This window comes from Odocoileus virginianus, chromosome 33, assembly GCF_023699985.2.
Source record: "Odocoileus virginianus isolate 20LAN1187 ecotype Illinois chromosome 33, Ovbor_1.2, whole genome shotgun sequence".
Classification (NCBI taxonomy): Eukaryota; Metazoa; Chordata; class Mammalia; order Artiodactyla; family Cervidae; genus Odocoileus; species Odocoileus virginianus.
This window is the reverse complement of record NC_069706.1, coordinates 29860447-29932535: the sequence shown is the minus strand read 5'-3', so window position 1 is coordinate 29932535 and position 72089 is coordinate 29860447. Positions and strand designations below refer to the sequence as shown.

Genomic DNA, 72089 nt, shown 5'->3' with positions numbered 1-72089 from the left:
CGGTCACTAGGAAAGCCCATGTTATTACTATATTCTCTCCCAATTTACAAAACTGCATTTATTTCTTTTAGTATTTCACAGTTTTTTATACTATTTCCTTTATTAGGCTGTGTTATATTGTGCAATATATATATTGTGTCATGAGGTTATGCTATGTCTTATATTATTTTTAAAATTCAGATAGGTCTGTATCTTTATTTTCTCCATATTCAAATTTTACCAAACGTATATGAAGTCTCCAAGCAAAGGTCCTGTGCCACAACGGGAGCTCAATCAATTTTCATGTCAATTATCACTTTGTCCTGTGTTATTAAGCATCTATGCTGTCTGTTAGCCAAGGGATGATCCCTGCCTTCAAGGAGTTTAAGAAGACAATATATAGATAACAAATAAATAATAGACATTTTGATAATTTAATATAGAGATTCAAAGAAACATCCTAAGGTGTGTGGTTAACCATCAAAGAGAGGATGCTGGCAGTAAAACAATAGGAGTTAAGAGATGATACCAATACTCCTGAATATTCAACATCTTAGAAAACCCCAGGCATTTTTGGAAGACCAGACAGTAAGATGGAAGCCAAGAGAATGGAAAAATCTTTTTCCTCTTCAACATTCTCCTCCAGCATCTTTTATATCCAGTGAGATTCTTTAGGTTGAATGGAGCCAGATATCTAAGTGGATTAATTGTTATTTATAACAGCATGTTGACCCATGAAGCATGGGTGACCTCCCAGCCCTCGCTCTCCACTAGATAAATTGTGCAACTGTAATAAACAAATAAATGGAATTTGCCTCCCTGCCAAGGATGTGCTGCTGTCATCTTTCCACCACAGTCATCAATTAAAGGATTCAATAATGAATGAACTGGCAGAGTTCGACTATAATCTTCAAACTCCAAAGATGCTCCACGAACAGCAGTGTGGGATTTATGGTTTTCATTTTCCTTCACCTCACTCCATGAGGGTGTACACAGCCATGAGTGTGTTTAACACTCATTCACACACACGCATTTGCACACCACATGCATTCTCTCCCAGAACATCTCTTGCCATTTGCATGGCTTTTTCAATTAGATAATTAACTTATTAAAACTCATGGAGGGAAGTGCACTCACCCTAGAGGGGGGTTGCTTTGATCCTTTAGTTGAGAATAGAGCTCTAGTAACGCTGGCCAGCAGTCCTGGCCTGGAGTGAGGCCAGGAGAGGAAAGGCACTCAAAATCCCAAGCCAGCAGACACTGAGTTTGCCATGTGGGACAAGGGCTGCTGTTCACAGCGGCTTCCTGCTGCTCAGGAACACCATCTGGGGTACGTTTTCTGCAGAGGCTAGGGAAGCTACAAGCATGCATGAGTTCAGCAAAGACTTAAACACAGGATACCCATCCATGATACAACACTGAGAGGTTGATAGAGATATTGATTCATCACAGTGGTAATATACCACTGTGATGGTAATAATTTATAATTATATTATATATAATTATATAATATATATAATAATAATATAATTTATAATATATTAATATATTATATTATAATATAATAAAAATAATTTATAAATCCTTGACAATGGGACAGGCAGGATGCCAAGTACTTTCCATGGATTATGTCATTTAAACCTCCCCATAACCCTGTAAGGTAAGTTACATGATTAACCGGGTCTTTAAAATGAGAAACTTGGTGCTCAGGGAAGTTAAATAACAACAACAACAACAACAACAAAAATCACACAGCTTGTATGTGGAGTAGAACTGAGATTCAAACCAGCCAGATGGACTGCAGAGCCTATTCATATCATAGCCACATGCCTAACTTCTTTTATATTTTTTAGCACTCTTAAACTTTTGAGATTCATTGTATAGAAGGAAAATACCCATTATCATACTGTCCACAAATTCTCCCTTAATGCCATAATGAGAAACAGACGCAGCATATGCAGGCGCAAATATACACGCACACATGTAAGTGTACATATACCAACACACACGTGTACCCAAGGAGGGTGACTAAGGCCATGCAAAGAACACCTTCAATATTCTTCCTGCCAAACCAGGCCGATGTGAAGGCTGAATCAAGCTCTCAGGCTATGTCTTTTCCAGCACCGCTGCTACACACTTCAAACCATCAAAGGAGCATCACAGGCATGCTGCTGCCCCAACACCAGACAGGAAACCCACCCGGGAGTCTTTAGCTCCTTAGGAACCTGAAAGCTCATGACACAACATGGGCAAACCACATACAGCCCAAAGGCCAAAAAAGTGTCCATCTGAGCCCAGAGCTAAGTTACCAGCTATCAGCAGCCTCTCCCAGAACTAGTTCAAGGCAATAATGATCGAGTCTTAACACAGGTTAAAGGTGATCCACTCGGGGGACCTCCCTGGTGGTCCGGTGGCTGTGTCTTCACCCCCCAAAGCAGGGGATGTAGATTCCGTCCCTGGTCAGGGAGCTGAGATCCCACACGCCTCATGGCCAAAAAAATAAAACATAAACAGAAGCAATATTGTAACGAAATAATATTTAAAAAAAGAAAAAAAGGTGATCCACTCAGGTTGCACCAAGGTTGTTGCATGCCCCCAGGCCCATGCCCTTCCACTCTGACAATAGGATAAGTCAGATCATTAATCTGGTCTAGATTCTTCCCTATCCTCCCTGCCAGCTGTCCTTCTGAGACATCAGTCCTGCCTGATTTGCTCTTGTCGGCAGCGTTGGCTGAGGGTGGTCCTGGGCAGGGGAGACACAGGGGAGCTTTATGCCTTCTTAGGAAGGATCATGACTTCCAAGGCCCAGGGGCAACCATGTTCCGTTAAGCTCCTTACGGAACTTGGCCTTTGCCTTCTAAAGGCACATGTGGTATCTGGCAACTTTCCTGGGTCTTGAAAGCCCCATCTGCTCCCTGATGAAAGCTGCCCACGCAAAGGCTAAACTTCCCTCTGTTGTTTTATAAAGAGCAGAGACTCCTTCTCAAGTCTCCAAATAAAACCCTTCACTCCCAGACACAAACAGTGACACTCAAATGTCTGGTTTCATTGGATTTATCTCAATTCACTCACGAGGGGAGCTGAGCCCAGCATCGTGTCTTACCACGGTAAGACCTCCCTACCTCCCAAAGTCACTGCTAAAAAGGAGACCAACTTCAGCCCTCTCATCACTGAGTGTAAACAAGTTACATGAGCTGAAGGGGAGGAGATCACAGAACGACTTGGCATTCGTGCAGACGCTAATGCATGCATGCAACTGGGCTACTGGGCAGAGATGGGCCCGGCCTTCAGGTCATAAAGGCAGGAAATAAACCTTTTCAACGCTGCTGTGGTTTCTATCTCGACAGGAAAACCTGCTGTTGTTTTTTTTAAATCATGGGTCTCTGCTCTGGTGGTACTTGTGAGAAAGAACCCGCCTGCCATTGCAGGAGACCTAAGAGACATGGGTTCGATACCTGGGTTGGAAGATCCCCTGGGGGAGGGCATGACAACCCACTCCAGCATTTTTGCCTGGAGAATCCCATGGAGAGAGGAGCCTGGTGGGCTACAATCCACAAGGTCGCAAAGAGTTGGACACAACTGAAGTGACTTAGCACACGCACACGAGATTTGGGTCCCTTAGATAAGACAGGATGGGACAGTCTAGCTGGAAAAGACAGAAGCTTGGCTAGGAGCAGACTTGACTGAATACATGGGGAAGAAGTCTTTGGCTATCAGACTGGCCTCCTTTGCCAGGGAAGCCTTGAGACAGTTTCAGCTCTGGTTAGAGGTCATTACCTGGGCAGAAGAACCACAGGGACAACTCTGCTCTCTGCTCTGATCCCTCCTCAATCCTTACCTTGTTAAAGATGCTCAATATTTCCTTTCTACTCATATTCCCTTTTTAGAGAACATGCCCTTATCCCACCCCAACCCAGAGCCTATAAAGGTCTCATTGCCACAACCCCGACTGGATATCTGACTCAAACTCACTTTCTGGGCCACAGCTAGTTACTGGGTTTGCCAAAAAACTTCGTTCAGATTTTTTTATGGAAAACCCTAAGGAACTCTTTGGCCAACCCAATAAATTCTACTCTCCAAGAAATTTTATCTTGGAAATTCCCCGGCAGTCCAGGGGTTAGGACTCAACACTTTCACTGCCAGGGCCTGGGTTCAATCCCTGGTCAGGAAACTAATATCCCTTAAGCCACATGCATGGCACAGCCAAAAAAAAAAAAGCTTTATTTTAGAGATCCACATTTATGGATAGGCAGCTGATACTGGGCTCTAAGACAGCTGACATGGATCTGAGTTTCAATTTAGCTACACATTAGCTCTGCCTTGGGAGGCAATTACTTTAACGACTCTATGCTTCAATCTCCTCACCTATGAGATGGGTACTTTGATAGTAATACACTTTTAGGGGTCTTGCAAGAATTACTTTAGGGCTTGGACTGTGGCAAGCTCTCCATAGATATTAAATATTATTGTAGCTCAAGGTAAAGAATTCTCCTGATAATGCAGGAGACATGGGAGATGCAGGTTCGATCCCTGGGTTGGGAAGATCCCCTGTAGAAGGAAATGGTAACCCACTCCAGTATTCTTGCCAGGGAAATCCCATGGACAGAGGAGACTGGCAGGCTACAGTCCCTGGAATCACAAAGAGCCGGACACAACTTAGTGACTGAACAACAACCATTTCCATTACTACAGTAACACAAAGCCATGGGCAACCAGAAGTCATATCAGAGTAAAAATTAAGAAGATGAAATTGGTCTGCCAAGAGAAGCCAGGACAAGAAACCATGAGGCCCCAGAAGAAGGGAAGGATAAAAGGAGGTAGAAAGGATGTCTTTTCAGTTCCTTGACACCTACTCTGAGTTCACAATTAGATGCCTTGAAGTTTCCTCCATGTCATGACTATAAAGACCCTCTTTAAAAAAAAAAAAGACCCTCTTTCTTTTAAAAGACTATATTTATTTTATTTGACTGCACCAGGTCTTCATTGGCACACAGGATCTTTTGATATTCATTACCACATGCAAACTCTTAGATGAGGCATGTGGGATCTAGTTCCCCAACCAGGGATCAAACCCAGGCCCCCTGCATTGGGAGCATGGAGTCTTAGCCCCTGGACCACCAGGGAAGTCCCCAGTGACCTTCTTTCTTAAATTAGCATGTGTGGTGGTTTCTGTTCCTGGCAAATAAGTAATCCCCATTTAAGTTTCAGGATTCCGCCACCACCCATGCCAGGTAGAGTCAGCTCTGTCACCAACCCCTCCTGTTAACCGGGGAAACCCACCACCCACCTAGGACGTGTGTGGGATTGGCAGCCCGTAAAGACTGGTGTCCTATGAGTCCTCTTTCTCAGGGCCTGACCTCAGTATTCTCCTGGCATCAGTACTTCCATATTCCTTGACTCCCTAGATCAGGATCAAAATGAACAAAAGTAAATAACCAGAAAAAGAAATGCAGCCAACTCGAAGTCAAGCAGGTGGTCTGAATCATTCCTGTGGGAATTTCTTACAGAAAGGGCAATGAGAAAAGCCCACTGAGCTCTAAGAGTAGCAGTTAAGTCTTCAAGGATGATATCCACCTTTCCAGGTGTGACTCCAGTTTGCGAGTCTATCTACATGGCCTCCACTTCACACCCGTGGCCCCAAGACCATGACTTGAGCTCAAGACACGAGAGGACATCACTTAGGGGATGACCTCATTATATGCTTTCAGCTTCTGCAAAAAAAACCCCACAAAAACCAGCTATTCCGAGGACACAAGGTCACCTGGGCACCGGGGACAACCCTTGATGGGTAAAGGACCAGTGTGGAAGAAACACTTGCTCATCAGTTATTAAGCACGATGGATCTCCAGATACCTTCTCCCTCTCAGTCCTTGCAGTGACCCTTCAGTGCTGCTATGTGCCCTGGTTAACGATCCTGCATTACAGATCATTCCAGTACTTAGTGGAGTAAAACAACAATTTGATTTTTCTCTTAGTTTTATGAGTCAGGAATCTGCAAGGGGCGTGTCTGGGCAGCTCTCATACAGGGCTTTTCACATAGTTGTGGTCAGATGCTGGCCATGCTGTGACCATCTATGGGCTCAACTAGACTGGATGTCCTAGATGGCTCACACCGATGGCTGACCCTGGATGCTGCTGTTGGCTGGTTGCTCAACAGGATCTATAGACGTGGCCCTCCAGGGTAATTGGACCTCTTATACTGGAATTGTCTCCCCACCAGAATAAATGTCCCAAGACACCGGGCAGAGATTGAGTGGGAGGAGCCTCAGAACCATTCGACACCACTTCCGTCATATTCTGTTGACTGGAACAGCCACGGGATCCACTCAGATCTGAGAGGAAGAGACACAGACATCCACCGTTCAGCAAGAGGAGTTGTTTGGGGCCTGCCTGTTTTCAATTGCTGCCATGTGACTGTCCCCACTCTAAAGTTGGGGGAACACAAAGAGATTACTAAATTGCCAAAGATCACATTCCTAAAAATTAACCAGATGGGAGTTCAAACTCAGCCTCGTCTAATTCCAAATTAAACACCCCTTTAAAGTGTCAGTCACTCAGCCAAGTCCAACTCTTTGCAATCCCATGACTGTAGCCCTCCAGCCTTCTCTGTCCATGGGATTCTCCAGGCAAGAATACCAGAGTGGGAAGCCATTCCCTTCTCCAGGGGATCTTCCCAACCCAGGGATCAAACCTGGGTCTCCCACATTGCAGACAGATTCTTCACCATCTGAGCCGCCAGGGAAGCCCAAGCACCCCTTTGGTTGTATCTTTGGCTAGGTCAAAATTGCCCAGAAAACCAGGGCTGTGCTACTTTCTTTGCCTTGGTAATCAAAATGGGAGAGGGGACTCTAAGTACCTGCTCTCCAAAGAAACTATAAAAACTCCTAGCTTTGCTTTTTTGTAAGCACAGGCTGTTTACTCAGGTGCCTTGCCTCCCTGAGTTATTTCTAAGCTGGTGCTCAAAATCTACCAAGCCCACCTCCATGTTGCACCCCTTCCCCCAGAGCTGCAGAATATAAGGAGGTGATGTCACCACGCAGAGCACCGGAATGGAAAGGAGCTCTCCCGCTTGTCATCAACTCTACCAGCAGACAGTCTCTTCCTAAAGGCTCTCTTGCTCTGAAAGGGTGAACACAGCCATTGAATTAAGAGCTCCACGGCGCCTATTACACAGAGTGAAGTAAGTCAGAAAGAGAAGTATAAACATCGTATACTGACGCATATATACGGAATCTGGAAAGATGGTACTGATGAATTTATTTTCAGGGCAATTTGTTTTCTGTTTCTGGAGAAACAGACATAGAGAACAGATCTGTGGGCACAGGGGAAGGGGAGAAGGGAGAGGGTGAGATGTATAGAGAGAGTAACATGGAAATTTACACTGCCACATATAAAGTAGACAGCCAAAGGGAATTTGGTGCATGACCCAGGGAACTCAAACAGGGGCTCTGTGACAATCTAGAAGGGTGGGATGGGGAGGGAGATGGGGGGAGGTTGAGGAGGGAGGGGACACAGGGGTACCTATGGCTGGATCTATTGACGTGCCTCTGTACAGGATGTATGACATCTTCTGTTGATGTATGACAGAAACCACAAAATTCTGTAAAGCAACTATCCTTCAATTAAAAAAATAAAGTGGGAAAAAAAAAGCCCTAGTGTGTGCAAGAAGCCTACAGAGTGAGAGGCTGCACGGTCACTCAGACTCCCCCAATTGTTCATTCTGAAGACACTCAGAGATACTTCCTGCTCACCCAACTGTAATGATAAACACAGACATTATGGGCATCAAACATGGACACCTACACCATCTGAACAGCTCATTGGGAAGAGTTCCCATTGCCAAATGATCCTTCGGGTGATCATAACAGGTTACAGGCTTAACTGCATCCTGTTCATCACCATTTAATGTTTCAGCTGAGTGGCTTCTGTTATCAACATTTTCCCCTGAGGAAGGAGTGTTCACGCCCTCCAGTTCTGTCCCAACTGCATCGGGCGAGTCCGGCGGCCAGGTGGTACTAGGAAAACTCTCCAGCACAGTAGCTAAGCACTGATTTTGACGTCTTCTAGTCCTGGATTCAAAGCCTCGTCCTGCCATTGTTTCAGCCCACCTCTCAACCTCTTCAAGCCTCAGGTACATGGCTATCAGATGGATAATAGAAGCATCTTCTTCATTTGAGTTGTTATGAGATCACGTTCAGCGAGTCTAAGTGGCATCATGCACTTAGCACAATGCCTCACACCTGGTAAGCCTCAAACTACTATTAGCTATAATTATGATGTCAGAAATAACTAGAGAGCTTTGAGATGATACTGAAACTCAGATTGGAAGGGAAGGGGACCAGTCAGGCTTCAGAGAGGCTTCATAGGTACATCAGTTTAGGCAAGAAAGGTGACAAATCCCAGGAGATTAACTAAGGGAAAGAAATCACAGAAACCATGCAGGATCAGATGTTTGGAAGATTAGGGTCCACAGGAACCATGTCACAGGCAAAGATCCTCTTTTACTGTGCCAGAGACCCTTGTCTCTCTTTAAACAATGCTCTGAAACATTGTGCAGCCCAACATCCAAATACAGAAAGGGAGACTTGTGGGAGATTAGGACTGGCTTCCGCACACTACTATGTAAAAAATCGATAACAAATGAGGACTGCATAGCACAGGGAACTCTGCTCAATGCTCTGTGGTGATCTGAATGGGCAGGAAATCCAAAGAGAAGATACACATTATGTGTGGCTGATTTACTTTGCTGCAGGGCAGAAACTAACATAACATTGTAAAGCAACTATACTTCAATTAAAAAAAAAAAAAAAGACTAGGAAGGTGAAACTATATCTGGATGTCCTTACATAGGCAGATACAGAAATTAAGAAGTAACATTTGCTGAACATCTACTATGTGGGAAGAACAACAGTCACTTCTACATACATTGTATCATTGATTCTTCATATTATGCTGAAGAATCAGAATCCTTGCCTTTATTTTTTGAATGGTAAAGAAACCAAAGACCCTGATGCTGGGAAAAATTGAGGGCAGGAGGAGAAGGGGGTATCAGAAGATGAGATGGCTGGATAGCATCACCAACTCAATGGACATGAGCTTGAGTAAATTCCAGGAGACAGTGAAGGACAGGGAAGCCTGGTGTGCTGCAGTCCCTAGGGTTGCAAAGAGTCAGACACGACTTAGCGACTGAACAACAAGCAATAACAAAGAAACCAAGGCTCAGAGAGGTTAACATACTCAAAGTCGTGGAGTTAAGATGTAGATAAGCTGGAAGTTGAAGCCCATCTGACTCTGAAACTTGTATTTTTTTTTACTCTCCCAAAAAAGCTTCAGAGAAGACCAGAGTGTGTTGAAAGGCTTTAAAAGAGGACAAACTCCTCTACAGTGAGGAAGCAGAGGAGAGTTGTCCAAAGGTTCTCAGCCACAAGTGAAGTATCACCTTCTGCTTATTTTTTCCCACTGAAATTTCATTGTCTGATTCCAGTTGTCATTTCTTGCCAGAAAAATCAGAAACTTTAGGACCTGATTTTGAATTTGTACTTTTCTGACCTTTGGCATTTCCTTGCTCTGAAGTTTTAATTTTCAATTTCCATTCAAGCACATCAGGAAATTGTCTGACCTTAGTTTAAGCAGTTTGTTCTCATAAGAAAGTACCCAAAACAGAGATCTGTCAGCTAAGGAAGAGGGCTGGCAATTGTGCAAGAGATTCTGACAAATAGAAACACAACCACAAACTGCTCTTCCAGATCTAACTCACACACAATAAAATGTACACAAATGTAACCACTGAATAATGAAAACTAGGTCACAGTGATGTGCAGAAGTGACCTAAAACCATGATGCCTTTACTACCACGCTAAGAAGCCAGTGGTGATTTTTTGTTTCAAGAAAGTGACATTGCTCTGTATTACGTTCAGAACTGTGGTTTGCCTGATGGCGTGCAGCTGAATATCTTGTCTCTTGTACCTAAGATGCCTGGTGACAATGTCTATGCACACTTTTCATCCAGCCCTGGATATGGAATCAATCTGGAATTATTCTTTAAAGAGCATTAAATGAGTTTAGCAATGCATAGGAAGTGCCTGTGTCAGGAATTCAAGAACATGTTAGTTAGTTCACTATGTCAAAACAGCTGTCCCAGGAAAATATTTCGTGTTGCACCATCAGAGAACAATAGTCTGACATGAATATAAGCACGTACCACACGGTAAAGTTTTTCAGAAAATGTTGTAATCAACTTTTCCGTAGCAATTGTTTCTCTTCTCCTATGTAAAAAACGGGAGTCACCAGTATTCTGGATTAGCTACTAAAACTTTTTTTTTGAGTACTTTCCTCAAGAAATGAACAAACAAAAACTATCTGCTTCATGTATGATCATATAATGCCAGAAAGAAACTGTCTGTTTAACCCTAGAGTAGCTTCCCTTGGATAATGACATGGATGCCCAGGGAGTGTAAACCAAACATACAAATTCACCCAGATAGGGAGTAACTGACCCAAGTTTAGAACCTGCTGATTCACAGATTGTGTTTTGGTGAGGCAAAGATAAGGCAGGGCATAATTCCAGGGAAAAACATTAAAGTTGAGATTTCATCTAGTTTCTATCTGGTTTAATTAGGGTGGGGGGAAAAAAGTTTCTCTTATTTAAAAATAAACCCTTTTAAGTAGGCAAGAAAAGTAGTATGCTCTTGGGAACAGGAGCGTAATCTCTGATTTTATACCAGCTCAACATACAAAATTTCAGGTTGAAATATTATGAAGCAATATCTAGTGATTCATAGTTACCTGAACTTTCACGTTTGTAAGATTTTAACTGTCCAAATAACAAATTAAAAAGCCCATGAATATTGTATGATTCTGAGCACCTTGCGTATATTCTGAGGACAAATGACATCTTGACACTTGCTGCGATGGAAAAGGCTCTGGAATGGAAGTCAGCAAACTTCGGTTTGAGTCTGAGATCAGCCACTCACCAGCTGGGGGACCATGGACATTAAGCCCATGTAGACCATTACAGAGAATGGAGGCCACTTCACAGGCCTAGGTCTCAGCACCTTCAGGTATAAAATGAGAATGTTCGACTATATCATCACCACGGCCCTTTGTTGATCCAAAGTGCAGGATTATTTTTTTTTTTTTTTTCAGAAGACTTAGAAGAACAGGGACAATGATGGATATGGCCATAGCCTTAAGGCCGCTGGAAGTCCTTGCTCAAAGGAAGAGACCAACAGCAAGGAGTTCCGCTGGGAACAAAGACATTCCGGAATTCAACCCCTTTGTCATTCTCCTCCCCTCATCATTCCCAATATCTCCACTCTTTTAGGGAATTCTGTGCACTGCAGAAGTTAAAAGGCAGGGTCTGATTGGAAATCTATGCTCCCACTTGAAAAGTCTGTGCTCTTCACTACTATATATAAAATAGACAACTAATAAGGACCTACTATATAGCAGAGTGAACTCTACTCAATAGTCGATAATGGCCTATATGGGGGAAAAATGTAAAAAAAAGAGTGGATACATGTATAACAGAGTCAATTTATGGTACACCTGAAACTCACACAACATTGTAAATCAACTATACCTCAATAAAAAACATTTTTTAAAGTCTGTGTGCTTTCCCAAGACTTTTCATTTTTCCTTTTCCTGGAATTATTCTTTAAAGAGGATTTGAGTTTAGCAATGCATAGGAAGTGCCTCTGTTAGGATTCAAGAACATGTTACTTCACTACATCAAAACAGCTGTCCCAGGAAAACATTTCACGTTGCACCTTTATTATCACAGGGCTACTCTACTTTCACTAGTTGTAATTTCTGGAACATTTCAGCATAAACACCATTCAGTGAAAACACACATTCAATGTTGCAAAAGGGAAAAAAGTATGAAATGAGACTCCAAAATCAAAGCCTTATCAAGATGTTATAAAGTTTAAAGGAAAAACTGGCAATTCAGCTCAAAATTGCCAAAAGGTATACCTAAACGATGTGATAATGCCAGCCCTGCTGGGAGAGCGGAAGGGGAGACTCTGTTATGTTTTTTAGAGGATCCCAGCACTTGACACCAGCATTTGACTTCCATTCAATCTCCTAGGTTAGGACTTTAGAGGACTATAAAAACAGAATTTTTGCTTCTTAAACTGATGTGTATTTTGGGCGGGTTGGCTCTAAGTGGCCTTCCCTGTTTCTTAAGCAGATTGTCCCTGTTTCTCTCTTAATATATTCTTTCTTCCACCTCTTCAACTCTCCCAACCACTTATTCAGTGTTTTGACATTTATTGCTAATAAAAATAATAATACTTATCATCTGAAAGTTAGTGGTATCGTTTGAAAGTTTTATGTACATTTATTTATCCTTAAATTTATGTCACTCTTTTCTCCAAGCAAAGAATAAATAAATAAAAGTGTTTTATCAAATTTATAACCTACTCAAATTCAGAGATTTCTGAATAGGAAACAGACCCAGGGACACTTTGCCAAGATTAACTTAACTAGAAAACCAAAACCTTGCACGTGGTGCTTTGAAGAAAGATGTTAGTCTTTAAAGAGTGTGTCCACACATGAAATGTGAAGTGGATAACTAGGGCAATTATCTCTATAGCAGACGCTTTCCAGCTTTACCTTTACCCAGAAATGCCCAGGTAACAAAGGCAAGGAGGGTTTTCTGGTCTCAATTATATCCTAATAATTGTTTCAATTCTCTGCTTCCTTTTGAGTGTGAAGATCCAGGCTAAAAGGCTTTTTAAAAAAACAGGCTGAAAAGGTTTCCCAGACGTGAGATAGATTTTACAAAAGAAACTTCTGGCAAGTTTAATGTAAGTAAATCAGAAGCATATGGACTACGTTTCCCTCAAAATACCCATGGGCTTGAAAGCCCAGAAAACACATAAAAAGTAAAGGGAAACTGTTTTCCGAAGCTGAGTTTGTTTGAGAAAGTGCACAGTGTAACAGAAAGCCTGGCTCGGCTCCCCCAGAAGCAGGGGATGGAGCCAGTGGTCAGGCAGCCCACCAGCCTCTGCCCTTGTGCTTGGGTCGGCAATCTTCGTTTCCGAGGATGATGTGATTGATGGTGCCCTGACCTGCGCTGATGGGTGCGACTTGAGAAAACCACTGCTCAGCGCTTCCCATACTGAAGACATGACTTCACTGCCGCTCTGTAGCCATCTCCAGTGAGTGTTTACACAGCCTGTTTCTGTTCCGAGGGCCTCCCATGCTAAACCGCCAGGCTGGTGGCAAGCATACATGTACCGAACACGTCACATGTGCGCCCTGGGGATGGGTAGTAAAGCCGTAGACAGTCATGTGCCAGCCAAGGAGATGAGTTATAGACTCAGACTCGGAAGGGGCTTTAAGATTCCTGAGTTTCCCCTTTCATCCTGTGTGGGAATTCTGGCCATAGTTTGTGGTCCAGATAGTGGAAGGGAAGTAAAAAATACTGAGCTCAAAGCAAGCGAGAACAATTTGGAGAATCAGAGGACCTGATACCCAGTCTCTGCAAGGCCATGACTGTAGACCTGTCCTTGGACCCCTGAGAATCTGTCTCTTCATCAATTAAATGAGAGCAATAATTAAACTGCCTGTTGACATTGCCGAGGGCACCGCAATAAACATTATGTCTCTTCATCATCCAAGCCCTAAATAAGTAGGGGAAAAAAAGACAAAATGAAAGGCAGAGACCAGAATTGTTACCTTTACTCTTGAAAGAGGGCAGCTTAGAAAACAGAGTAAAATGAGAAATAAAGAAGGTCTGCCACCCGAACCCAAGTGTGAGGCAGATGATTCATTCAGTTCCAGGCCAGGCTGGGCTGGGACAGGCAGCCAAGTGCCGGAAGACGATGTCAGATAAAGTCTTGGGGCTTAAGGAGTAAAGGAGGCCTCAGACTCTGGGTGGATAGCTCACTCCCAGAAGAAAATAGGAGAGCTATGTTGAGCTGAGCATGTCCAGATTACTCTTTTCAAACCACTAATCAGATAGATGTCCCCTTCCCTGCTCCCATGAGAGGGAGTGATGAATGGGTAGAGAATAGCCAAAGGTGGCTCATAAGATGTGCTCTCTCCACCTACATGGAAATACCAGGAAAAGCCAGTGGAACAGGATAAAGTGTTTGAAAGCCCTCGGGGACATTACGGAGGGTTGTACGCATGTCACGCTTATGTTCCATCCACCTGCCTTTGTTGAACACCTACCATGGGGTCAGTCCTATCACTCGCTTCCAGGAAACTCAGGTTGAATAAGACACTGTTCCCTTACTTTAGTTTACAGTCTAAGTAGGAGAAACAGATAAGGAAGCAAAAGATTACAGTATGCAATGAACACATGAAGACACTGAGGTCCGGACAAGGTCTAACAAATATGCAGAGGAGCGGCATCTAACTGAACGAGTGGCTATGTAGGCCTTCTTTGTGGAAATGATATTTGACAGCTGAGGTTTGAAGAACACAAAAGAACTAAATGGTAACAGAAATCAGGGTTTGGGGTGACCTTCAAGGCAGACAAAAGTCCAGAAGAAGGCACAAAGGAAAAGGATGGGACATTTCAGAGAACTGAAAGTCACTCTGTGTTGTTATAGAAGAAATCATCTTAGTGTTATGGAGGATAATCAGAAGAGAGCATTACAGCCTAAAACAATATGGTAGAGTGTCAGGGTAAGGATATCCAGAGTGCGGGAATAAATCAGAGAAGGGGAATGGTCAATCACTGCTCACATGTGGCAAAGGACAAAGGCAGAAACAAGACCAAACAAGGGGAGAAATTTTCCATTTTAAGTGAAACAGAAAGAGGGTTATTTTAAAAAGGAGTGAGTGTGTGTTTGTGTGTGTATATGTGTGTGTGTTGTAAAGCTGGAAGGAGGTATCTAAAAATGTCAACAGTGGCTCTATAGTGGCTCTATCTGGCCAGTGGGAGTACTAATTATTACTGTTTGCTTATCCGTATTCTTAATTATAAACATTTATCTATTTTTTCTAAAATACTCATAAAGCTGACATGGTCACGAGGTTCTCTATGTAAATGACCCTTTCAAGTGGTGCCAAGTAATAAGATCTCTTGTATAATATTGCTGGCTTTTTCTAGCAATCAATAATCAAGGCACACAGCCCCAGGTTATATGGGTCCTAGTTCTGTTTTGCTTTGTTTTGTTTTGCACACCAGGTCTTAGTTGCAGCATGTGAGATCTTCGAACTTTATTGTGGCTGAGGGATTTTTTAAATTGCAGCATGCAGACTCTTAGTTGGAGCATGCAGGATCTAGTTCCTTGACTGGGGATAGAACCCGGGCCCCTGCATTGGAAGCATGGAGTCTTAGCCACTGGACCACCAGGGAAGTCCCATATGGGTTCTAGTTCTACTTTTCCTCCACCCAACTGTGATCTTCGAAACATCTGCAGTGAATGTTAGGTGAACACAGTGATACAGTAACTCCCTGGTTCCCACTGACAGTATTCATCCAGTTGCAAGCTCAGGAAAAAGGTCAAGTTTCCTCAATCATTCATTCATTCATTCGTGTATTCATTCAACAGTGTTTACAGAGACAGGCCCTGTCCTAGGTGCTGAGAGTCTAACGGCAAAAGACTCGATCTGACCTCATATAACTTACTGGAGAAGAGAGCTATGGAAGACCCATGTTTCACATCTAGTGTGAAGCCTACATACTATTATACATTCCTCCTAACACTGTGGTCTCATTTCTTTAAATATTTATTTTTATTTATTTATTTGGCTATACCAGGTCTTCATTGTGGCATAAGGGATCTTTAGCTGTGGTATGAGAACTCTTAGTTGCAGTACGTGGGATCTAGTTCCCTGACCAGGGATGGATCCTGGGCCCTCTGCATTGAGAGCTCAGAGTCTTTGTGACTAGCCCAACAGGGAAGTCCCTGTGGTCCCATTTTTCTCCCTTTGTGTTTCCACAGTTAAGTATATCGGGGTTGCCCAAAATACTCTTTAATATATATGTGAATGATTTTTTTTATTTAAGAAAAATATTATGCATACCATGCAACTTATACACATTCCTCTCCACTTGCATTTTTTTACTAAAAAATATATCTTGGAAATGACATGATATCAGTAAACACTTTATTTTGCATACAAGCAAGCATAAATGTATTTCTAAAAGTAAAATGTACATTCAGAATTTTGATAGCTATTACTAATTTGCTCTCCATAAACACTGTTCCAATTTGCTCTCCCCACCCCACCCTCCACAGTGCTGTCCAGCATCCTCCTGAATCCAGTATGGTATCAAATGCTTGATCTTTGCCCAACAGAGAGATAAGAAATCATATTTCATTTTAGTTTTCATCTGCATTTCTATTGTGAGTGCAGAATATGCTTGAACAGGATTAAAGAGTCATTTTGCTAAAAGCCTATTTATTGCTACCAAACACAATCTCTTTAAGAGACAAGGACTACAAACTCTCTAGGGGGAAAAAAAAAAGCAACAGCAGGCAGTATAAATCTGTTCTCAACCACTACTGTGAAGCAATTGACTGTGCTTTCCACCTTATAACCTGAGCATTCAAAAGCTGCTTTCGAGACCACAGCAGAGAAATCAACATGTGAGTGCTTGCTATACACAGGCACCAAGCTTTATATACTCTCATTTAATCCTCCTAACATTCTTAATCCATGAGGCTCTGAGAGGTTAAGTACCTGCTCAAATTCACATAGATTATAAATGGCAGAGGAGAAACTGAACCCAGATCTAAATTATGACATCCATATCTTACACACTACACCACATGGCCTCCTGCTATGTGAGGTGTTTGAAGCCCATCGGCCTGCATCCTGAGATTCATATGCTAAGAGGCTGTCTTCTGATTTTAATCATGACCCTGTAAGCAGGAATATACTATAGTATTACCTAGCTGTGGAGTCCCAATAAAGGTCTTGATAATATTTCTCATGATCCCAGCTTCCCTTAAGCTTTGTTGTTCAGTTGATAAGTTGTGTCAGACTCTTTGCAACCCCATAGACTGCAGCATGCCAGGCTTCCTTGTCCTTCACTGTCTCCTGGAGTTTGCTCAAACTCATGTCCACTGAGTCAGTGATGCCATTCAACCATCTCATCCTCTGTTGCCCTCTTCTCCTGCCCTCAATCTTTCCCAGCATCAGGGTCTTTTCCAATGAGCTGGTTCTTTGCATCAGATGGCCAAAGTACTGGAGCTTCAGCATTAGTTCTTCCAATGAATATTCAGGGTTGATTTCCTTTAGGATTGACTGGTTTGATCTCCTTGCAGTCCGAGGGATTCATAAGAATCTTCTCCAACACCACAGCTCAAAGCATCAATTCTTCAGTGCTCAACTTTCTTTACAGTCCAACTCTCACATCCATACATGACTACTGGAAAAACCATAGCTTTGACTACATGGACCTTTGTCAGCAAAGTAATGTCTCTTCTTTTCAATATGCTGCCTAGGTTTATCATAGCTTTTCTTCCAAGCATCTTTTAATTTTGTGGCTGCAGTCACCATCTGCAGTGATTTTGGAGCTCAAGAAAATAAAGTCTGTCACTATTTTCATTGTTTCCCCATCTATTTGCCATAAAGTGATGGGGCCAGATGTCATGACCTTAGTTTTTTAAACTGAGTTTTAAGCTAGCTTTTTCACTCTCCCCTTTCACCTCCATCAAGAGGCTCTTTAGCTCTTTCCTTTCTGCCATAAAGGTGGTGTTAGCTGCATATCGGAGGTTATTTACCCGCAACTTAAGACTCAGCACTGAATTAACTTGTAGAGTTATTGAAGATATCCAGCCATCAGCACCAGGAATCATGTAGATTTAAATACCTGTAAATAAGACCCAAAGAGTGGGTTGGAAACTGGCATATATATTGTAAAACTGCACCATTTAGTTCAGCAACGTGGTCCAGAGGATATTTTTTCGGTAGCATGACTCGTCTTGGGAATTGATACAATACCACAGTATATTGAGATATACAAATTTGACAACCAAAAGCTCCAACAATTATTCTAGCCAATGATATTTTATTACTTCACAGAGCTCTTTTTTTAATATTTACTTTTATTTATTTGGCTGTGCCAGGTCTTAGTTGAGGCACGTGGGATCATTGATCTTCATTGCAACATGTGGGATCTAATTCCCTAACCAAGGATCAAATCCAGGCCCCCTGCATAGGGAGCATGAAGTCTTAGCCACTGGACCACCAGGGAAGTCTCCATATCAGTGTTCTTAACACAAACATGGTTCAGAACAATAGGAAGGCAGCCTCTTATCCAGAAGCTGGGTAATAGCTGGAGATTAATTCAAGCAATCCCATCCCCTCCCACAGTCAAAAGTCAGTAAGAAGGAAAGTTCTCTTGAGAGAAAATACCTTTCAAAAAAATCTATTTCAGTGTGTTTCCAAGCAACCTACTCCCACACATGATGTTTCCTACAGGGGTGTTACTCAGGGTGGTCTGGGGACCATGTATTCCTGGGCCACAAGGAGATAATTATGGAAATCAGGAATAAGCATTCAGAACCTTTTGAAGGCAATTTGGCAGAGTAGTTTTATGTCTGTGAATCTAATAATAAAAAAATTGGGGCTTGTAACAAAATTTTATTAAAGCCATTAAAATGAAGAAGTGTTTCGACATGTGACCTGTGTTCACAGGACCAGGTCACAATTACTCAGGATAAGAAAGCCCAGGCATTTCATCACATAGTGAAGGATTCTCAGGAGCCCCTCCGTGGCCAGGAGTACATGACGCTGGGTGCCTTCATGGTGGATCAGCATAGCTGTGTACCACAATTCAAAAGGTGAAACCATCACTAGGATCACCATCACACAACTGCTGCAATCCAAAGTTGTATTTAAAATGTGGAAGGTGGCTTCTTTGGAGAGAAACTTCTACTTAACCATTTCAAGAGCGGGTAGAGCAAAGCCTCTGAGAAAATACTTGAAGAATTACATCACATACTCTAGAAATCTGTAGCCAAGACATTGGGATTGCCAAATTCCAGGGAGCTGTCAAGAATTCCTAAGAATATGCTAAGTGAAATAAGCCAGACACAAAAGGATAAATATGTGTGATCCCAGTTATATGAGGTACCCAAGACCAGGTAAACTCACAGGGATAGAAAAGTGGAATGGTGGTTGCCAGGGGTCAGAGGAAGAGGAGATGGGGAGTTAATATTTAATGGAGATAGACTTTCTGTTTGGGATGAAGAAAAAGTTCTGGAAGTGGATGGTGGTAATAATGGCATAACATTGTGAATGTACTTAATACCACTGGATTGTGTCCTTTAAAAAGGTAAAAATTATGAATTTTTATATATTTTACCATAATAAATAAGATTTCCCAATGTATTTTCTAAGCACTAATTGCTTGTTTTAAAAAACAAAACAAAATAGAATAGCTGTCAATAAAGCAGCCTCTTTCTGAGGCTGGATGAACACCAAAAATAAATTAGATAATTAAAGCATAACAGTCATCCCACTTGGATCTAGTTATCATACTTGAAAACTAGAAATATACCTTTTGCTCGTAGGGAAGGACTAGGGAATAAAAACTATGCTGTTTTTAAAAAGCAGTCAGGAATTCTACCTATAAGGTTTCTATTAAAACCTTAGGATTCTCTGTGTCATTTGACACTCCTAACCCTCCCATCTTATTGAAATCCGCACCCCCTCCCACAACAAGCAAAGTCTTTCTTATTGCCTATTGTCCAATCTGACTCAGCTGATCAGGTTATCTGGGTGAAACCACCAGCCTTCAAATGCAAACTTAGCAAAATACCCGGCACATAGCTCAAGAGGGTATCATTACATAAAGATGAATTCCATTTTTCATTTAGGATATATAAGTAAGAGTTCCCTTTGAGAGTCTCCAAACAATTTCTCAACAAATTCTTCCCCATAAATTTCAATGGTTTTATATTCTTCTGGGGCTCTTCCATCCCTCTGGTTCATTGTTAGACTAGATGTTTTGCAAGTACCCATTTGCCAGCATCTCCTTGTCTCTGTATATTTTCTTTTGGCAACTTCATCTGCCCCTCAACTTCAGCAAGCCTAGTCTTTCTCACTGAGATTCTGACCTTTATTTCCCTATAACCTTAAGCTTTTGACTGCCTGCTGGACAGTTCCACAATGATGTCCCACAAACACATCAAACTCAGCATGATCAAACAAGTACCATCTTATCTCCTAAACCTGATCCTCTTTCTACCCTAGACAAGTCTACAAATGCACCACTATCCTCCTCCTACCAACCCAAGCACAGAATCTCCCTGACTTCTATGATTCCCTCTAAGTTCCGCCCTCCCCACCTCTGGTTTCCCTTCCTTCAGTCCATCTGGCACATTCCCTGATAAAATCACCCCTTGACCCATCCAAAGTATCAGAAGCCAGAGTAATAGTTGATCATTCTCTCCAAGCACCAGACAGTTTCAAGGATCTGAAATCACCGCAAGCCAGAGATTAGTGAAAACACTGATACAAGAAGCTGGGAATTTCCCAGAATTCAATATTGGGCACCCAGAAGGTGGAGACACCCCACTTTTCTGCCAAACCTGAAGTCATTACCCCTATGACTTGTAAGGGGAGTGGCAATCACAATACATACTTCCAGCATTATGAGATGGAAGTCAGTACTAGTATCAGAAAAAACCTGGAGGAGAGAATTCCCTGGCAGTCCAGGCGTAAGGATTCTGGGCTTTCGCTGCCAAGGGCCCAGGTTCAACCCCTGGTCAGGGAACTAACATTTTGGTGCAGCCAAAAAAAAAAAAAAAAAAAAAAACAGAAAAGAAAGAAAAAGATGGAGGATAGGGGCAGGAGGATAGGCCCCTATTCCAAGATAGGAAAGGGGCAGCTATTCAATCTCATCACAAAAGGCATCATTTATATGCCAAGGACTATACTAGGGAGCTAGACACACAGAGAACCAAGCCATGATCTTTCAAGGAATTTCCAGCCCAAAGGAGAGACATAAAATTGCAACACAGAGTGAACTTGCTTCATTAGAGATACACATGGGACACTGGGTGGCAGAGAAAAGAACTCTCAACACTGCTGGGAGCTTGTGTAAAATGGTAGAGACTGCAGAAGACTTCACAGAGGGGGCTACCTCTGAGAGCTGAGCTGAGGTCTAGGATAAAGATAAGGGAAAAGTGCCTTAAGTTAGAAGGGTCCTTCCAGGAAGAGAAACCACATGGTCAGAGTTGTGAGGGTAGGAGGAGACATGGGTTCTTAGGAAATATCTAGTGTTACAGCCTGGCTGTGAAGAGCAGTGGCAGGAAATGATACCAGAGAGGCATTTGGTTCCATGATCATGCCAAACTTTCACATCAAGCAAATCCAGACTCTTGACCTTCTCCTGCAATCCAAGAAGCAAAAAGTACAAATTGCAAACAATTAGATGTGGATGTGGACTCACACATCATCTCCTCAGTCCTCTCATTTCTTAAGCCAGGAAGGGATTTACAGGCAGAGGATGCAACTTGCTCAAGGCCTTCGGATGCCTTGCACATTATACCTTCTCATGCAATAAAATCTCCCCACACAGAGTCTCTGGTAAGAGATAATGATGTAAAACAGACTCAGTGACATGTGGGGAGTAAGGATGCAACAAGGCACCTGCTCCAGGGCACCCCTCTTGAAAGCAAGCCTGAAGGAAGAAATAATCATGTTCAGAAAGAATAGACTGCATGCAGACTTAATGAGGAAAAATAAACACCTTTCAAAGGCAATCTGAATACTCCCCATGAGTCATCCAAGCCAGATGTGCCAAACCTCAGAATGTGCTAGCAGTGTTTAAGGTCCTAATAGCCTTAACCATCCATAAGATAAACAATTAGCCTTAGACGTAATCAGGAACAAATGGTCAAGTAAAAGCATATAACCTCTCATCGCAAAGGGTCATTCTTTTTTGTTTGTATGTTTCAGCAGCAGCAAAGGGAGTTCTCGGTGCTCTGTGAAGGTTTTAGATGTAAGAAACTTAGACTAATTAGATAGAGTTTGGGTACAGTCAAGCACGAACTTTGGATCTACACTGGAGCAAGGGTTGAATGACAGTTCATTCACTTAGTAAGGATGACTTTGAGCTGATAAGCCTCTCTAACTTGCTGGGCACACTTCCAGGCACAAAGTAAGTGCTCAGGTCTTCATGGGCTCCCTTTTCACCTGCCATGCCCCTGCAGGAGAGTGTTTGCCAAAACAGCCACAATAATCCCCCTTTCTGTGTCTACGTCCCTTCCCACATGAACTCAGGGTTTGCCAGGTGACTTGTTTTGACAGAGGTAACACAAGAAGAAGCCTGGAAAGTATTTGTGCATCGGAGTTTTCCCCTTTCTTCCTGGGATCTTCTAACCACCACCATATGAACAAGCAGGTTTCCCAGGTGGCTCAGCGGTAAAGAATCCGCCTGCCAGTGCAGAAGCTGTAGGAGATGCGGGTTCGATCCCTGGGTTGGGAAGATCCCCTAGAGAAGGAAATGGCAACCCACTCCAGTATTCTTGCCTGGAGAACCCCATGGACAGAGGAGCCTGGTGGGTTACAGTTCACAGGGTCCCAAAAGATTAGACATGACTGAAGCAACGGAGGATAGGGATCAAGTCTGGGTCCTGGAAACGGTGAGACATGTGGCCAAATCATCGTATTATCTCAGCTGACAATGAGCCGACCACCAAATACATGGGAACAGCCATCACAGACCATCCAGCCTCAGTCAGGCCAGCCGCCCTTCAGAAGCCCCACTCAGCCAAACCACGAATCACGAGAAATAACACATGTTGGTGGTCTTACACCTTTGCCTTTGGAGTGGTTTGATATACAAAAAAAGCTGAAAAATGCACCCCATAAGTGTTAGGAGCTCCTCGTTTATGATCTTATGTGTCTATTTACTCAACCTAGGACATGCACACATTCACATCCTGAATGAATTCATTCATAGTCCTGGTGAATTATAACTATGTACCCTGGCTCTCTAAGGCAATGTACACCTTTGGCCCAAAGAAAGAAGTTCTAAGAATAAAAAGTTTGATGACTTCTACAGAAAATCTTACATTCAGAGGGAGGTTCTGATCAAAGAAATGAGAAAAAGACATGAAGGCAAGCAGTAGACTTTTTTTTTCTTTTTTTAAGCATTCTCCTTTTATTTATCTTTTTCTTTTGGCCGAGTCTCACAGAATTGAGATCTTAGTTCCCAGACCAGGGATCAAACCCATGCCCCCTGCAGTGGAAGCGCAGAGTCTTAACCACTAGACCACCAGGGCAGTGCCAGTAATAGATTCTTGATTAAGGAAAATAGCATCAAACTCTGAAGGTCTCTCTTGCCTATGCAAATTTCATCTCACATATATGGAATATTCTAAATCCCTTCCCCAGTAGGGTGATGTCCTGGCAAAGGCATAAACATTAGAGTCACAAGGGTTGAATTCAAGTCCCTCTATGTCTCCAGTCCCTCTGTGTCCACTAGCAAGGCTCATAACTTCTTTCCTCATCCGTAAAATGAGGGACCACATTATTTCAAAATCATATTAGGTTCTGTAACTCCACGTCTCTTACATATAATTCCTAAACCTGCCAGTGTATCAATGTCACTTGGGAAGCTTTATAAATCCACAGCTCCCAGGCCTTCTTCCCACAAATCTGAAGAGAAATCTAGGAATATTATAGTTTTAGAAAACCCTGAAAGGTAGTTCTGATGCAGAGTTCCATTTGGAAGCTGAGCTACCCTACAGAAACTTCATCTGCTATTTAGTTTCATGTACCACCTACAGAAACATATTTTCCAATGGGAATATGTCTCCAACTTCATAAAAATGGCTAAAGGGAATTGAGGGTTTACTTTACATAAAGTCACCTTAGGGGCACTTTGCTGGAACACATCTATTGCTCAAATATGGAAATTATCTACAGAGTTTTTTATTTCAGTATCTTATAGTACCACTATTTTAAGCATGTGATTTGGTATAATCTTGGCAAAAATGCTTTCCATAGAAACTTATCTTAGTTTTTTTTAATAGAAATCAGAGAAAAAAACAATTATTTCATGTAAAAATATTTACAGCCACTACCCAGGGAAATACCTATACAGAACTGCAGGGTAAGATAAACCTCTGTGGCACAAACCAAGAGCTGGATAAAATGTACCATCTACACTGATGAAACTATTCAGCAAAGGAGACATAAAGAACAGGCTTATGCACACAGGGGCTGGGGTGGAGGTAAAAAAGAGAGGGTGGGACGAATGGAGAGAGCAGCATGTAAAACAGATAGCCATTGGTAATTTGCTTTTTAACTCAGAAAACTCAAACTGGGGCTCTGTGACAACCCAGGTGGGGCAGGAGGTGGAAGGGAGGCTCAAGAAGGGGACAAATGTGTACCTATGACTGATCCATGTTGAAGTATAGCAGAAACCAACACAATATTGTAATTATCCTTCAATTAACACTAAATAAGGGGGGGGAGTACCATCTACCCACAGATACACACTGTAGTTGCCTGCCAACCCTCACGCTTTTCTCATTAGCAGAACCTACCTATTTCCAGGCAGCAAATCAGGATGAGTCTAGGTCAGCTGTGGACAATCCTAGTATTTTCTTTGTCAAGATAATGATTTTTGCAGCCCCTCTTGCAGCTAGGAACAGCTATGTGATCTAGACTACACAATGAGATCTGAGAGCCAGTGAGTTTGTGGACTTCGCAGAAAAATTATTTTGCTCCTCAATAAAAAGATGCTCCTTTTTGTCAGTCAAATCCCTTCTTCCTTCAAGGAAGAAAGAAGGGGCTACAGCAGCCATATGGTGACCATGAGGCATTAAGGATGAGGCCCCACTGTTCATACACAGAGATGGTAAAATGGAAAATCAGAAAGAGCCTTGATGACATTTGGAAGCCACCACTCTAAGAATGGGCTTCCCTGGTGGCTCAGTGGTACAGAATCCTGCCAATGCAGGAGATGCAGGTTTGATCTCTGGGTTGGGAAGATCCCCTGGAGAAGGAAATGGGAACCCACTCCAGCATTCTTGCCTGGGAAATCCCATGGACAGAGGAATGTGGCACAGTACAGCCCATGGTGTCCCAAAGAGTCAGACACGACTTAGTGAGTAATAACAACAGTAGCAACTCTAACCACAGAACTCCTAACAGCAGACCTCTTGTGATGTGAGACAATGATCTTTGTTGTTCAAGCCACTGTGAGCCTCAGTTCTGAGTACTTGCAACATACGTCTTAACTCAACCAGTTTGTAGGCAGAGTGAAGAATAATCTATAGGAGGCAACTAGGTATATTTGGAGTCTAAATTCCATGCCATCACAGTGTAGGGAAATAGCGGTTACCAAGAAAGAGGTATTTCAATAACTGCTTAAGGTTGGTCAAAAGATGGAGGGAAAGGAGAGGGCAGTTGTAGTTTTTGAGGAGAAAATGAGAGAAAAGAAAGAGAAGGTTTCACATTTATCATCTGACACTACAGCAGGATAGTCCTGACGATGAAAATGTATGAGAATTCTTTTTTCAAAAACAGAAAAAAATCTAAGTCAAAAAATTTCAGGAGTCACCAGAACCCGCTTTCCACATTCAACAACGTTCACTGTTCTCACTCACTGCCCTTCCTGGAGGCTCTGTCTGTGATCATGTGTCCCACCAGTTGCTCCAGCCCAGAAGATGCTGCATCTCAGATCATGTGCACTCACTCTGGCACCGGGGCTGGCTCCTGGTTACTGGAGCCTGGGTCCCTTTGACTTCAGTGGTGCTCACTGCTAGTCAGTCTTTCGAGTCCCTGGGGATTCTGAAAGCCAATTCAGTAGAAGTTCTCACATCTGGAACTGGTTTCTGGGGAAGTATCAAGAAATGCAAGAGACAGGAACTTCCTTGGTGGTCCAGTGGCTGGGACCCCGTGTTCCCAATGCAGGGGTTCCATCCCTGGTCAGGGAACCAGTTCCCACACACCACAGCTAAAAGTTTGCATGCTACACCTAAGATCTTGATTGCCACAAATAAAGACCCAGTGCAGCCAAAAAAATAAATAATTATTTTTTTAAAAATGCAAGACACATACTATATCCTTTCTCTCTCCACTCTCATTCTCTCTAACACTTGAGGAAATTAAAAGAACCTCTTGGTGTATAGTACATTGGCACATCAAAGTCCCCAAAGGAAAATATTTGAATTTCTTCCATCTATTTTCCTCTCCTGTTCTTTATGCTTCTCGATGAGAAGAAAGGTAGAGCTTACATTTTATGTCAACACAAAAGGCCTCCGTTTGTGTGCATTACTTATTAAAGTATTCAGCGATTCGATGTCAAGGTATGTATTATACATACTTTTTTTTTTCCTAGGCCATTATCAGCTTTCTTACAACACTATTATTCTTCAGCCCAGCTAATGCTTCTGTCAAAGATTTAGCAACAAGCATGGAAAATGTCAAACAGTGGGGAAGCAACCTAGCTGTTTCCACAACCACACAAAAAGCATGAGTAGTCTTTTATGGAAAAGCAGCATAATTCGAATGGCGACGGATGTTTTATCAGGGGACAGAGTAGTGGGATGCTGTATTTGTTTTTCTCTGCACATCTGAGTCCATCTCCTCTGAATAGGTTTCCTTTCTTCCCTTACTTAATAAAATAGGGCCTGTGTTGTTATCGCTGCACCCTCTCCCCAGGTGGTATCTGGCTTGGAACACGACAGAAATCAGCCGAGAAAACTCAGTCCTGTTCTGTCTGCAGAGCAGTGTGATAAGATTTAAGGAGCACTAAAAGGCTCCTCTGGAGAAAAATATTTTCCCAACCTGCTTACCAGGGTGCCTGAAATTACAACCCTTCTGCTTTAAGGCACTGAGAGCCTCCATTAAAATGCAAATATGTTAGGTGAGTTATTTTATCAAACGATCACATCTTAGCTTGAATTAGTTTATGGCTTAATTCAAAATCCTGAAGGGATGGGACACAGTTTGGATGGGAGCAAAGATGCTGTGGTAGTGCAGGATTTATACCGTGCTGCCTAGGGAGCAGGCCCGGGTCAGCGGCACAAAGAGGAGGGCAGAATACAGTCTGCAGGCACCAACGATGAGGTCCAGAGTGAACACGCACAGGCGAAAGCTCTCAACAATCCTCGATGAGCAACAGGCTGGCCCACGGGGTCAAGAAGCCGCCATCCTCAAACTTCAAAAAGATAAACACGAGAGTCACTGTCACAGGGAAAGGATGTGTGGACACAGGCGGAGCGGGGGTCGAGGGGGGTAGGACTGGTCAGGAGATTGGGATCGACGTATATGCACGGCCATGTGTGAGACAGAGAGCTGGTGAGAACCCGCCGTATGGCTCGGGGAGCTGGCTCGGGGCTCTGAGAACCTCGAGGGCTGGGGTGAGGGGACTGGGGGAGGGAGGTCCCCGAGGAGGGGGTGTTATGTATACATACAGCTGACTCCCTTTGTTGTACAGAAACCAGCACAACCTTATAAAGCAACTATCAGTTCAGTTCAGTCGCTCAGCCGTGTCTGACTCTGCGACCCCACGAATTACAGCACGCCAGGCCTCCCTGTCCATCACCAACTCCCAAAGTTTACTCAAACTCATGTCCATTGAGTTGGTGATGCCATCCAACCATCTCATCCTCTGTCGTCCCCCTCTCCTTCTGCCCTCAATCTTTCCCAGCATCAGGGTCTTTTCAAATGAGTCAGTTCTTTGTATCAAGTGGCCAAAGTACTGGAATTTCAGCTTCAACATCAGTCCTTCCAATGAACACTCAGGACTGATCTCCTTTAGGATGGACTGTTTGGATCTCCTTGCAGTCCCAGGGACTCTCAAGAGTCTTCTCCAACACCACAGTTCAAAAGCATCAATTCCTCAGCGCTCAGCTTTCTTTATAGTCCAACTCTCACATGACCACTGGAAAAACCATAGCCTTGACTAAATGGACCTTTGTTGGCAAAAGCAACTACACCCCAATTCAAAACAGAAGAAGCGTCAGTGTGCAGATGGCTTCATTCCTCCCACTTGGACTGGCATTCTCGGTTGGATTTCCTTATCATTTCTTCCCTCTCTGAGTGTGCTCAGGCCTCCTACCCGCTCCCTCCCCAGGGGTTTCAGAGGCCGCATAAAGCCTATGGCAGATACTCCCTGTGCTCACCAATACTTCCATCTCTCCCTCATCTGGCCCCCTGGAAGTTCATCACAGCCATATGACCCCACTGTGGTCAATGAAACACAAGCAAAAATGGTTTGTGTCAGTTCCACGCAGGAGCACTTCAAAACTGAATCACGGTTTTCCCATGATCCCTTCTCTTGCCAGGGTAAATTCTGAAGCACAGTGAACTTAAGGAAAGATGCTACAAGGTCAAAGCAGCCAAGAATGGTGGACACAGAGGACAGCTACCTGCTGAGACCTGAAGATGACTATAATTAAGTAGGAATAGGTTCCTATTTTTTATACCACTGATATTCTGGTGTTATTACTTCAACAAAACCTAGCCTATCCTGGCTGATCCATACTCCACAAATAGCACCTCGGGAAATCCGATCTGACTTTCTCTATTAACATATATTCATTATTCAATAAATATTTATTGAGCACCTACTATGTCCCAGATAATATCATAGGTACTCAGGATTTAGTAATAACAGTAAAGTTACCAACAGCAAAGGACCAAGTAAAGTCCCTGGACTCATGAAGGTTATATTCTAGTCAAAGAAGATTATAAATAAGTTTGTTAGCAATAGGTTTGGCTGAACATAGCAGAAAACCCAAATAATACCAACTGAAGCAAATCAGAGGTCTAGTTTCCCTCACATGAAATAAGACTGCATGCGAAGTCATTTCATTCGTGTCTGACTCTTTGTGGCCCGATGGACTATAGCCCTCCAGGCTCCTCGCTCATGGGATTCTCCCAGCAAGAATGCTGGAGTAAGTTGCCATGCCCTCCTCCAGGGGATCTTCTTGACTCAGGGATCAACCCCACATTTCTTATGTCTCCTGCATCGGCGGATGGGTTCTTTACCACCAGCACCACCTGTCGTGTTGTTACGTTAGTTGCTCAGTTGTGTCTGACTCTTTGCAACCCCATGGACCGTAGCCCACCAGGCTCCTCTATCTATGGAATTCTCCAGGCAAGGATACTGGAGTGGGTTGCCATGCCCTCCTCCAGGAAAGTTCTCAACTACATGTTATTATTTATCATCTTCCTGCCTTATTCAGGTCAAAACTCACTCTCTCCTATAACCTCCCCTCCACACCCCAGCCTTCATTTATCTACTTTCTCAAACTCGCTTTTTATTTACTATTCATGACATATGAGTTGCATCTTAGAACAAGCCGTTCTGTTCTCTAATTGTTGGTATCACTCAATCTGGCACTTGAATCCACACTAATTACATGTATGCTAATATATAAAATCATGCCTTGTCCTAATTCTTCTTGCATGTGCCTTAACTCTTCTCTCCAACTATATATACTAGGAGACAACCCCCCCATATGCCAATTTATACCTCTCTCACATCTTCACACTAGAGCGGGTGGTGCTGGACACACAATAAAGATGCACTAGTACTAGGATCCTTTCATCGGGAGAACTCTAGAAATCCTGTGCATTGAGGACCCAAACAGAAGTGGAAACAAGCTTCAGAATTGGAACTGACATATAAATCTCTAGTTAAACCAACTTTTCTCTGGGCAGGACCTGTGCTATCCTGGGGAGAATACAGTCATGTATTAGCTTCTAAAAGGTCTCCAAAATATTTTAAGAAATAGTCTGATTTATTCAAGATTAAAACCCCCAACAGTAACCTGATCCTCAAGCCTCCTGGGCTAGCTGAGGTGCCTGGCTCTCAAAAGATATGGGCTCCTTCAGATCATTAGCCCAGGGCCTCTCCAGCTAGAGAGAGAAAAACTTTAAGCAGACCTGTAAGCCTGCAAAAAAGTTACCCTGCCCTGAACCCACTGTCCGTGGCTTTGGGGGATTCCCTAAGATGAAGAGGGCTTCCCAGGTGGCGCTAGTGGTGAAGAACCCACCTGCCAACACAGGAGACCTAAGAGACGTGGTTCAATCCCTGGGTCGGGAAGATCCTCTGGAGAAGGACACAGCAACCCACTCCAGCATTCCTGCCTGGAGAATCCCATGGACAGAGGAGCCTGGCGGGCTACAGTCCATGGGGTTGCAAAGAGTCAGACACGACTGAAGCACACACAGTAAGATGAAGAAATGGCCACACGAGAACCACTGGGAACACTACAGTGTAGAGCAGACTGGTTTGCCCATCAGGCAGCCTCTTGGCGCATCCTCTTCACACCGCTAACACTGCTGAGGCGCAGTAGAGACTGGGATGGAGAACCAGGGTCAGCAGCCAGACCGCCAGAATCCAACCCCCAGCTCGGCTGCTCACTGCCTGTGTGGCTTCGAGCTGCTTTACCCAATCTGTGCCTCTGTTTCTTCATCTGGAAAGTGGTACCTGTGACAGCCTCTGAGTCTTCTGGTGGTTATAAGTATTAAAAGGTTTTAACTTGTTATAGTGTTCAGAACAATGCCTGGTTGTAAACATTATGCAAGTGTTTGTTAAATAATTTTTAATTGTACTTATTTATTTATGTGTGTACATATGTATTCGCGTTGAACATTTCTAGTAAATTTCCAGGAACTGGGAAGACAAAGATGAACAGAACTTAGGCCTTCCTTTTGTGAAACTCAGTTTATTGAATAGATTTAACAGCTCTAGGAGAGATATTAGCAGAGTGCTGGGAAGCACAGAGGAGGGAGTGATTGACTCTGTTGGGGGGTGTAACAGGAAAGGCTACCCAAAGCTGGAATTTGAAACTGAGTAAGATGCAAGGCACATATAGAATAGTCCAGACAGCAGTGATGAAAAACGGTAAAAGATGGGGTGGGCCGAGGAGGCAGGAGCCAATCCCAGAGCAAAGACACCTGGGGCCAATCTCGTACACCTGGAGGGCCTTCAGGAGTTTACAGCTTGAGTAACGCAGCCAGTTTGCACTTCCAAAACCATCATTTTCACATTAATATGAAGGATGGACTGGAGTGGGAGGAGAATAGAGAAAGGGACAACAATTGGAAGAAGCCAGAGGAGAAATAATGAGGCCAGAGCTGGTGCAGGTGCAATGAGATAAGAGGGAAGAAACAGAGAAATCTCAGAGCACAGAATTGAGCAGATGTGTGAAGGCCTGTTTGGGATGGGAGAAAGAGGGAAGGCTCAAGGGATTACTCCCAGCTGGCCAGCTCTGATGCCGGGATGGAGGAGGTCCTATCGAGGAGAAGGAATGCAGGGGACAGAAGAGATCTGGGGGGAGAAGAACATAATAAAACCCATTTACAAGGATTCGGATGCACCCATAATGCCCACTGTGTGTGTCTGAGTATGTGTGTGTTAGTCATGCAGTCGTGTCCGACTCTGTTTCTCTGGGGACTGGAGCCCAGCAGGCTCCTCTATCCCTGGAATTCTCCAGGCAAGAATACTGGAGTGAGTTGCCATTTCCTCCTCGAATAAGCAGCTTTAGAAGCCCAGGTCCAGAGTTGAGCAACGAAATCACAAATGGAGACAAACAGCTAGGTGGGTACCCCGGCACGCAGGTCCAGGTTAGAATCAAGGCTGTAGGTAGTAAGGTGGCCAAAGGAGAGAGACCCGACTCGGGAAAGAGTCAGGAAATAAACTGCCTTAACTTTTTAATACGGGCTCAGAGATCAAAAGCAAGAGGAGAGACAGGGAGCATGAGAAAGGGGTATAGAAGCTGAGACTCACAGGACCTCGAAAAGATATGACATCGCCCTGGTGCTGGCATCACAAGCCCACCTGACCTCACCTGGACTGAAAAGAACATGTCTGTGATGGTCACTGTCCACTTCTGGGCCCATCGGCTGCCCTTCCCTGTTCAGCCTGACTCTGGCAAATTACATTTCTCAGGCTCCTTTGCCAAATGGCTTCCTGTTAATTTCTAGCAAAGAGAGGCACCCAGGAGGAGACTGGGAAGACGAGGACAGTAAACTTCAGGTTGTCCTCTTCACTTTCCTTCTCCCCCCGGGGCCCCAGCTCTGCCTTCCGTGGCTTTTCAGCAGACCTCTGCTTCTGGTTCCCTCGGGTCTGGGAACGTTCCCTCCTACTTCTTCGGTCCCTCCAGCCGTGTGTGGGTGGGGAGGAGCGGCTTGCTGCTGTTGCTCATCTCCATGTCATCTCACCAGCCCACTTGGCTTTTCAGGGCTTTCAGCACCTCCTAACTAGTTCCCGAATGGATTCCCGCTATTGAAATCACTGGCACCGGCTCTTCGCTTCTTGCGGATCCCTGCTTGATAAACACGTACTGATAATACATCATTTTCTCTCCCCATAACTTATTTTGGGCTTCAGAATCCTATTCAGGCTGGGATTATCCAAACTGATATTAACAAAGCCTTCAATTTAAAAATTACAGGGGAAAGTAATTTCAAAAGAGGCAATAGATGAAGATAAAAGCTGAAATAAATACATTGTAAAACATAAAGCTGTAGAATGATAAATTAGTTCAAATGTTGGTTTTTTTGATAAGACTACTAAAATAAACAAACCTCTGACAAATATAATTAAGGGGAACATTTTTAATTAGAAATGAGAAAGGAGATAGAACAAAATACAGAAAATAGATTTTTTTTTTCTCTAAACCCAAAGAGAATGTTATGCACACTTGTAGGCAAATAAGCTGAAATGTTCCATAAAATGAATAATTTCTAGGAAGATACAGATTACTAAAAATAACTCAAGAAATATAAATCAGAACAGAATAATAAGGAAGAAATTGAAGAAATTATTTGATAACAACCAAAAATGCAGCTTGTCCCAATCTTTCCACCAGAACAATTTCCATCCTTTTAAGAAACAGATGGTTTCGACGTTGTATAAAACATCCAGAATGCAAAAAGAGGTAAGACTACGCTAATGTCCATTAAGCAAGCATGATCTTCTTCCTAAACTCTGATAATAATAAAACACACAAAAAGAAAATTATAAGCACCTATCACAAGTGAGGGGCTTCCCTGGTGGCTCAGTGGTAAAGAATCTGTCTGCCAATGCAAAAGACACGGGTTCAATCCCTGGTTGGAGAACATCCCCTGGAGAAGCAAATGGCAACCTACTCCAGTATTCTTGCCTGGGAAATCCCATGGACGAAGGAGCCTAGCAGGGCTATAGTCCATGGGGTCGCAGAGTTAGACTGAGCACACAATCACACATCACAGGTAGATGTGGATATGAAAAGCTTAAATAAAATTCTCCCTATGAAACTTGTTTTACCATAATGCTTTAGAGGCAACAAATGTTGGGCTTTTTGGTTTTTTGTGGCATTTTTTGGTAACAGCTTCACTGAGATATAATTCTTATGCCATTTGTTGCTGTTGTTCAGTCTCCAAGTCGTGTCTGAATCTTTGCCACAAAAAATATAAAATACTTTATGAATTTATCCTTGCACAGGGGCCACTCCACTCTCCTCTATGTCGTCCCCATTTTAGTAGATGTCCTGCTGAAGAGAGCAGAGGGGATGATCACTTTATAAGTTATGTTGAAAGAAATTATGATAGATGATCACTTTGTACATTATAGAAATAAACCACCATTGGACAGAACTAGTATAACTAAAATCAAAGGGCAAATATCATATAGAGAAAAACTTTGCAGCAAATATTCATGCCTATGTTGTGCTTATTATTATCAATATGCTTGCTTACACATAATGATACCAAAACATGAAGATCCCCAATAAACTAGCAGAGAAGTGGATAAGACAATTCATAAAAACAGAGATTCTGCTAGTAAACAAGCATGCGGGAAAACATTCCGCTTTGCTTGTAATCAAAGAAATGCCCTCTCAAACAATGTGTCTTACACTCATATCCTTAGAGGAACTTCAGAAACTATCCAGTATTACAACACTGTGGTAAAGAGGTCCCCCCACACACTGTGGGCATTCATATAAACTGCTATCACCTCTTGGCAATACATATCATGAACCATCTTAAAATTCCATAATATCCCTTTATCCTAAGGAACTTTCAAAGAACAAAAATTAAAACTATATGAGGGACTTCCCTAGGAGTCCAGTGGTTAAAACTCCATGCTTCCAAGGCAGGGGACACAGGTTCCACCCCTGATCAGGGGGCTAATATCCATGTGCCATGTGACCAAAAAAAAAAAAAAACTATATGAGATATTCACTGCAATGTTATGTCTAGCAACCAAAACAAATAAATAAAAGGCCATTTAAATTCAACAACAGGAAGATTATTAATGAAGGGATATAAATTATTATTTAGAACTATAATAAAGCCTACAGTTTATCAAGCACCTTCACATACACAACTCCTTTCAGTTCTCAACGATCCCAGGATGTAGCAAGGAATCCGAGACTCAGAAACATTAAGTGATTTGCACAAAAATCTCACAAATTTTGTGGATCTCAAACACCTGCTACCAAATTCCAGACTTTCCTGATGTTAAAGTAGGTGGCTGTGAATATCTGCCCTGAACCTCAGTTTCCTCATCTAGAAAACAAGACTAATCAGAATACCTAAATAGTGGTTATGAGAATCCAATGAAACTTTCAAGTGGCTGTCAGCTCTTAGCACAGGATATGGTTCACAGTAGCACTTTGTGTTTTAAGAATAATGATCATACCAAGTTTTATCAATTCAATACACCTTCAGCAATATAAACATGTCTGCAAGTGGATGAGGACCAGAAAGAGGAAGGAATAATGAAAATGTATGCTTCATGAGTAAAGCGAGAGCAAAAGAAACTTCTCCCTTTCTGGAATTAATTTGGCTTTAGTATAGTAAGTGGAAACTGGGGGGGAAACAAAATTAGAATATGCAAAATTCTCCTAAAAGGAACTGGTTTCTCTGGGGGAGCCTCACATTAAATCTGGGATCACTGCCTCTGGGATACTTTGCAATAATAAACTCAGAATATCAGCCCCCTGGAGACACCTTGTGTTGCAGGGAACCGGCCAGTGGACGGCGCTGTTTCACTTGCCCAAGGGACCGAGGAGGCATTTATTGGCCTCAATAATATACAGGGCTTCCCCTGGAAGCTCAGCTGATGAAAGAATCCACCTGCAATGCAGGAGATCCTGGTTGACTCCTGTGTGGGGAAGTTCGCCTGGAGAAGGGACAGGCTACCCACTCCAGTACTCTTGGGCTTCCTTGATGGCTCAGATGGTCAAGAATCCGCCTGCAATGCGGGAGACCTGGGTTTGGCCCCTGGGATGGAAAGATACTCTGGAGAAGGAAATGGCAACCCACTCCAGTATTCTTGCCTGGAGAATCACATGGACAGAGGAGCCTGGCAGGCTATAGTCCACGGCGATGCAAAGAGTCAGACATAACTGAGTGACAAAGCACAGTACAGCAATAATATTCTAGTGCTTATTGCTCAGTCTTCCTTAAAGATTACTCCTTTTCTTTTTTCCTCCATCTTAAAACTGAGACTCAGAAGCTTCTCAAGCAAATCTCCAGGCAGTTGATAAATAGATCCAAGTCTGCTCCCAATGAACAGCAACATTCCAGGTGAGACACTCTGCAGTGAAGAAGTTCATCTGCAGAACCAAGGAAAGCATGGTTACTTCTCCCTTTGGTCATATGGCTAGAATCTACCATCCGTGTTCAGCAAAGACTTAGCAGGTGTTAGCTCCCCAGGTTTTTAGACCTACAAACTGGGAACAACTCAAACCACAGGAGAGACAGGCTTCAGAGTAATAAGGGGAGAAGTTAGAGGGTTCCTTGGCTTTCCCTCCCAAAAGTCAGCAAGGGCTGAAAAACCACTACAAAGGCATAGGTAGAAAGTAACTGCAGTCTTGGTGCCTGCACCATGACAGGCTTGTGAAGGACAAGTGGGAACCGGTATAGATGAGGCACAGAAATGAAGTCGATCCAGGCTGTCTCGAGCTTGAATCATGAGCAACTGCCTACATGAGTCAGAACTTATGCAGTTGGTATTTGAGCTCCAATAAAGGAAGTGACAAGTTCAGCAAAGGATATGAATTCAGAAGAGAAATGTCAGGGGATGACAAAGAACTCAGCACGACCAGAGACTGAATCACACTGAGCTCAGACTCAGGTCCAAACACTCCCCCCTACTTGGGATCTCAAATTAACATGGACCAGCATCTCAAATTTAATATGTCAGACACCAAGCTCCAAGTCTTCGTCCTCACCTGCTCTGTCCACCCCCTTCCTGTCTCAGGTAGCAGCAATACCAACCTCCCAAGTCCTCAGCTGGAGCCTCACTAAATCCTCTCTTTCATATCTCACATCCAATCCGTCAGAAGATCCCAAGGGTTCTAATGTCTTCTAGACATTACCCAGGCTTCCCTGGCGGCTCGGTGGTAAAGAATCTGCCTGCCAATGCAGGTGACGTGGGTTCAATCCCTGGTCTGGGAAGATCCCACATGCCAGGGAGCAACTAAGCCGAAGAGCCACAACCACTGAACCTGTGCGCTAGAGCCCGTGCTCAGCAACAAGGGAGCCACCACAATAAGAAACGCTTGCACTGCAACTAGAGAAAGCCAACGCGCAGCGGCAAAGGCCCAATGCGGCCAAAGATAATTAGTTAAATTTTTTAAAAGACATGCCCAAATCCCTCTTCTTCTCATCACCCCTGCCCAGTTCAAACCATCATCATCTTCTGTTGGTCTTCTTGTTGCAGCCTCTTAACTGGTCTCCCCACTTCCACCTTTGCCTACTATTCACTTTCTTTCCACTGCTATGAGATACCTACAGTTGTCAGAAAGTAGAATGCTGATGCCAGGGGCTGGAGAGGAGAGGAGAATGCAGAGTTTTTGTTTAAAGGGTATAAAGTTTTCATTTTGCATGGCGAGATTGGTCATACAACAATGAGAATGGTCTTAATATTAATGAATTGTACATTTAAAAATGGTAAAAATAAATAAATACAAATGGTTAAGATGGTAAATTTTGTTATGTCTATTTCACTATAATTTAATTTTTATTCTCAAATTGCCCATTTTAAATATGTACAGTTTACTGTTGCACCTCAACAAAGCTGTTTTAAAATTTTTTAATTACAGTTTTAAAAACTAAGACGTTCCCTGATAGTTCAGTTGGTAAAGAATCCGCCTGCAATGCAGGAGACCCCTGTTCAATTCCTGGGTCAGGAAGATCCACTGGAGAAGGGAAAGGCTACCCACTCCAGTGTTCTGGCCTGGAGAATTCCAAGAACTATACAGACCTTGGGGTCACAAAGAGTCAGACACAACTGAGTAACTTTCACTTTCACATTCAAGTAGAATCATATCCCTCCTTGGCTACATACGTAGGCTCCATGGGCTTCCCATCTTTTTCAGAGAAAACGCTGAAGTTCATGGAATGACCTATGAGGCCCTACATGGTCTGGTTCTGAAACCAGCATGCCCTTCTTGCCATTTCTCTCCCACTCACCCCACTCCAGCCTCACTGGCCTCGTCACTGTTTCTCAAACACACCAGATGGCCTCTGGGGGCATTTGCGCATCCTGTCTACTTTGCCTAGAAAGCTTTTCCCCCAGGTAACTGTGGCTCACTTCCTTGCCTCTTCCAAATCTTTACACAAATGTCACCCTCTCAAAGGGGCCGTTACTGACGTGGGATTTAAAACCGAAATGCTTCCCCACTTCATGAGTCCCTCCCTCATCTGCTTTTTTTATCTACATAGCATTTATCATGGTCTAATATACCACATTTTATTATTCGTCTGTGTTTCTAACCACCAGAATTAAATTCAGAAATACAGGAACCTTATTGTTTTGTTCATTAATTATATCCCCAGCAACAGATACAGTGCCTGGCAGATAGGAGGTGCTTGATAAATATTTGTTGAATAAATGAATGAGTGAGTGGATGAATAAGGAAAGAACATCATGTGACCGTAACAACCAGAGGGATCCTTTATGAAGATACTCCAATCCAGTTTGTAAAGTCACGTATCTATCAAGCTTTTCCTTCAAAGTGCTCTGACACGATGCCATCAGCATCCTCTTTCTAACATTATCAGGGGAGGCTCAAGATCACGTGGGCCATGAATGGCAGAGCCAGTATTTTAGGGGTGGGGTCACCCCCCTCAGCATATGGGATCTTAGTTCCCCGGCCAGAGATCGAACCTGCGAACCCTGCATTGGAAGCACAGTCTTAACCACTGGACCATCAGAGAAATCCCAGAGCCAGCATTTAAACCAAGCATTTGTTATCAGCTACCAAGTTTCACCATGCCACCCTGAGCACCTAAATTTTTTTCAACTTTCATCTCCTTTCATTTCATTCATAATGGCGTTGCTGACAGATCCTAGTTCAGCAGTTAACCCTCGTGCCATAAATTTCTATTTGTCACCTCCAAACTCGATATTTTAGAAGGCTGCCCTTCTGGTTTTTAAATGGAAATTGATGACACCATATGCAGGAGCACAGGGGCTGCAAACTCGCCGTCTACCCAGAAGCAAAAACAGAAAAGGCAGAAGTACTCAGAGCTGCAAGCCTTCCCCACTGGAGATCTTACCCCCGTCATTGGCCCAGGTACTCTGCACACTTGGGAGGCCCGGGGTTTGGTTTAGCAGCCAGGATGTACCAAGAGGTGCAGCTGGAGCCACCCATGCGAAGATGGCATCTTCCCCTCACCGCTCAAGGTGGCCTGACACCCCTGAGCATCCAGAAAAGAACACAAACTAACAGGCTTTATGAGGGCTGTAACCCAATTGACAAAGGCGAGCTCTCTCAGCCTGGAAATGTCCCTGCTCTGAACCAGTTGCCTTGCCAACAAGCCACATGTTTCCACTCTGCAGAATCCAATTTCTGAGCAATGTGACAGTGACAGGTCCAGAGACAGGACACACAATTCCAAGGTGCCTTTGAACACCTGCCGAATAGCTAAGAACACTGTGTATCCCTGGATGTACTTAGAAACATGTGCTGGGCAAAGGCAGGTCACGCCCAGTTTATGCAACCTACCCTGCCCATCCCAGAATTTTACAAACTGCAGATAACCTGTAGCCACACCCCTTATCACCATCATCATTATAATCATTGTAAATACTTGCATTTACAAGTATTTGTAATACTTGTATTACACTCTGGGACGCACTCTTTAAATGTATTGAGTTATTTAATGGTCATGACAACACAATGAGGAAGGTATTATTAGTATTCCATTTCAAATGAGAAAATACAGACATAGAAAAGTATGTAATTTACCCTAATTTACACAGCATGAGAAAGGGAGAGCCAGGATTTGAACCCAGACAGTCTGCCTCCAGAATCCATCCCCTTAAACATTTTGCTGTACTGTCAATCTCCAACATTGCCTAAATGGTAATGCTAACGGTTCCAGCTATTGTTACTGCGTAACAAACACCCCAGACTTCACAAAGTAAAACATCCATTTTACTATGTGAGTCACGAATCTGCACAGGGCGTAGCAGGAGGCAGGGCAGTGGCGGGGCCTGGACAGCATGTCTCCATCCACAAAGTCTCTCTAGGGCACCAGCTAAAGAGATCAACAGCTGGGGATTAATACCATCTGAAGGCATCTTCACGTCGGACAGGTGATGCTTGAGATCCTCTGGGGCCTCAGATGAATCTCTCAGCACCTACACGCGGCCTCTCCACAAGGCCTGGGCTTCCTATCTGCGTGATGGCTAGGAGAGAAAGTACAGCTGTCTGCTTTTTAAGACCAAGACCCCGAAACTGGCACCAATTCAATTCCACCATACTCTATTGGGCAGAAAGTCACAAAGCCCATATTGAAGGGGAGGGGACACAGACCCCAGCCTGCAAAGAATCATGGAGGCTTTTTTTTTTTTAAACTATCAGTGACATCATTAGCCCAACCCCTTCAAGTTCAGGCTGGAGAGCTGAAGCTCAGAGAAGTTAGGTGACATGTCCAAGACCACATAACCCATCAGTGCGAGTGGCAGACAGGACCCTGGGGCCTGGGGCCTTGTCACCTACTGTAGGCCACTGATTCTCAGCTGGCTGCACCTTGGAGTCACCTGGGATACTTTTAGAAATGCTCATGCCTAGGTCTCATCTACAAAGCTCCTAATTTGCTTGAAGTACAACTTATGTGGAAGGTATGGAAATTGACAAAAAGCTCCCCAAGGATCTGTAACGTGCAGCAGTGTGAGAGTCACACTCTGCACCCAAGATGGTTCTCTGCAGGTGATAAGGGCCACTGCTTCATCACGGCTCAGCATGTGCAGAGGTCCTAGCCTCCCACAGGGACAAGCCCCCCTAAGAACAGATTCCTGACACCTTCACCTGGATCACAGACTCCATCCTGAACCATTCTCATTCTTGAGATGCTGCTCCATGGCCCCTTCCTTTCCTCACCTCCCAGGTGCCCCTCAGAAACCAGCCTTCTTTAACACTCAACTTCTCAACATGAGTCAAGTCCACTTCTTGACTATGCTATGCTTAGTCACTCAGTCATGTCCAACTCTTTGCGACACCCCGGACAGTAGGCCACCAGGCTCCTCAGTCCGTAAGGATTCTCCGGGCAAGAATACTGGAGTGGGCTGCCATGCCCTCCTGCAGGGGATCTTCCCAGCCTAGGGCTCAAACCCAAGTCTCCCGTATTGCAGGTGGATTTTTTACTATCTGAACCACCAGAGGAGCCCACCTCTTGGCTATGATCTGTCAACTCTAGGAATTCAGTTCTACCTTTGGGATCCAACAGTGCTGACCCAAAGGCCAGGTTCTCCTGCTCAACCCACCTTGCCCCCTGGATGACCTCAAAGCCCACATCTGGAGCCCCTCCCAGCTTCAAATATGCCTTCCTTCCTCCTATGGAGCCATATAGCATTACAGTAAAAGTGCTGCCTAAATCATCACTTAAAAGGTTGATTCTGTCAAACCACTGGTCAATTTGCTGGGAAACAAAAACTATCAGCTTGAATATTTCACTGAAATAATTTGCCAGTTGCATCATATGTCATGCATTATAACAAACTGGCCAGAAGCACTGGCCTAAACAAATATTTTCAGTGTTTCTTTTCAGACTTAGATTCTCACGAGGCTGGATTTTAAAAGAACATACCAGTGGAGAAAGAGCCTTTCTGATACTGCAATTCTTCTGGATTTACTGATTTATACCAGGTCAGGACATGATCTCAACAGTTTTATCATGTGTACATATCTCCTGAGAATAATTTCATAAAATATATTTACTCTTCACTTTATACAAAGATGAACCTTTCTCAACTTCCCAGGCAATTCTTTTTTGTAAATTGAACTGTATTGTAAATGTTCCAAAGAAGAGGCATTTAAAGGAACTCTTTATCAAGGATCATTATACCACTATCTCTAATTTTGTGTTTGCTTGAAATTTTCCATAGTAAGATTAAAAAGGAAGGGAGAGAGAGAGGAAGGGAAGAAGGGAGTTAAGAGAGGGAGGGAGGAGGTCTGGTCAACCTCTGGGGATTCTCTGGTGAAGCAAAAAAATTTCTATGCAAGATAATGCAAATAACACCCTCTCTGCCCAAAGAAACAAACCAAAAAAACCTGCATTTATTATTTCTGTGTGTAGGTATATATGTGTCTTCAAGTTATATAGATCAACATATATAAGACATACATATGGCTGATATCATACAGTATATATCATGTATGTTTTATAAATTCAAATTTCTCTAGTCTAAAACCTAAAATAATAATATATATACATATTTTTGGAGGGGGCTGCTGTTCTGGGTCTTTGTGACTGTCCACAGGGCTTTCTCTTGTTGCAGCAAGCATGGAACTGCTCTCTAGTGGTGGTGGACCAGCTTCTCAATTCTGTGGCTTCCCTTGGTGCAGAGCACAGGCTCAGGGGTTGCAGGCTATGGGCTCAGCAGTTGTGATGTACAGGCTTAGCTGCTCCAGGGCATGTGGGATCTTCCCTGACCAGAGGTCAAACCTGTGTCTCTTCCAACGGCAAACAAATTCTTAACCACTGGACCACCAGGGAAGTCCTAAAATAATTATTCTTTAAAAGTATTCATTTCAGTCAGTCTCCTTTTCTCTCTCCCTCTATTTAGGTCTCACTACACAACCATTCTGGCTTACAAGAGTTCTACCTGCTTTATATACGCATATAGGGTTAGACGGTAAAGAATCTGCCTGCAATGCAGGAGACCCAGGTTCGATCCCCGGGTCAGGAAGAGCCCCTGAAAAAGGGAATGACTACCCGCTCCAGTATTCTTGCCTGGGGAATTCCACGAACAGAGGAGCCTGGCAGGCTACAGTCCATGGGATCACAAAGAGTCAGATTAGACTGAGTGACTAAGACTTTCACCTTTTTCTCATATACTGTAAGACACAGTCACTCTTTAGGTGGAGAGAGTGACATTCCATGTAGCCTGCGATCACTTCTCCCACCTGCCCTTTCATCTGCCTTGGTTGTTCCTCTATAAATAACTAGTCCCACTCCAGTCCATGACACAGAGTTCATCAAGTCTTCCTCGGTGCCCCACTCACTGACATGAACTCTGAAAAGCACTGGTTTGCAGATCAAAGTGCTTAAGAGGCACTCACCCACATGGACTCTAAGGGATTTGACAGACAACAAGGAGAAGCAATTAGGAGCTCAAAGACGGTTGGGTGCGTGCAGACCCAGAAGAAGGAGCATGCGCAGTGTCAGAAACCAGGGCGAGACGGCGCCTTGGGAAGCCCCGGAGAACAACCTGAAGGGCCCAGGTAACATCTCACACCGCAGTTATGTTTTTATTTCTTTCTTTCTCTCTGCCGCACATAGCCTGGCAGAGACTTAAAAACCCAGTCATCAAACTTCAACTGCAGACGACATGATTCCCCAAGTCCTCATCTTGGTTCCCGTGACAGGAATTCTTTCCATCAAGAGCATGAACCAAACATGATGCTACATCTTTGGCCCCTAAACATATTTTTCCTCAGAATACACTTCAAAGAGAATCCAGGGCTCTTTTGCTGCCTATACACCATTCAAAGGAGACACTGCTGATTTTCCAAAGAGCATGTGAACTTGCCACAGTCTCTTAAGTCTTTTTCTTCACATTTCTCCTTTCCACCAAATATTATCATGACTGGTATCATCACATCCTTCCTCCCATTCTTCAATATCAAAATAAGGAAACTTTAAAAAAAAGAAAGAAAGAAATCAGTCAACAGGGATTTCCCTGGTTGGTCCAGGGGCTGACTCCATGCTCCCAATGCAGGGGCCTGGGTTCAATCCCTGGTCAGGGAACTAGATCCTGCACGCTGCAATTAAAGATCCCACATGATGCAACAAAGCTTGAAGATCCCATGTCAGCAACTAAGACCTGGTGCAGCCAAATAAATATTTTTTTTTAATTAGTCAACAAATGCTCATAAAATAACTTCCAGCAAAATCTTTCCAGCAGGAAAAGATATAACTATAAATGTTAAGTTATAAGCTATGGATGATCATTTCTATATACAAATACATAACAGTTTATTCCATGAAGGGTAGATATCCACCACTGGCTTGGTTAAAGGCCAAAGTTTAAGCTGATAAAAAATTATATGAGGGGTTGATTAATATCTGAGTTAAGAAAAATTATAGACAATACCAACTGAGATAGTTCTCTTTAAAATGGAAACAAAACAGAATTCTCAGTTCTTTCTTTCTAAGCTCTTTATTTACTACTTTCTCAAGAGGATGCTTTTGAATTAATGCCTCCTATCAGCCTGTGGCAAATTGTTTTGTCTAAAAATTGCCTTGATAATAATGCTTATCTCACACACACTTCTTACAGTAGGACTTCAATGCTCCTCTCACTGAGATGTGAGGTCTGTGGTTTCTCCTCTTGAATCTGAGAGGACTTGTGACTATGGAATAAATAATGTATTACAACTTCCAAGGCTAGGTCAAAAGACATATGGCTCTCTTAACAAGCTTATTTTTTTGAAGATCGTTTTATGTGGACCACTTTTAAAGTCTTTGTTAAATTTGTTACAATACTGCCTCTGATTTATGTTTTGGTTTTTTGGCCAAAAAGGATCTTAGCTCCTTGACCAGGGATCAAACCCCCACCTCCTACATCAGAAGGCAAAGTTTTAACCACTGGACCACCAGGTAAGTCCCAATAAGCTTACTCTTGAAACTGAGTCCCCATGCTTTGGGGAAGCCCAGATCACATGCAGAGGTCACATGTGGGTGTTCCAGGACACAGACACGTCATGAGGGAGCCTTTGAGATGACTCCAGCCCCAGCTGAATCCTCAGGGAAGATCCTGAGCAAGAACCACCTAGCTGAGCCCAGCAATATGAGAGATAATAACAAAATAATCCTTGTCTTTTAAGTCACTGAGTTTTCAGGTAGTTTATCATGTAGCAGTAGATAACTGTAACATTATAAAACATTGGTTATAACACAATTGAATAGTATGCATACAATGACAGTATTAGAAGAAAATTTCGTTTTATCAAGACCAGTTGTCCGTTCAATAATGAAACTTTTCAAATAAGACCTTGGTCCTTGGTAGTAGAAACCACACATGCATCTTCTATTTTGATCTTGAAGAGTTATAACAAGTATAATAATTAAGAATTTAGACTCCAAAGCCAGACAGACCTGGACTGAAGTTCCAACTTTGCTACTTTCTAGCAGGGTGAATGTGGTCAAGTCACTCCATTTCTCTGTTTTCTCATGTGTAAAATGGGTTAAAAATAGTACTTATGTAGTCATTATAAGTGTCAAATGAGATGGCATGTGCTAAGCATGTTACCTAGCACAGAATAAGTGTCCAACAAATGTGAGGGCCCATTATTGTGACGGTTGATGGAAATGTTATTATTATCAAGATATTTTTCAGATGAGATTGGGCGCGTTCAGGGTGGTATGGCCGTAGACTCAAAATATTTTTCAAAAGCAGCCTGTAAGTACACTTCACATCACATACCCACCATAATCCTGAGAAATGGGACTTCCTATTTTTCATAATTAAAGAAATTAGTTCAGAAAGGTCACTTGACTTGCCCAAGATCACACAGCCTGGGGACTGTCCCCTAGTTCACTCCTCCCTTTCACCACAGCAATCTCTCTGCCAGGTTGGTGTCTTTCCAGCCTATGATTAAGCACTTTCAGTGGTGGAGAACTCACCACCCACTGAGGCAGCCCTAATAATCCACCTTCCAATAGCTGTTGCATGTGTATCCTATTGAGCTGGAATCTATCTGCATGCAACACCTATCCATGGGTCTAACCCTGCCCTGTAGGGCTACCAGGATCAAATCTGCTCTCTCTTTCACATAGCAGCCCTTGAATTTCCAAAGATTCAATACTGTAACTCCCACCAAGTTCTCTTTCTCCAGCCCAACATCCCCAGGTTCTTTAGCCGTTCCTCCTCCAGCACAGGATGACAAATCCCCTTCCCACCAGGGCCTCCTTCTCTGCCTCAGGCCTGACAAGAGGCATATACTATTGATGATGGAGAAGCTTTCATCCTGCCTCTCGAGGCTTGTAATACATTTATGCTTTCTCAGGATGACACATACTCCAGGAGTACTAAGAACTGCTGTCAATCTCTCTGGCATCGTGAAGGATTCTGGCATTTCACCATATAATCTTTTTTTTTTTTCCTCCCAAGGGGCTGCCTGCTTGAGAAAACTGTCATATTCTTCAGCCAAGAGAAGCCAAAGTGTTCTGAGGGAGATAAGCACGCCTCTGCCATGTGGTTTCCTCCAAACACTTTTCTGATGCATCAGTTTGTGGTAAAGGAGCTACAATGACCTGCAGTCGCAGATACTGACCTCATCCCAGCTCCCAAGGCCTCAACAGCCTTAGAGAGAAGGAAAGCATCTTTGTCAGGACAGGCTAGGTTATGCTACAGTAACAAAGAGCCCTAAAATCTCTATGACTTAAGCAACAAAAATTTATTTTTTACTCAGGAAAAGCTCACTGTGGATCTGGCAACACCCCAAAGCAGTTTCCTTTTAAGCCATGACTCATGGATCCAGAAGGTTTGCGTTTTATAGCTGCACATCTGGAAGACATGGCGTTCAGGACACTGTGATAAGGGAAGAGCCAGCTCTTAATGGCTTCAACCTAAAACCAGCGAGGGAAGAGCCCACTCATTGGAAAAGACCCTGATGCTGGAAAAGATTGAAGGCAAAAGGAGAAGGCAGAGGATAGGATGGTTAGATAGCCTCACCGACTCAAGGGACATGAAGTGGAGCAAACTCCGGGAGATAGTGGAGGTCAGAGGACCCTGGGGTGCTGCAGTGCATGGGGTCTCAGAGTTAGACACAGCTTAGCGACTGATCGACCAGAACCAGCATAGATCACTTCTGCTGACAGCCCATGGGCCAGAACTAGTCACATGGCTCAACCCAACTGCAAGAGAACTGGGAAATGTGGGTGGGCACACGGATGTTCCAGGAGCAGTTAAGTGTTCTGCCACGCAGTCTGAGTGGTCCTGTGAGCCTGAAACATCTCCCCCACATCAGGGTGAATCATCCTAACACCGAGCTTTCCCACATCCGTCTCTGATGACTCACAGGCTCCTCGGCCGCTGTCACCAGTGTTACCCTCTGAGCCACCACTTGCTGATTTTAATTGGCAGCCGCAGACAACGCCCTCTCGTCCCTCTCTGCTGCCACTGAGCTCCTTGAGGCCCTCATCAATTCTTCTCTGAACCCGTCATCACAGGGTTGTTAACTGCTTTCCATTCCTCCTCTGCCAAACCACCCTCTATTATCTTTTTAAAATTCTAATCTGAGTATACCTTTATTCTATTTCAAATCTTATCACAGCCACTGTGACAACAGGATATATCCAATTTCCCCAGAACTGAGTGAAAACGAACTTGCATAGACCGGGCCCAAGGACTCTTTCAGCCTCAGCACCCAGCGTCTCACTCCTGTGTTCCCTGTGTCCAAGCCACCCCAAACTCCCCTAGGTGCCACAGCATGGTCCAGATGCCCCTTCCGATCTGAAGCAGCTGAAGAAGTTCTATGTGTTAGTCACTCAGTTGTGTCCAACACTTTGCTATCCCATGGACTGTAGCCTGTCATGGAATTCTCCAGGCAAGAATACTGGAGTGAATAGCCTTTCCCTTCTCCAGAGGATCTTCCTGACCCAGGGATGGAACTCAGGTCTCCTGCATTGGAGGCACATTCTTTACTGTCTGAGTCAGCAGAGCTATAGCGCTATGGACCCTACAATACCCAGCTCAAGTACCCCGCCCTCTATGCAACATCTCCAGTTCTTCCCAGCAGAGCTAGCTACTCCCCACTCTGAGTTCCAGATATCCTGTTAATGTGCCTCAATTGTACTTCTCCGTTGGTACGTTCCTCTCTTCTACCTGATGGATTTCTTATTGGCAGTAGCCATGCCTTGTTCATCCCTATATATCCAGGGGATAGAATGTTTCCTGGCCCACGGTATGCATCAGCCAATGCTGAATAAGCTCATGCTACAGATTGCCCCATTCTATCTAATACTGCTGAGAAAGAAGTTATTCCTTCATATACTGCTACATTTTTATTCCAAAATAGGAAATAGAGAAAATAACAATTTTCTAGCTGACTGCCTGGGTTAGAGGTTTGAAAAGAGAGCATTAAACTCCCAGGAATTCCAGCCTCCTCAAGACCAGAAGCTCCAGGGGTACCACTTTGACTTTCTGGATTGTTCTAAAGTGGCCTCTGTACTTCATTTGGGAAATCCTATAAGGATGGGCTGAAAATGAATAGCTGTTTGATTAGTCCCATATTGAGCTATTTCAATGCATTCCCCCATGCCCTGAAATGAAAGGAAAGCATGTATGAAAGCCCATGTTATTCCGAGGAGGGCTAGGAAAGACTTAAAAACTCTCCAGAAAGCCTTCAGCACTGTAACTAAATGTTAATGTTTAAAGATATACCAACATTTCAGGAAGCCATTGGTAGTGCCACACTAAAGCTCATTCTAGTTTTGAAGAGAAATATTTGACTTGGAGGGATGGACCCCATGCTGGCTCCAAGATAAACTTTCCTAGCTCTCTCAGGCCAATTTTAATGCTAAGAGCAGCTCCATCAGAGTAAAAGTTCATTTTTGAGAGCCAAGCTGTGAATTATGCTACAGGCTGAGCTGAGCAGTTGGTCTTTTGCTGATGATGGCAGAAGCCTGAATATGATACAGAAGTAGAGGGGGGAGGCAGGGACATCCGAGGGGGATTATCACAGAAGGTCAGACTAATTAAATCGAGAGAGCCGGAGCTCCCACACACACCATCTTCAAATGCTCTGACACATGCAGGGTTTGATAAGAAAGAGAGAGTTGAATTGCCACTTTCATCTACCTGGAAGGACAACAGTCAAACAAATAAAACTTTTTAATGTTGGTTTAAGCCCAGGTGGGGAGGGAAGAACTGAAAGTGCTGCCAATTCCTAATTATGCAGTTGAATCACAAACAGTAACTGGAAAGAGACAAAGTACAATTGTCTCTCTGGTTAGCCATTTAATGCATGTTTCTTGAGCACCTACTATGTGCCAGGCAGAGCGCTGGGTGAGAGGGACAAAACAAATATGAACTGATCCTTGTCCCCTCAAGGAGCTCACACATAGACAAACATTTATGTAACAGTATTACGTAGTGTGATCAATGCTCCAACGGTCATCTAAAAACTGCATGGAGCACTCTAGGACAGTCCCCAATCCCTGGGCCATGGACTGGTACAGTCCGTGGCCCATCAGGAACCAAGTTTCACGGCAGAAGGTGAGTGGTGGGTGAGCCAGTGAAGCTTCATCTCTATTTACATTACCGCCTGAGCGAATCAGATCAGCAGCGGCATTAGATTCTCTTAGGAGCGCAAACACAACTGTGAACAACGCAAGCGACGGCTCTAGTTGGCACATGCCTTATGAGAATCTAATGCCTAATGATCTAAGGTAGAGCTGAAGCAGTGATGGTAGCTCTGGGGAGTAGCTGCAAATATAGATTATCATTAGCACAATAAATGTAACGCACTTGAATCATCCTGAAACCATCTCCTGCCCTCCCCATCAGGTCCATGGTAAAATCACCATCCAGGAAACTGGCCCCAGGTGCCAAAAAGATTGGGGACTGCGGCTCTAGGGGGAGTCTAACCGCCCAAGTGGTATCAGGGCTGGTACCTTAAAGGGGGCAACACATCAGTAAGTCTTTAAAACTAAGAATTCTCCAGGTGGTGAGTGGAAGAAAGGCAAGCAAGGCAGAGGACACAGCATGTGCAAAAGTTGGAAGCTTGGAACTGGACATTTTCAGTGGCTTGGAAGTGCAGAGCAGGTGGAACATAGACTCCATGCCAAGCAACGCTGGAGGTAAGGTTGATGTGGCAGTTGGGCATCAGACACTGAAGGACCTTGATGATGCCATGCAAAGGCATTTAGAATTCATCCTGTAGGCAACAGGGAGCCATTGAAGATTTTTAAAGGTGACGTGATCCAAAATGTATGAGAGATTCCTTGGCCACAGAAGGAAGCTGGGAAAGACATCTGACAGAGGACCTCTTTCCAAAGGTGTTAACAATCAATGCCTCCAGTGATGGGTGCCTCCTCTTTCCAGCTCATCCTCACAGGAAGGATGCTGAGAAGCAATCCCTGAGAACCTGCTGGGTGAGGTTAGGACTCTGCTTTCACTGAAGGGGATCTGGGTTCACTCCCTGGTAGGGAACTAATATCTTGCAAGCTGTGCAGTACAGCCAAAAAAAAGAAAGATTAATTAATTTAATTAACCCACAGAAACAGGTGGTTGCCAGGGGCTGAGGGGTGGGTAAAATGGGGAGATGTTTGTCACAGAGTATAAACTTGATAACAGACAAAAGTTTGGGGTGCTAATGTACTGCATGCATGTCTATAGTTACAATACTGTATTACATACTTGAAAGATGCTAAGGGAGTAAATCTTAAATGTTCTCAACACAAAAAAGAAATGATAGTTATATGAGATGACAGGGTTGTTAACCAACCCTATTGTGGTAAATGTTTTATAGCACATAAATGTATCAAGCCATCACACTGTACACCTTAAATTCACACAATATTAAATGTCAATTATATCTCAATCAATCTTCGGTGGGGAGTGCAAGAGATTTCATAAATAGAAACACAATTCATTGACTCTTTCTGTGCAGGTGAATGTGCTAAATTCATAAAACATGACTTCAAAGCTCAAAGATTCCTAAAGCTTTTGGTCTGTGTTGTGCTAGAACCTAAGTTTAAAATTCAGATGGATGTTTCATCTCTTCCCAGTCATAGTGAGAAGGGAAGGGGAATGGCATTCCAGAACACGTGAACATACTGACCCTTCCTAAGTTCATAGCTGTAGGTAAAGTTACAGAACCCTAAGATGTCAGTTGTTAAAGCACTCTTTTGGATTATCTAGACCAGGGCTCACAGATTGGTTTCACTGCCTGTACAAGCATCATCTGAGAAGAGTGACTGCCTGGGGTGCTGGGGAGAAATGAAGCTATAACTGAGTCCAAAGGAGGAAAAAAACGCTGTGATCAAATTTCTTAACATCTGCTGTGGACTCTGGAAGAAGAAAGGCAGCATGCCTCGGGGACCCAGGCATACTCCCTTGTTATAATTAGGGAAATCAACGCAGCAAAGTCCTGGTCTTCTCCTTTGGACAGCAAGAAAATAAAACTAGCCAGTCCTAAAGGAAATCAATCCTGAATACTCATTGGAAGGACTGATGCTGAAGCTCCAATAGTTTGGCCTCCTGATGCAAAGAGCCGACTCATTAGGAAAGACCGTGATGCTGGGAAAGATTGAGGTCAGAAGAAGCGGGTGACAGAAGATGAGATGGTTCAGTGGCATCACTGACTCAATGGACCTAAGACTGAGCAGCCTCCGGCAGAGAGCGATAAACAGGGAAGCCTGGCATGCTGCAGTCCATGGGTTTGCAAAGTCGGACACAAGTGAGCGACTGAATAACAAGGCAGCAAAGTAGTTCATCTAGTATATCCAGCTCACCAAGGTCCAACCCTGCCCTCCTGTCTTCTGTCTTGTATCCTGTTCTTCCCACCGTCTTCAACACATCAAACTCATTCTCCTCCTAGTTCTTTTCTCATCAATTCACAGACTGACTCCTGTGTGACACCTGCTAGCAATTCCCCCTTCCTGGCCCCCCGTTCCAGGACTCTCTCTCTCCTTCTATAACAAGCTGGAAATTCAGAGTCCATCGGGTTCTACCTGCTCCATGGGGCCCACAGGGAGTTCTGATTCTGGAACTTTCTGTCTGCCCTATTTGAGCTGCTCTTGGTTGGCAGGCTTTGAGGTGACACACCTCTTCTCCTTAACCCTGTGCCTTTACCTAGACTGTCACTTACTACACTTGACCAGTGTTTGAGTTGTAGCTGCTCCATACAGTCCTCCAGAGAAGGGGCTGGGTCTTTGTGCTCTATATGGTGCATAATACAGGGCACAAGATAAATATACGCGAAACGAGAAAATGAGACGCTCGTAGTCTCATGCCACTTTTTGGTACTTCAGAACTTCAGGGCCGAAGTATGTGCTCTAAAATCTGACGGAGGGACTTCTCTTGGCTCTCACCCCAGTCTGGGGCCTCTGCCTGGAGCCCTGTGAACCCCACCCCTGGTATCCCCTACTGCTCTCTCCATGACATCTCATCCCCCACCCCCGGGGAGAGGCCGGGGACTCCTTCAGTCTGTGTCACTCCCTCCTGTCTTCCCATGGAGCCTTCTTTGCGCTTCCGTTATACAACCTGCCCTGTTATACTGAGATTTCTTCTCTCTCTCTCTCCCACTCAACCAAGAGCTGCCTGGGAGCCACAGCCACATCTCGTCCATGGAATAGACATGCTCAGTATGTGTTTGGTTAAGTTGGTCTTCCAGCAATTTAGAAAAGACCCACCTCCTCACAGCTGCCCACCTTCCCTCCTACACACGATTCCAGGCTTTCACACATCGAGAGCCTCCCCAGAGCTTGCTATGTGTGGCATAGTAGGTACTCAATAAAAACTCTAAGGCTGATACGCATGTACCTCCTCCTTCCAAATTGAGGACATAACAACACTTCTTAGCTGAAATCAAGAGACCCAGCTGGGGCCGAGTAAACCAGGAACGAGCTGCCAAAAACAGCTAAGCACACTCGTCCGTGCAGCTGGCGGGCCAAGAACCGCTCTCTCCAGCTCTGCCTCGAAGAGCAGGCGCAGCTTTGCCAGGACCTCCTCCCCCACCCCAGGAGCTGTTCCTCCTGCCCTCCGTGGAGATCCCAAATAAGGCAGCCCAAAGCCAAGCTAGAGGAAGTACAGGAGGAGCTCAAAGAAGGGTCTCATTCCAGCTGCATGGTGCTGTGTGTTTTTAAAGGAGAGAGAAAAACAGAATTAAGAGAATGCCTTTTCTCTTTCAGAGACAACCACAAGCAAAACCACCCGGGCTTTCCTACCTCCAGCAGATTTTTTTTTTTTTTCCTAACAGGACTTAGAACACAGGGAAGAGGGTGGGTCTTGTCTCATGGGCTTAGAACAACTACATCTGATAAACAGGAGTGTCATCAGGGCTTCCTGAGCAGGCTGCAGAGGAAGGAAGGAAGGAGGGAGGGAGAGAGGGAAGGAAGGACAGAAGAAAGGGAGGGAGGGAAGGAAGGAAAGAGGGAGGGCAGAAGGAAGGGAGGAAAGGGAGGGAGGGAGGAAGCCAGGGAGGACACATGCAATCAGCAGCTACCACAGGCCAGGCACGGTGCCAAGGGCTTTGCACGTGTCCTCTCCCTGAACCATGAAAACAGCCCTCTGAGCTCGGTATTATTCCTATTTTAAAGCAGAGGGAACTGAGGCTTGGGCAAGCGCTATGAGGTGCCCAAGGGTAGAGGGCCAGCAAGTGACAGGGCTGAAATATAACCCAACATGTCTTGACTGTGATTCTAACACGCTCGCTGCAGCACTGACCCGTCTCTCCCTTCTTTGGGCTTTTCCCAAATCTCCAGCAGGATCAAGCTTTGCTTGACATCCAGTCACTCTCCCCACTTTCCGCTTGATGGAGCAGGTCTACACCAGCTGTGGCTTCTCAACATCAGGGAAACTGACTCAACACCAGCCTGCGTGCATGTGTTTTTCACAAGGTCAGAGCTAAAGATCCATGGTGGATGGGGATTAAGGGCAGAACCGTCTCCACACGCCCAAGGCAAGCAGAACAATGAGACTGCTCCTTATTTCAGCATCTATATGAGGTATCACCCTGTGCTGACCCGGCTTCCTTTGGGCCCCTACCCAGTGTTGTCCTCCCCGACACCCTGTCCTCCCCTCTATTACAACACACTTGCAGTTTCTCCTTTTCCCTTTGACAGTCTGGAATTACTGTTATCCACATGCTTCCTTGTCCAGGGTCTATCTGCCCACCAGAAGGTGAAATTCGGCCAGGACAGGCAGAGCGGGCTGTCCAGGAGCTCTAAGTCAGACCAGCACCTCACCTCGGCTCAGTCCACAGGCCAAACCTGTCTACCTGCTGTGTCTTCCCACCGCTCAATCCACTTGGCCTGAAAGAGATGCATGTAATATATCACCTAGCATGAAGGTGGTCTCCACCTGGGTATACAGTCTCAACTCTGCCAGCTTCTATCCCTAAGAGATTTCTCCAGAAGCATCTGCTTGGATCTCTTCTAGATTCTGGAAGATGTGCTGCAAAATAAGACAAGGGGACCTCGCCAAGGACGCCGGTGCTCCAGCTGCCCACACCTTCCTTTGGGTTGACAGAGGACTGCCGCATTTTCCCATGAACTGGTTCTCTGCCAGGCATAAGTATTTGGTTATAAATTGAGAGCAGTTCCTGGAATGCCTGTTAAAAGCAGGGCCTTGAACTTCTGATCCTGACCTTCAAACCCTTCTTTCTTATTGGAGAAACGAGAGAAACTGAGCCATCTCTGCACTTGTTTCTTATGGACAAGCCATCCGCCCTGGTAACTCAGAGCTCATTCATACAAGTAATGGCTGGTCCAACACTACTTTAAAAATTCTTGCACTGGTGATTTCTGAGGGACCAATCATTCAGTCACTCACCTATACCAAGGGGCAATGTCACACAGCAATAGGTTCCCACCCATCCCCAGTCCTTCAGGCAACTTGAAATTTGTGAGCTTAGCTATCAACCTGGAGCTCCAATGTCTGTGTGTGGATGGGGTTGAACAGTTCCACCCAGTGCAGAAATCAGATCAGGCTGACGGCCACTGCTCCTGTCCCGTATCTACAGGATGCTCTTTTGGGTGAACGTCTTAAAATACCACTCAGAAAAATCTCACCCAGTCTGACCTTGTGCAAAGACCAAAATCTGGTCTGAGGAGAAAGCATCTCCATGACAAGGTCTCTCCATCCCCAGACCATGTACCTACCTTCTGCCACTCCATTTCCACACTTGTTTCTCTCCAAGTAGGGAAGCTGGGAGGTACAATCTCTGTACAAGATAATCTCTGGCATCATCACACTTGAGAAGCTGAAGAATCTGTGAAGTCACCATCACCCATTCCAAAATCCTAAACCTAAGAGAAGCCAACAACGAAACCCTTGTGACATTGCAAAACAGGTCAATGGTGGTGAATGTGCCTGACTCATAAAGGTGCCATGGGACCTACCTCAACGATAAGCGTCCTGTGAATTGTGTTCAGCTCAAGGCTTCCTCCCACAGTGGAAGCACCTCCTCTTCCCAGAGGTTCCATAGCCCCATCCCATTCATAAACCAGATCCCTGAGCTTATGAATGAATCACAGACAGAGCTGAGAAGTCTCACAGAGAGGACTCCTGACCCTCTGCCCTCACTCCATCCCCCCTACAATCTAATTCATCAAATCTGGTTACTGGTTTCAAGTCTAACTTTAAGTTAATTTTGGATATACTACTTCTCACTCCAAAGTAGAAAAGAGTTGGAGTACTTCCTAGTTAGAGAAAATAATCATGGAAGTTAACCAAAGGTACCCTTCTTTCCTATATTTGGTATATTATATTATACCAAGATTGGTCTTTATTCTTTTCATCCCCTCATAGGTGTGAGGTGTCACTTGAATGGTGCTGTGTTCCTAAATAGCATTTCTCTCCCCAGCACATGAGCTATTTTATTTGTCTGGCTTACACAGCTGCCAGCCTCAGCAGTGTCATACACCTGGCATTTCCACTCCCCCGTGTTTTCGCCTTTCTAGCCAAGGACTCTGGCCTTCTGTACCTGCTCCCCACTAAAGAACACTTTCTTGAATATAACCTGACAACCCAATTCGATTCAATCCCCAAGCATTACATTTCCATTCAGTGCATTTGTACCTCTCAGTTCGCAATTAAGAAGGAAATATGGTCCATGTACCCCCTACATCTTACAGCAGGAAGAAAAAGGTATGTAGCTGGATTAAATGAAAACTCCCAGCAAGCGAAGATTCAAAAGTCAGATCAGAAGGAAAGAGTTGCCCTTCTCTGAGTGTTTTCTGCCCCAGCCAAGTATTCCTTCTCCCTTGCCCCTCACGTTGGGGGATTTCATACTTTCTTATGAAGGGGAAATTCAAGGGCCACAAGTAAGTAGCTGAGTCGAAACCCTGAGCCCTGACTCCAAGACACTACCTGTCCAAACATGTTACTGCCATTTACGCATTTAGCCCAGAGGCTGATCTCCATCAATAGTTCTTTTGTTTGGAGTTTTGCAAACTCTGCTGTCAAAGGCAGTTACCGTTGACAGATGTGAATGATAGCAGAGTTGGCTAGTGTTTCTCTGACCTAACCAATCTGTGGATTCCTCCTGCTTGTGAAAAGTGCCTGAATGACACCTCCACTGGCCAGAAATCTGCGGGGCCTCTTCTTCCAACCCTCTCCTTCCCCTCCCCGCCCCTCGTATGGGTCACGTTTCAAGTGTTTTTGGTTACTGTGGCACGTTGCCTGCAAATGTTAAATATTCAGCAATCTTTGGGGTCCTTAGTGCTTTTGTGCAAATAGGTCTGAGGCGTTGGAAAAAGAACAAGCTGATCTCAACGAAAGAGAGCAACATAACAAGCTAGCAGAGTCAACAGTTCAGATGAAGTTACAAAGGAAGAAGGCTGCCTAGTCAACAAGACTTACTATCTTTTGGGGAGGCAGGATGCCTGCCGGGAGGGGTGGGGGTGGGGGGGTGGTAATGACTCCTTGCCAGGAAATGAATCCTGCAGGGCCTTGGACAAATGTGAGAATCCCTAGATCTTGATGTCCTCAAGAACAAAGAGATTGTACCAGTCTGATAGGGTTGTTTGTGAAGATTTAATGAGAGGAGGCATGTGCTTGGCTCAGTAACTGTAAGCTCAGATTAGTAACTAAAACACACAGCTGAGGGGAGACCTGAAGATTATTCAGAGTAAGTCTCCATCTGCAGGATGGATGTTCAATCTGGATGTTCAAAAAGGGATGCATGTGCATATGTTTTCTACACACACACACACACATACATACAGTTAGCCTGTATTCTTTTTGTATTCCTTGGAATAAAAAAAGATTACCGTAATAATCAAACCAGTCAATCCTAATGGAAATCAATCCTGAACATTCATTAGAAGAATGGATGCTGAAGCTAAAGCTCCAATACTTTGGCCATCTGATGTGAAGAGCCAACTCATTGGAAAAGACCCTGATGCTGGGAAAGACTGAAGGCAGGAGGAGAAGGGGGAAGACAGAGGATGAGATGGTTGGATGGCATCACTGACTCAATGGACATGAGTGTGAGCAAATTCCGGGAGATGGTGAAGGACAGGGAAGCCTGGCGTGCAGTCCATGGGGTCGGAAAAAAAGTGACTGAACAAAAACCATCACGATAATAGTAATACGGCTACCACAAATTGAGCCCTTACTACATGTCAGGCACTGTTCTAAGCATTTTATCTACACTCTTTACAGGTTCACAACAGCCTTTGAGGGGATGACAGGGTCCCAGTTCAGATTTGAGAAGAGAAGTAACTGACCTCTGAGTACACAGCAGTTATTGGCAGACCCCAGAGTTCACAACCTGGGCTGCCTCACGCCCATGTCCAAGTTCTTACCACTACGCTCTACGACATTTTTTCTTAGAGAGAAACCTGCTAAGTATAAGTAGGAGTGGAAGACCTGGGTTCAATCCCTAGATTGGGAAGATCCCTTGGAGAAGGGAAAGGCTACCCACTCCAGTATCCTGGCCTGGAGAATTCCACGGATGCTATAGTCCATGGGGTCACAAAGAGTCGGACATGACTGAGCAACTATCACTTTCACTTCACATTTGGGGCTTCCCTGATAGCTCAGTTGGTAAAGAATCTGCCTGCAACACAGGAGACTCCGGTTTGATTCCTGGGTTGGGAAGATCCACTGGAAAAGGGATAGGTTACTCACTCCAGTATTCTTGGGCTTCCCTCCTGGCTCAGCTGGTAAAGAATCTGCCTACAATGTGGGAGACCTGGGTTCTATCCCTGCATTGGGAAGATCCCCTGGAGAAGGGAAAGGCTACCCACTCCAGTATTCTGGCCTGGAGAATTCCATGGACTGTATAGTCCATGGGGTTGCAAAGAGTCGGACACAGCTGAGCAACTTTCGTTACTCACTCACTCACTCATAAGTAGGAGAGATCTGTCCAGTGGGGCCTCCTGTTTCCCAGATGCCAGGTCTTACGGATAGACTGTTAAAGCAAGCTTCGGTTCAGAGAGAGGGGGATTTCTCCTTGCTCGAGCCGCCAGTCTGTGCTTTCAACCAGTGTGCTCCAACAGAACTACCCAAATCCCTGTCCTGCTCCGTGATTCCCCTCCCCTGCGTGGCAGCCCCAACAAACAGCTCAGGGCTGCCCAGTCCAGGGGCATGACCTCTCTCCAGTTTGCAGAGACAGCAAACATACCCGGGGAACACGGGACACTCTCAAAGCACAGCCACATGCCAGGCCTAATTAGCTTATTTTTACCTACGCTGCTCCTCCCAGCAGGGTCCAATCCCTGCAGCCAAAAGGCTAAGAACCCGGCTGCCAGCATCTCTGCAGCGGCTTCTCAGAGCCTGTTCATAATTAATTTTATAAAGGGCCTTGGCTCCCCATCCCCATTCCATGTGCCTGATTCAGGTGAGATCATGACAGTAATCATTGCCAAAGCTCCATCCACTGGAATAAGTTCTCACTGGTATGTGCAGTGCATGCAAGTGTGCATGCGTGTTTATGTGTTTGTGTGTATGAGAGAGACATATTCCTTGGTACACCAAGAAGCAACTGAGGATGAATGAAGCTCTCGTGCTTTTCAGATCGTGGGTTGGCCTGAAATTCAGGAATATATCCAACTAACTGGGTGCTCTTGTGTGTGTCAGACACTGCCCTCTGCACTGGAAATGTAGATGCAGAAATGACTCAGACATCAGATCTTGGTCCTTGAGGAAATTACTATCAAAAAGAGCATTTACACGTATCAATGACAAGACAGGTGGTCAATTCTGTGAGAGGTGTCAGGACAAGCTGCTACATAACCACAGAGAGGGAATGTCTCACTCAGTCTTAGGAGGTCCAGGAAGACTTCCTGAAAGTCATCAAAGCCTCAGAACTTAGCACAGACCCTGGCACAATGTAGGCATTCAACAAATATTTTTGGACCAAATAAGGTGTCTTCTACATTGACTGAAAGTGTCTCTACACTGACTCCCTGAAAAACCTATTAAGAATTACCTAGGCATATTTGTATCAGCTAGGAATGCTTTCACCTACATTAAATAGCTTAAATAACTAGGGGGGCTATTTTTTTTCCATATAATAAGAAATCCAAAGTTGTGATACACATATATAATAGAATATTACTCAGCCATAAAAAAAGAACAAATTTGAGTCAGTTGAAGTAAGGTGGATGAACCCAGAGTCTGTTATACAGGGTGAAGTGAGTCAGAAAGAGAAAAACAAATATTGTATATTAATGCATATATATGGAATCTAGAAAAATGGTACTGATGATCCTATTTGCAGGAATAGAGATGCAGAAGTAGAAAATGGACTTGTGGACACAGTGGGAGAAGGGGACGGTGGGATGCACTCAAAGAGGAGCATTGACATCTATGTGTAAAACAGACAGTTAGTGGGAAGCTTCCGCATAGCACAGGGAGCTCGGCTCGGTGCTCTGATGATCTGCAGGAGTGGACGGGGGGTAGGCAGGAGGAAGGCTAAGGAGGCAGGGATGTATGTACACGTAGGGCTGATTCACCTCGTCATACATCACAAACCAACACAATGTTGTAAAGCAATTATCCTCCAATTAAAAAAAAAAAAAAAGACATCCCAAGATAGGTGGCAGTTGGTATTGCTTCAGCATCTCAGTGACTTCAGAAACGACATCTCAGGGATTCTCTTAATCTTTCCTGCATGGTCACAAGATGGTTTCCATAGCGCTAGACATCACATCTACCACCAAAGCACAAAAAGACTGTGAAGCACGGCATCATTTTGGCTTCTCTTTTTAAACAAGATCTTTCCCCCCTCAAATCCCTCAGCAGGCTTCTGCTCACTCTTTGGCCAGACCTTGCGACATGGCTACCTCGAGCTTCAGAGAACCCAAGAAAGTCACAACTTTTAGGCTGCATGGTGAAGATAAGTAGTGTCTTTTGCATCTGGCATATTTCACTGAGCATAATGTCCATGTTGTAGCATGTGTCAGAATCTCCTTGCTTTTTAAGACTGAATAATATTCTGCTCTATGTATGTTCCATATTTTATTTATCCATTCATCCGCTGACAGACATTAAAGTCCTACCTATTTTTATGTCCCCAAAATAATGCTTTCTCCCATAACCACAACACTCTAGCCCTCAGTAAACTTTCTCAGTATATTCACCATCTCTGTGAGAAATAAGTATCTGTTTTAAGCTACTGACATTCTGCATTTTCTATTAGCCAAAGTTAAACCTAATCTTTAATAACATACCTCATTTTTCAGATGAGTACATTCATGGTACCCACCTCTGAGGGCTGATAATCAGATGGTATGTTACTGTGTAATCATACCACTTGTTAACATACTTCCATACCAATCAATAAATAGAAGTTACCTCAACACCCCCCCCCCAAGTGGCCCTACCTCCCCCTTAATCCCTCAGAACTCCCCCATCACCTTGTAATGAAATGGTTATTGCTGGACTAGTTATTAAATACTTTTAATATCCACCCTATTCTTTTTTTTTTTTTTTTTTTTTTGGTGGTGGTGCCACAAGGCAAGTGGGATGAGGGATCTTAGTTCCCTGACCAGGGATCAAACCCACGCCCCCTGCAGAAGCACCGAGTCCTAACTACTAGTCAACCAAGGAATTCCCCTATCCACCCTACTTCTATCCCAAAACTTATGATAATTAACTGAGACATTATGAAATACTTCACCTAGTGCCTATGTGTGTGTCAGTCGCTCAGCTGTGTCCGACTCTTTGTGACGCTATAGACTGTAGCCCGTCAGGCTCCTCTGTCCACTGGATTCTCCAGGCAAGAACACTGGAGTGGCGAGCCACACCTTCTCCAGGGGCTCTTCCTGACCCAGGGGTTGAACTCGGGTCTCCTGCACAGCAGGCAGATTCTTTACCGTCCGAATCACCAGGAAGGCCCAGCCTGGTGCCGAGGACCTGGTAAATAGTAAATATTTTCACTCTTCTTAAATTAAAATTATTATGACACTTATGCTCAATATATCACTTTTTGAAAGAAGTTTTGGGGAAAACATTCTCTCCAAAAAACTGTTTACATCAGCTCAACTTCAGGGAAGTTGTTCCCCATGTGAGACATCAGCCTCCCCTGCGCTGAGAGAAAGGATTTGTTGGAAGCCAGCTGATGGGGATTCTGCCAGGTGGTGGGAGGGGGATGGTGGGGGAAGTGGGGGGCATGGGCAGCTCTACATCTTCACTCAAAGGACTGTGCTCCTCCCATGAATCTAACTGATTTCTCCTTAGCTTTCTGTTCCAGGGTGGCCACTGTCTACACCCAGGGGGAAAAAATATGAAAAATTAAGACGATTTAGAACTCACTGATTTTGCTTCAGCTTTGTAAGCAGCTACAGTTTAGTGGTTTGGTTGGTTGGTTGCCTTTTTTCAGTGAGAAATTTTTCTCACCTCTTGCACGAAATCCATGCACACATGTGCACTTTATAGTACAGCGTTTAATTTCATCCATCAGCAATACGAATCCTCCTCACTTGTTTGCCTAAGAAATGCCCAAACCATCGCCCTGTTCAGTGTTTCTCTCTCAGCCAGTGGCCTCGATGTTTACCCCACCCCTGCCTCTCAGAACAAGGACTCAGCTTGTGTGTCCCCAAAAAAGACCTTGAATTCAAACTTGAATCTGCCTCGGCTCATCTTGGCTGAAACCGTGGTTTCCACACCTTTCTCTCTCTCTCTCTCGCTCTCTCTCCCTCTGTGCTGCTGATTACAATCTTCAAATTCCCCCAAGAGGTAAGTCAAATCAGTAGGAGAAGACACGTTACCAAAATGATTCGGGGTGGGGAGTCTGTCAAGCGGTCTGACCAACCAAAAATGCCGTGTGTCAATGAACACATCAGGGTGGCCTTGGTGTAATAAGAACAGAGGACCTTGGGCCTGGGGGCATCGGTTCTTCCCCCCATCAGTAGGGCATAAAGCACAGTGGCCGAAAAAAGAACGGGGAGCCCAAAATGATCTGATAAGGAGTCGGGCCCACCGCAGAATCTTAAACAGAGGGGGAACATGACCAGAATAGTGATGGGGACTCCACTGCAAGGGCTGGCAGAGTGGAGAAGGAGAGAAGCAGAAGGAAGGACAGCCAGGGCAGACACTGCCGCCGACAGCAGAGAAGGGGACGGAGCCTGACGGATGTCAGGCAACAGGAGGGAGAGGTGCCAGGTGTGGCTGGGAATCTGCAGAGGAGAAGCTGCAGGGAGGACGGGGACTCGATGATTGCCTGAATCTGGGGGATGAAGTCCCAGGAATCGGACTTAGAACTGCCAGATGTGACCCCAGAAGGAGAAAAAGACAGTGGTGGGGCCCAAATCCAGGCTCTCAGAAAACAACTGAACAGAAGGGCTAATGAAGCCTGACATTCGAGGAAAGAAGCAGAGAAGCTCTCTGAACATGGGTCTATACAAAAACAGTATTATCCTGAAGTCTGGAGCAGCAAATCTAGCCCAACCCCAGTATATAAACACAACCCACAAGGTGATAGAACAAAAAAATGGGTAAATGTAACCAAGGCTTGCCTTACAGTGATTGGGGTCCTGAAGCCAGCTCTTTAACAGGAATGTTGCCCAGGCTTTATTAAAAAATAAATCATATAAACTTATAAGTAGATAAACTATATTAAAAACAAAGGTGAAGAATATTTAAAACTTATCACGTGTTAATTATTTTACTACATTTTACTGTTACTACGGGCTTCCCACGTGATGCAGTGGAAAGAGTCTGCCTGCCAATGCAGGAGATACAAGAGATGTAGGTTCAATTCCTGGGTCAGGAAGATCCCGTGGAGGAGGAAATGGCAACCCACTTTAGTATTCTTGCCTGGAAAATCCCATGGACAGAGGAGCCTGGCTGGATACAGTCCGTGGGGTAGCAAAGAGCTAACAAGACCGAGCACCACCACTGTTCCTACAGTCTATGCCCTGAGGTCACTGATGTGTGTCTGATCAATAGTGTAGAGATGCTATGGAATGGTGGGCTACTGCACATCTCTGCCATCTCTGGCTTCGGTGATGTCACATGAGCACTCTGCAATCATACGTGGTGGGATTATTTGAGCCATGGAAACTGGCAAGTGCTCTGTATGGATCAGCTCTTCCAGGTCAGGACTCTGGAAAGCAGCCGCCTGCTAGGCTGAGAGCTGGCCTCTCTCCTTCAAGTAGAGCCACTTGACTTTGAAGAGCCTCCCTCACCAAGGCGATACTCAGGCTGTAAAAGTCTCTTCCATCCATCTTCCTTACCACATCTGGCTTTTGTGATGATAGGCCTGGGACGGCACCTAGACCTGCGAGGGCCTGCATTAAAGTTCTTGGTGTCCTCAGGATTTCCAAACTCTATCCAAGTCTCTCTGGTTGTTTGAGGAGTCTTCTTGAGATTTCCCTGCTGGTCCAGTGGTTAAGACTCTGCACATCCACTGCAGGGGACACAGGTTCGATCCCTGGTCCGGGAACGAAGATCCCACATGCCGTGCCACACCTTGCAGACCAAAAAAAGCAAACAAACAGAAGAGCATTCTTTAGGGAGGCAGTACATTTTCTGCTTTTGCCCAGGCACCTACAAAGATGTTAGCTTTGGGGTTAAATGAAGTTTCCAGAGATATGCTGTCAGGGTCTGCCAGTCTCCTGCAGGACAATCCCCAACCCCATGCCTCATCAGTTCACATCAAACAGGTTTCTGTCAAGACACCTGGCTAACTAAAACAGAAGGACAGAGGAAGTTACCGAAACAGAGCTGACTAGGTCTTTTCAACACACTCCAGTGTTCTTGCCTGAGGAATCCCATGGACAGGGGAGCCTGGTGGGCTACAGTCTACGGGGTCACGAAGAGTCAGGCACGACTGAGCAACCAACACACACACACACGGTAAGTGGAGTGTTCTAGTCACACGAGAGGCTGCTGGAATCCAAGCCCCTCTCTCCAGCCCCCACTATCAATACCATCCCCTCCACTCAGACCCCTTTATCTTCCCTGCTGCCCTGTTTCTATAACAAAGAGGCAGCTCATCTCCCTGCTTCTATTTAGCACCCCTCTGCCCATTTCATCTGCTCTCCAGACGACAGACACCAATCTGCCCTAGACGTGTATCTGATAGGAGGACAGTGCCTTCGGCTCACATTCCAAGGATAGGGTGCCAGGCCCTCCAAATCTGGCCTTCACACCCTCTCCAGTCTCCGCTCTCAGCAGCCTCTCCTGCTCCCCTCTCTCCTTCCCCTGCTCTCTCCACGAGGCCTCTCCCCTCTCCTGGCCTTTGGCCCATCCTCAGGACTCAGCTCAAGGCGGGGTCGCAGGCCTCTCTCAGGGCCCCCCGCCTCCGAGGCTTCCTGCCATCATGGTACCAATCACACGGTATTGCCACAATGCGCTTTCCTGCTGAAGCCATCAAACCCCACACTGCATGCCCCAGAGCCAGGGTAGCATCTTACTTATGGTGAGACCTTATTCCAGGCATTTTGCTTGGCTTGGCACACACGGAAATGTTTGAAGGAACAGATGGATGATATCAGAGCCTTGGTGTGCTGGCACTTACAAGCATGTAGTCTCAAGGGCGAAAAGGTCGGTGGTTTAAGAGCACAGGCTCTGGAGGGACTTGGATGCATATTTCTAACATGTGTGACCTTGGAACTACCCCTGGTGTGAGTGCTTGTAAGAATTCTCTATGTATTAACTCATTTAATCCTCACAATCCCTCTATGAGGAACACACTGTTGTGGTTATTTATTTTTTTTAACAGAAGTGAATGCTGAGGCACGAGAGCCATTAAATAACTTGCTAAGTAGAAAAAACAGGATTTCAAACCTCACACTCAACCCCTAGGCTTCACTACACATCGGTAGCTTAGCACAAGGACAGACATGCAGTAAGTGTGTCTTGTTGATGTTGATCAGTAGCTAAGTCTGGTCCAACTCTTTGCGACCCCACGGACTGCAGCATGCCAGGCTTCCCTGTCCTTTGCTATCTCCTGGAGTTTGCTCAAACTCATGTCCATTGAATCCATGATGCCAGCCAACCATCTCATTCTCTGTATCCCCCTTCTCCTTTTGCCTTCAATTTTTCCCAGCATCAGGATCTTTTCCAATGAGTCAGCACTTTGCATCAGGTGGCTAAAGAATCGGGTTTCCCTGGTGGCTCAGATGGTAAACAATCTGCCTGCAATGCAGGAGACCCAGGTTCTATCCCTGGGTCAGAAAGATGGCCTAAAGAAGGGAATAGTAACCCACTCCAGTATTCTTACCTGGAGAATCCCATGAACAGAGGAGCCTGGTGGGCTACAGTCCACGGGGTCCCAAAGAGTCAGACATGACTGAGCAACTAACACACACATAGACACACAGAGGTCTATTGCTAAGTAGAAATAAAACAGAATTTCTGTGTTGGGAATTGCTATAGACTGAATACTTGTGTCCCTGCACTCCCAAGAAAAATTTGTATGCTACATTCTAGTCTCCAGTGTGACAGTATCAGGAGGTGGTGATTTTGGAAGGTGATTAGATCAGGAGCGAAAAATATTCATGAATGGGATTAGTGTCCTTATGAAGGGGATCCAGAGAGCTCCTTTATGCACTCCACCATGCAAGACTGTAGCAAGAAACAGCCATCCAACCAGGAAGTGGGTTTGCATAAGACACTGAATCTATCAGTGCCTTGATTTTGGACTTGCCAGCCTCCAAAATACTGAGAAACAAATTTCTGTTGTTGACAAGTCACCCAGTCTATGGTATTTTGTTTTAGCAGCCCCAATAAACTAAGAATGGATTTTTTGTTACAAATTATTTTGAATTTACATAATTTCCAAAAGCAGATCTGCGGTATAACTATTTTAGCCTTGTTATCATGGGGGGGAAAAGCTCCAAAACAGTAACAGTCATAACATAAGCGCACACACACACACCCCTCAAACCATTATTTATAATTGGAAAAAATTTCCTGATGAAGTCCAATTCATACTAATTCCATACAGGGTTTTGTTTGTTTATTTGTAGTACAGACCATTAGTTGCTTGTTTTATATTCTGAATTACTAGGGTTTGAATTACTAGAAAAGCTATTACTGGCAAATAGGGTTGGCAGACTGACTTCACCAGACAGACCTGAATATTTGCATTTTCTGGCTTTTGTATGCTTAAGTTCACAAACTAAAGTCCTCATCAACAAGCTTTTTACATTTGAATAGATTACAAAGTGTTTATAGGTCTGAGTCCTTCCAAGACAGTAGTTAATTGGCCTCACAAAACAACAGCAGGAGAGTCTCATTATCCTGATTTAACAAAGGAAGACACTTCATCCGAGAAGTTAAGGGACTGGATCCAGGCCCGAGCACTGAGTCTAATCATCGCTGTCATCAGCATCATTATCGTCGTCACTAATTTTTAACATGCTAGGAGGGCACTCCAACAATCTGTCCTTGTCCTCCAGGAACTCACAGATTAATAGACCTTTGATGGAACCATTTCTCAAAGAGCCAAGTAGGTAATAAAACATAAATATGTATTGAGAGTCATACTCTGATTCTCAGACCTCTAATTCTTCATTAGCAGTCAAACAGACCAAGTCCAAAAGCCATGGGGAGGTCAGCCCTCTGCTGGGTCTCGGTTTCCCTATCTGCAGTAGAGAATCTGCATTCCCTGATCATGCCTTCTTTCCTAACGATCAGCGGGCACAGATCCCCAGGTCCATACATCATAGGTCTGAAATGGGCCCAGGATCAGAGCCTAGGGAAAATGTTGTTTTAACTAAGGACGCCACAGAGGACAGGATGAAAGCTTTGGGGCTAAATGTGTCCAAGGCATTGTCATTGTTCAGTGCCACCCTCACAGCTGCTGACCCAGAAATAGGGTTTATTTTTAGAAGTCTGGACAAGCCCAGAGCCTGACTTATCTCATAGTACATAGAACTGAATTCAGCTGAGAACGCTGAATGGCAGTCATCACTAAAGTAGGGCCATGATGAGATGCTTTTACTATAGGGCAGTCTATACAGGAGTAGTCAGGAGAGCATAAAAATGAGGAGTGGGCCAAACCAAAGAGCTTGGGCTCCATGACCTCAGACCAGCTACCCACCTCCTTAGAGCCTCAATTTCCTCAGCAGTAAAGAGCGTTTAATACACAACACAGAGAAACCTTGAAAACATTATAGGAAAGCAGCCATTCACAAAAGACTACATATTACATGATTCCTTTTGTATGGATGTTCAGGGTAGGCAAATCCGCAGAGGCATAAAGCAGATTAGTGGTACCTGGGGCTGGGGAGAATGGGAGTGATTGCTTTAAGGGGTACAGGGTTCCCTTTAGGGGTAATGAAGATGTCCCAGAACTGGACAGTGGCGACTGGTTGCACAGCACTGTGAATGTACTAAATTCCAGTGAACTGTAACACTTTTGTTTGTTTGTTTGTTTTCTGGCTCTGCCACACAACTTGCACCATCTCAGCTCCCCGACCAGGGATTGAACCCAGGCCCTCAGCAGTGAAAGTGCCATATCCGAACTGCCAGACCACCAGGAACTCCCAGGACTTTAAAATAGTGAATTTCATGTGCATTTTACCACAATTTTTTAAACTGCAATTAACAGTAACTTGCCTCCACCCTCTCCCCTCATCCAGATGTGAGGAAGTCAGTGGCAACAGGAAGGACACCCAGGCAGGCAGTCTGGAGTTACTGGTGTCTAAGCATCTTAGAAGCAGACTGATTGCCTATATCCCCATGAGGGTATCTCCTCTTTAATCTGATTCTCCACTTGCACTACCTCATTCAATCTTTTCATCTTCTAAACTGCCCATACAGGAAGCCAAGGCTCAGAGCCTCTCAGAGCTTAGAAGTGGGTGGCATAGCCAGATTTGAATACGGTCTGATACCAAAACCTGAGTTCTATTATCATACACTGTCCCCTAAGAGAATGATATTAATTTTTTTATAAGTATACACATACTTTGTGTACATTTTACACTTTACTAAAGGCATTCAAACCCTTTACCTTTATTCTCATCACAACACTGTGGAGTAGGTGCCATCTCCATTTCACAGATGAGGTGAAATAAGGTGTTTTGCCCAAAGTTACTGGCTGGATCCTGAGAGTCTGTTCCTCTTCTTCCCCTGAGAGCAGTTTCCATGCAGTGTAATTAGATTATAAACAGAAATAGGGTAAGTCCTAGGAGATCTTTCTAGATCAAGGGTATGAAGGAGAAAAGAAGAAAGCCTTTGCTTGGGGTTTACTTTGTTTTTGGAAACCCTGTATTGCTAGTCCAATATTTTCCCATCATATATGGAAATGTTGACCCTCCTGAGTCCCTAACTGAACAAATGCATATTAGCTCAGTTAAATGCACATTTCTTCCCTAAGAAAAACCCCAGGGGAGGAAGGATGCTCAATCTGATGCTCACAGCATCTGAGAAAGAGCAGAGGAAAACAAGCAATAGACAAGAAGCTCTCGGAAGCCTGATACATTAAGACTCTTTTCATTAAACGAAAACTTATTGAGCATCTACTATGCCCCAAGCATGGTTCTAGGCAAATTTGGGATTTCCTTGGCAGTCCAGTGGTTAAAACTCTGCACTTTCACTGCAGGGGGCATGGGTTCAATTCTTGGTTGGAGAACTGAGTGAGGCATGGCCGCAAAAAAAAAAAAAAATGATATAATAGCAGACAAAGTTGGAAGACGTACCTGTAAGACCTCGTGAATGTTCAGATTCCCAGGGCTCTCTCTCTCCTAAGATGGAACCCTATTATCAGAATGTTGAACAAGTATATCAGGTATTTCATGGGATCCAACAAGTTTGGGAGACAATGCCCTGGAAGGCTTAGAAACACAACACAACCCAAATCTCATACCTCCCAAGAACTAATCACTTCACATAGAAACAGTACAAACCTACAAGGCATTATGAAGCCCCCACTATAAAATGTAGGGCTTCTCTGATAGCTCAGTTGGTAAAGAATCCACCTGCAATGCAGGAGACCCCAGTTTGATTCCTGGGTTGCAAGGATCCACTGGAGAAGGGATAGACTACCCACTCCAGTATTCTTAGGTTTCCCTGATGGCTCAGCTGGTAAAGAATCTGCCTGCAATGCGGGAGACCTGGGTTTGATCCCTGGGTTGGGAAGATCCCCTGGAGAAGGGAAAGGTTACCCACTCCAGTATTCTGACCTGGAGAATTCCATGGACTGTATAGTCCATGGGGCTACAAAGAGTCGGACACAACTGAGCAATTTTCACTTCACTATAAAATGAAACCAGTTGTCTATACCATTTGGGAAGCATTCCTTTCTCACAGGATTCTGCCCCTTTAAACAAAAATTCAAAAAGAAAGAAGATACACCCTCTATGTGTTTGTGCTATGAACCATCACCATCAAATCAACTTGAAAGAATTCTGATCTCACAGAAATTGTGCTGCTGTGCTAAGCCCTGCAATGCCAAGTTAACCAGAAGGCACTTCTCTTGTAAGGCCATGAACCTGGGTGTACCTCTAATACCTTATAAATAAATAATGGATGTAAAAATAGCAATAATGAACTCAGAAAAATACTAGCTAATTTACACCATAATAGAAACACCCAGGGATCTTTAACAACTGAAGGACGGATGCCAGCCTCCCTAATAAGTATACCAAACCATATTATTCCACATGTGAGTGTAATTTCTAAATTGCAGTGTGTAATTCAGAAGGGTGTATGCTCTCTGAAAGGCAAAAAGTATTTATATGAATGCTATTACTCAGCTGCATCATCCCCTGATGAGAAAAATCAAAGAAATTATTGGAACAATGTATTCTTTGAGACCCAGGAGCAAAATGTTTCAGAAAAAGGCTATCATTAATCTTTATGCAGTTGTGGAGATAAACCACTGCTCCATGCCACATGAAGCACACAGCGCTGTGAGCCTTCCTGCGAGTGCTTTCCCTCCTGACACCCCTCAAGGGCCGAGAGAGCTGCCCGTGCTAAGCATGTGCTGTGCTGCCCTCAGCCACTCATCCGGGTCCAACTCTTTGTGACCCCATGGACCACAGCCCACCAGGCTCCTCTGTCCACGGGATTTCTCAGGCAAGAGTATTGGAGTGGGTTGCCATTTCCTCCTCCAGGTGATTTTCCGGACTCAGGGATCAAACTTCTGCCTCCTGAGTCTGCTGTATTGGCAGGCAGATCCTTCACCACTGTGCCCCCTGGGAAGCCCCTATTAAGCATCTGTACCCTCAAAAGAGCCCTGCCCCAAGGCTGGCCAAGACTGACTGACATGGAGAATGATGGAGTCAGCTGATGGGGGTCACGACATACCAGAGTCAACTTCCCAAAACCCAAATCTGATGTCCTTTGATAAAATCTAAGTTCCTAATTTTAGCACATGGGATTCCCACAAAATTAGCCTCTACTTACCTCTGTAACCGCATCTTCAGCCCGTTTCATTCCTCTTTCCCTGTCTCCTTATGTCCTTACTTTACATCTCATACTCCAACAATTTTAGAATATTTTGAATCTTCTGAACAGTGGTTCTCAAAGGGGGGCAATTTTGCCATACACATACACACACACACACACACACACACACACACACACACACACTGTACATTCAGAAACTCTGATGACATTTCCGATTGTCACAAGCAAAGCAAGCTGTTCTAAGCTTCTACAGGTAGAAACTGGGATGCTGCTAAATACCTAGTGTACACAGGACAGTTGCCCAAAAGAAATAATCATCCAGCCCAAAATGTCAATACTGTCGTTGTTGAGAAACTCCTCCTTGGTAAATTGCATCAATGGCCCCAAATTTTCACCTGTCCCTGTCTCTACACCCTGAGCCCTTTAAGTTTATAATGCTCACCCATCATGGGCAGGGCTTCATTCACTACCCCTAACTCGGAGCCCAGTCATGTGACTTGCTTTGTTCAACTGAATGCAGCAGTATTGACAGAGTACATGTTTCCACTTGTTCTTCTGCACCTCTCCTGCTGCTGCAGTCCACACGCTAGGGGTTTAGTACCAGGAGGAGAGTGAGAGAAACGTGAAATGGAGCCAGTTCTAAACCCAGGCTAACTCTTCCAGTATACTGGCAAACTCATGAGAAATGATTATCATTTGAAACCACTGACTTTTGCGGTGATTTGTTACACAGTGATAGCTAACTATTACACATACATGCTATTTCATGCCTGTGTACATGCTGTTCCCTCTGCTTAGGAAACCCTCTACCCTCTCTTACCGTGCTTGGAAACTGTTACTCATCTCTCAAAATCCAATCTGAGTATCCCATTTTCTGGAAAGCCTTCTTGGATTCCCTACAGAAAAGTAATCTGGCCCTCCTCCTCAACACACTTTTACTGTTGGACTGTACTATATGTATTAACTTTTTCTCTCTTACTACACAGTGAACGTTGTAAAGGCAAGAGAATTCAGCTTGACTCTCTGGCCCTAAGGCAACAGAGCAGTCAGAGTGGATGCTCAGGAAACATTTATGAAACGCAAAGGGGTAGATTGGAAATTTGTGGGAAGGTGATTATCAAGGGCACTTATCAGCTTTGGCTCTCACACTGGAAGGGTGCCCAGAACATGGCCCAACCCCTGCGACAAAAGAAGAGACCGGTCGGCTCCAGCCTGCAGTCTGGATTTCCCTGCCAATCAAAGTTGTCACGGAGAGGAACAGCCTCTGCCATTATGGTTTAGCACAATGAAACTGTTTAGAGGAGAGCCTTACCTTCAGGAAATTCCAATGAGCCTGTTTTATTGTTACCCTCCAACAGGAATGACTCCTATGGGATTAAACAGAGTGTAAAGTAATTGCTAAAACATCCCCTGCTGTGGACAGAGAAGGCTGAACAAGATGTAATGATCCTACTTCACTTGGGAGGGAGGGGACTGGCTCATGGAAACTAAGACTGTTAGTGGAGTTTTACGGGGTAGGAAGGCATAACCAAGAGAGGAGAAGGATTCAGTCTGATAGGAAGGAAAGAGTTCAAATTCTGGAAATAAAGCAGCTAAGGCTGAAACCCCAACCACACCTCCCATCACTTTATACCTCTGAATCTTGATTTGTTCAGCTATAAAACAGGGTCATAAAACACTTTTCCTCTAAAGGGTGATCATGGCATCCAGTCCTATCACTTCATGGCAAACAAAAGGGGGAAAAGTAGAAGCAGTGACTGATTTTATCTTCTTGAACTCCAAAATCACTTCAGATGGTGACTGCAACCATGAAATTAAAAGACACTTGCTCCTTGGAAGGAAACCTATGACAAACTTAGACAGGGTATTAAAAAGCAGAGATATCACTTGGCCGACTTGGCCGACAAAGGTGCATACAGTCAAAGCTGTAGTTTTTCCAGTAGTCATGTACAATGTGAGAACTGGACAGTAAGGAAGGCTGAGCACTGAAGAATTGATGCTTTTGAATTGTAGTGCTGGAGAAGACTCTTGAGAGTCCCTTGGACTGCAGGGAGACCAAACCAGTCACTTCTAAAGGCAATCAACCCTGAATATTCATTGGAAGGACTGATGCTGAAGCTCCAATACTTTGGCCACCTGATGTGAAGAGCTAACTCATTGGAAAAGCCCCTGATGCTGGGAAAGACTGAAGGCGGGAGGAGAAGGGGGCAGCAGAGGATGAGATGGTTGGA

General features: G+C 44.3%; 1 long non-coding RNA gene and 1 pseudogene across 1 annotated transcript; both read right to left on the bottom strand.

Moving 5' to 3' along the window:
- Window positions 1-16032: 16032 nt before the first annotated feature.
- LOC139032806 (uncharacterized) lies at window positions 16033-57548 on the bottom strand. The gene is made up of 2 exons (XR_011485423.1): window positions 57398-57548; window positions 16033-17760 (listed from the first exon to the last, which is right to left on the bottom strand). It is a non-coding gene; the product is annotated as an uncharacterized lncRNA (long non-coding RNA).
- On the bottom strand, window positions 33320-33417 carry LOC139032929 (U6 spliceosomal RNA; annotated as a pseudogene).
- Window positions 57549-72089: the final 14541 nt, after the last annotated feature.